The sequence below is a fragment of the Carex rostrata genome, chromosome 20 (assembly GCF_964058835.1).
Source record: "Carex rostrata chromosome 20, lpCarRost1.2, whole genome shotgun sequence".
Lineage (NCBI taxonomy): Eukaryota > Viridiplantae > Streptophyta > Magnoliopsida > Poales > Cyperaceae > Carex > Carex rostrata.
The window spans coordinates 8,230,278-8,302,366 of record NC_135937.1 but is presented as its reverse complement, the minus strand read 5'-3'; the positions used below and the strand labels follow the sequence as shown (position 1 = coordinate 8,302,366).

The following is a 72,089-nucleotide window of genomic DNA, read 5'->3' as shown; positions in this document are numbered from 1 at the left end:
GCCCTATTATCTTGCCATATAAAGACAAAACAAGAGTGCTCGAAACACCTTCAATTGGAGTGTTGTATTAGGGTTGTAAATGCCCTATTATCTTGTTAGCTTGAGGCACCATTAGAGTGCTCCAAACACCTTTAATTGGAGTGTTGTATTTCGGTTGTTAATACCCAATTATCTTGCAATATAGAGACAGGACTGGAGTGCTCCAAGCACCTTCAATTGGAGTGTTGTATTAGAGTTTGTATTACAGTTGTGAATGCCCAATTATCTTTCTATATACAGACACAAGAAGAGTGCTCCTAACACCTTCAATTGGATTGTTGTATTAGGGTTGTAAATGCCCTTTTATATTGCCACATAGAGATAGTACTAGAGTGCTCCAAACATATTCAATTCGAGGGTGGTATTAGGGTTGTAAATCCCTATTATCTCGCCATCAGGAGACACAATTAGAGTGCACCAACAATACAGGAGTCCTCCAAACACCTTCAGTTGGAGTGTTGTATTGGGGTTGTAAATGCCTTATTATCTTGCAATCTGGAGACACTTCAAGAGTGCTGGAAAGAACATTAATTGTAGTGTTGTGTTAGGGTTGCAACTACGCTCTTTTCTTGCCATATAGAGTCACTACTAGAGTGCTCCAGACACCTTCATTTGGAGTGTTGTATTTGGATTGTAAATGCCCTATTATCCAAACATATAGAGACACTACTAGAGTTCTCTGAACACCTTCAATTGTACTGTTGTAATACGGTTGTAAATGCCATATCATCTTGCAATCTGGAGACACTACTAGAGTGCTCCAAACACCTTCAATTAGAGTGTTGAATTAGGGTTGTAAATGCCTTATTATCTTGCCATATAGAGACACTACTAGAGTTCTCCAAACAACTTCAATAGTACTGTTCTATTAGGGTTGTAAATGTCCTATTATCTTGCCATCTGGAGACACTACTAGAGTGCTCGAAACACCTTCAATTAGAGCGTTGTATTAGGGTTGCGAATGCCCAATTATCTTTCTATGTTGAGACACTAGAAGAGTGCTCCTAACTCCTTCAATTGGATTGTTGTATTAGGGTTGTAAATGCCCTATTATCTTGCCATATAGAGACACTACTAAAGTGCTCCAAACATATTAAATTGGAGTGTGGTATTAGGGTTGTAAATCCCTATTATTTCGCTATCAGGAGACACTACTAGAGTGCTCCAAAACCCTTCAATTTGAGTTGTGCATTAGGCTTGTAAATGCCATATTATCTTACCAAATTGAGACACTACAGGAGTCCTCCAAACACCTTCAGTTGGATTGTTGTATTAGGGTTGTAAATGCCATATTATCTTGCAATCTGGAGATACTACTAGATTGCTGCAAAGATCTTGTATTAGGGTTGCAACTATGCTCTTTTCTTGCCATATAGAGACACTACTACAGTGCTCCAGACACCTTCATTTCGAGTGCTGTATTAGGATTGTAAATGCCTAATTATCTGGCCATAAAGTGATATTACTACAGTGCTCCAAACACCTTCAATTGTACTGTTGTATTACGGGTGTAAATGTCCTATTATCTTGTCATCTGGAGACACTACTAGAGTGCTCCAAACACCTTCAACTGGAGTGTTGTATTAGAGTTGTAACTGTCCTATTATATGGCCATATAGAGACACTACAAGAGTCCTGGACACACCTTCAACTGGAGTGTTGTATTAGGGTTGTAAATGCCCTATTATCTTGTAATATGGAGGCACTACTAGTGTACTTCAAACACCATCAATTGGTGTGTTGTATTAGGGTTGTAAATGCCCTATTAGCCCTATTATCTTGTTAGATTGAGGCACCACTAGAGTTCTCCAAACACTTTAATTGGAGTGTTGTATTTCGGTTGTAAATACCCAATTATCTTGCAATATAGAGACACTACTAGAGTGCTCCAAGCACCTTCAATTGTAGTGTAGTATTAGAGTAGTAACTGCCCAATTATCTTGCCATATAGAGACACTACAAGTGTCCTCGACACACCTTGAGTTGGAGTGTTGTATTAGGGTTGTAAATGCCCTATTATCTTGCAATCTGGAGGCACTACTAGAGTGCTCCAAACACCTTCAATTGGAGTGTTGTATTAGGATAGTAAATGCCTTATTAACTTGCAATATAGAGACACTACTAGAGTGCTGGAGAGATATTTAATTGGTGTGTTCTATTGGGGTTGCAACTGCCCTCATCTTTGACCATATAGAGACATTACTAGAGTGCTCCAAGTAAATTGGCATGAGGTATTAGAGTTGTACATGCCCTATTATCTTTCGATATAAAGAGACTACAAGAGTCCTCCACACACCTCCAATTGGAGTGTTGTATTAGGGATGTAAGTCTCAATTACCTTGCAATCTTGGGACACTACTAGAGTGGTCCAAACACCTTTAATTGTAGTGTTTTATTAGGGTTATAAATACCATATTATCTTGCCATATAGAGACACTAGTAGAGTGCTTCAAACACATTCAATTTGAGTGTTGTACTAGGGTTGTAAATGCCCTATTATCTTGCAATATAGAGACATTATTAGAGTGCTCAAAGTACCTTCAATTGGAGTGATGTGTTAGAGTTGTAAATGCCCTATCATCTTTCGATATAGAGACACTACAAGAGTCCTCCACACTCCTTCAATTGGAGTGTTGTAATAGGGATGTAAGTGCCAATTACCCTGCAGTCTGGTGGCACTACTAGAGTGCTACAAACACCTTCAATTGGAGTGTTGTATTAGGGTTATAAATGCCCTATCATCTTGTATTCTGGAGACACTACTAGAGTGCTCCAAACACCTTCAATTGTAGTGTTGTTTTGGGGTTGTGAATCCCTATTATCTTGTCATATGAAGACACTCCAAGAGTCCTCCAAACACCTTCAATTGGAGTGTAGTATTAGGGCTGTAAATACCCAATTGTCTTGCCATATCAAGACACTACTAGAATTCTCCAAACAACTTCAATTGTCTTGTTATATTAGTCTTATAAATGCACTATTATCTTGCCACTGGAGGCACCACTAGAGTGCTCGAAACACCTACAATTGGAGTGTTGTATTTGAGTTATAAATGTCCTATCATCTTGTATTCTGGAGACAATACTAGAGTGCTCCAAACACCTTCAATTGTAGTGTTGTTTTGGGGTTGTAAATCCCTATTATCTTGCCATTTGAAGACACTCCAAGAGTCCTCCAAACACCTTAAATTGGAGTGTAGTATTAGGGTTGTAAATACCCAATTATCTTGCCATATCAAGACACTCCTAGAATTCTCCAAACAACGTCAATTGTCTTGTTATATTAGTGTTATAAATGCACTATTATCTTGCCATCTGGAGGCACAACTAGAGTGCTCGAAACACCTCCAATTGGAGTGTTGTATTTGGGTTGTAAATGCCCAATTATCTTGCTATCTGGAGACACTACAAGAGTGCTCCTAACTCCTTCAATTGGAGTGTTATATTAGGGTTGTAAATACCCTATTAACTTGCCATATAGAGACACTACTAGAGTGCTCCAAACATATTCAATTGGAGTGTTGTATTAGAGTTGTAAATGTCCTATTATCTTGCCATACACTACAAGAGTCCTCGACACACCTTCAATGGGAGTGTGGTATTAGGGTTGTAAATGGGAGTGTGGTATTAGGGTTGTAAATGCCCTATTATCCTGCAATCTGGAGGCACTACTAGAGTGCTCCAAACACCTTCAATTAGAGTGTTGTATTAGGGTTTGTGAATGCCCTATTATCATGCCATATAAAGACAATACAAGTGTCCTCGGAACACCTTCAATTGTATTGTTGTATTAGGGTTGTAAATGCCCTATTATCTTATAATCTTGAGGCACCACTAGAGTGCTCCAAACACCTTTAATTGGAGTGTTGTATTTCGGTTGTAAATACCCAATTATCTTGCCATATAGAGACACTACTAGAGTGCTCCAAGCACCTCTATTGGAGTGTTGTATTAGAGTTGTAGCTGCCCTATTATATGGCCATATAGGGACACTAGAAGTGTCCTCGACACACCTTGAGTTGGAGTGTTGTATTAGGGTTGTAAATGCCCTATTATTTTGCAATCTGGAGGCACTACTGGAGTGATCCAAACACCTTCAATTAGAGTGTTGTATTAGGGTTGTAAATGCCTTATTAACTTGCAATATAGAGACACTACTAGAGTGCTGCAGAGACATTTAATTGGTGTGTTGTATTGGGGTGATGTATTAGAGACATTACTAGAGTGCTCCAAGTACCTTCAATTGGTGTGATGTATTAGAGTTGTAAATGCCCTATTATCTTTTAATATAGAGGCACTACAAGTGTCCTCCACACACCTTCAATCGGAGTGTTGTATTAGGGTTGTAAGTCCCAATTATCTTGCAATTTGGGGGCACTAGTAGAGTGGTCCAAACACTTTCAATTGTAGTGTTGTATTGGGGTTATGAATGCTCTATTATTTTGCCATATAGAGACACTACTAGAGTGCTCCAAACAAATTCAATTGGAGTGTTGTATTGGAGTTGTAAATGTCCTATTATCTTGCCAGATAGAGACACTACAAGTGTCCTTCAAATACCTTCAATTGGATTGTTCTGTTAGGGTTGTAAATGTCTTATTATCTTGCCATATAGAGACACTACTAGAGTCCTCCAAAAACACCTTTAGTTGGAGTGTTGTATTAGGATTGTAAATGTCCTATTATCTTGCAATCTGGAGATACTACAAGAGTGCTGCAAAGACCATTAATTGGAGTGTTGTGTTAGGGTTGCAACTACGCTCATCTCTTTCCATATAGAGACACTACTAGAGTGCTCCAAACTCTTCCATTTGGAGTACTGTATTATGGTTGTAAATATCCTATTATCCTGCCATATAGAGACACTACTAGAGTTCTCCAGTCACCTTCAATTGTACTGTTGCATTATGGTTGTAAATGCCCAATTATCTTGCCATCTTGAGATACTACTAGAGTGCTCTAAACACCTTCAACTGGAGTGTTGTATTAGAGTTGTAAATGCCCAATTATCTTGCAATCTAGAGGCACTACTAGAGTACTCCAAACACTTTCAATTGGAGTGTTGTATTAGGGTTGTAAATGCCCTATTCTCTTGTAATATAGAGACATAACTAGAGTTCTACAGAGACATTCAATTGGTGAGTACAACTATCATCTTCTCTTACCATATAAAGACATTACTAGAGTGCTCCAAGTTTCTTTAAGTAAAAAACTTAACTTTATGACTCTTGTTGTTTTTATTAAGAAAAAATAATCCAATTTCTTAATAAAACTCTCTTTCCCAAAACCCAAGCCTAGATCTTGGTGATTTGTTAAAAGAATACTCATTTTATTGGTTAACAAGCATGAAGAAGTTATTTTCACATAATGAATAAGAAGATGTGCCTCACACAACTCCCACTCATTTATGGCCTAACAACGAATTTATGTAAGTTCCACAATTTCTAGCAATTAAGATCACACTCATGCTTATTCCTAATTACTCACTTAAGGTGGATAAAATGAGAAGGAAAGATATTCTTAATTTTTTCATGGACTTAGCAAATATATGATAATTTTGATAATTTTGGTAGGTCATGTATTCATACAAACAATACCTATTCTATCCATAAAAATTATATCATGTATTCACAAGCTTCGTGGGTTGTATGGCTCCATCTTGTATTTTTGTAGCTCTATCAATCACCTTCATGAAAGATACTATTCTAAGCTACAAGCAGCCACCCATTTATCATTCTATCTTTAGAACTACTCTAAAATAAAATGAAATTTACATTGAGAATTACCCAATCCTAAATTTTATCTGGCATGCAAGCCATGAATGAATTAATACATAAATGACAACCTAACATCTTTGCCATAATTTAATTATTCTAATTAATTTTCAATTGGCACCTTAGGCCGCATTACAAACATGCATACACATCATTCATTACAACACATAAGGCATTGAAAATCTTGAGCCATACAAAATCCACAATCCTCCTGCATAACAAGGTTAGCACATATGTATAATATTATCACACTATTCAATCTTATTTAGTTAAGCCTATACACTATGTTTGGTTGTGACCTAAAAGATGGAATAAGGAGTTTAAGCCTCGTTATTCCACCAAACGTGCTTTAATTGAGCCGGACTAAGATGGCATAAGTTGTTATTCCACCAAACGTGCTTTAATTGAGCCGGACTAAGATGACATAAGTCAATCTTTAAGCCGGCCTAAATTAAACCACCTCACATGGTGGTTTAATTTTTATTCCACCTCGTGGCCTAATTTGAATGATTATAATAATATTTTATTTGTATATAATTAGTATATTATTATTAATAATAATTATTAGTATATAATTATATAATTAATATCTTATATTGTTAATATATTAAATAATTATTATATAATTAATATTAATAAATAATTATATAATTATTATGTTATATTGTTAATATATTAAATAATTATTATATAATATTGTAATATATTATAGTTATTATTAATATGAGGAGGGTTCAAATGCCTCGCCTCCATTTTTAAAAACTTTAATAACTCAAAATTTAAAACTTAAAAGTCAAAATAAAACCGTTGGATATGATCTACATCATTTTATTTATGCACCTGTAAAAAATTATGACATTTCAACTTTATTTTGATTGTCATCAAGAGCTTGTAAAAACGTGCTAATGTGGATAATTTCTAGACGTTGATTTTTCAACTAATTGATTCACATAACAAGAAAACCAAAATGTGATAAAAAATTTTGAGCACATAGATAAAATAGCATAAATCACATCTAACGGTTTTATTTTGAAGTTTATGATTTAAATTTTGAGTTATTAATGTTTTGAAAATGGAGGCATGGTGGAGGCACCAAAAATGGAGGCATTTGAACCCTCCTCTATTAATATATTAATATTGTGTAATTAGTATCTTATTAACGATATATAACTATATAATTAATATGTTACATTGTTAATATATTAAATAATTATTATAATAATATTATAATATTTTATAGTTATTATTAATATATTAATATTATATAATTAGTATATTATTATTAATTTTCCCTTATTATTAATATATAATTATATAATTAATATCATATATTGTTAATACATTAAATAATTATTATAATAATATTATATAATTAATATTTTCTTATTCATAATTATTATTAATATGTAACTATATAATTAATATGTTATATTGTTAATATATTAAATAATTATTATAATAATATTACAATATATTATAGTTGTTATTAATATATTAATATATTAATATTATATAATTAGTATCTTATTATTAATAATTTATATTGTTAATATTATAGTTGTTATTGATATATTAATATTATATAATTGGTATCTTATTATTAATAATTATTATTAATATATAATTATATAATTAATATTTTATATTGTTAATATATTAGATAATTATTTTCATAAGATTATATAATTAGTATCTTTTTATTAATAATTATTATTAATTAATAATTAATATATTAAATAAATTTTATAATAATATATATTATATTACAGTTATTATTAATATATTAATATTATATTAGTAGTATTTTATTATAAATAATTATCCAATTTAGGCTTTCAAAACTTTAGTTCTCCACCAACACTAACCAAATAAGGAATAGTTTAAGCTATGATTTAACTTTAGGCCTCAACCAAACATGAATAATTTAGACTGGTCTAAGTTGGAATAACCAATTTAGACCTCCTTAGCTTTAAGCCACAACCAAACATGGGGTTTTTGTTGAATACTCAAGTAGATTTCCTATTTTCGTTAGATTATTCAACAAAAATAAATTTTGTGACTCTTTTTTAATTAAATAGAAGATTGCGACAAATAATCCGAATTAATATATTTCAGGCATAATTTTTTGCGGCAGTAAAAAAATTAAAATATTTGTTAGTGTGTTACTAGAAAAAAAAAGGTAAAAAATATTTTGAATTTGTATTATTGATCCCAGTTCAAAAATCACTTCTAGGTAAATAAACAAATTATTGTGGTTCTTGAAGTAAATTCAAATTCTAAGGTACTCCACTAATTCCCTAGAAGCTATTTTATATTTTTATAAAATTACTTCTAAAGAAATGATTTTTGCAATCCAAATACAACACTCCAATTGAAGGTGTTTGGAGCACTACAGTAGTATCTACAGATTGCAAGATAATAAGACATTTATAACCTTAATACAACACTCAAATTGAAGGTGTTTGAAGGACTCTTGTAGTGTCTCTATTTATGTATTGTTAATGATTTTGAATATTATTATTATATATTCATGTTCCTTGAGATTAATATGTTATATTTTAGAAGTGTTCAAGAAGATGTACTTGGTCTTGAACCATAGAACTCTTAAAAATGAGAAACATATAATCCTAAAAATATGTTCACAATCGTGGTAATTAAGAAGAAACATTAATTACTAAGGAAGATTGTCATGTAGATTAAAGTACATTGAAGTTCTATAAATGTTGATAAAGGATTATCATTTAATTACATGAATATATAAAAATGTGTATTTTATATATTGAACATGACTTAAATGAATGTAACATTATATGGATTGTGTTTTGTGTCATTAATGTTTTCATTGTGTCTTTAGAATCTTAGATATGAGATGTGTAAGTTTTTTACATGAGAAGTATATAATGTGATTACTATTTAAATATTATCTTATGATAGGAATAAAATAGTAGTTCGTTGTGTACAACATGTGCGAGAGAAATTTATATGTTAATATTATCATTGTCCCTCAATTTGAGTTATGATATTACTAGGCCCCTTGGTAAAGTGGAATTATATCGCATGCAATATAACTGATGTAGTTATAATTATAATTTACTTGAGATACCAAGAAAATGAAAATACTGCAAAAATGACACGATCCTATTTTGCATATTATTCATAATATCATGTGACAATGATAGACACGAAATTAGTGGATTGAGTAAATGATTACTATGTTGTTTGGATAACTATAATGTAATGATAGAACCTCTTATAGTCAATAATATAAAGTTTTATATTATTGCCAAGATATCATAGATCCTCTATACGGTCACACCAACTGAAGAGAAACAACAAGTATTTTACATTTCATAGTGATGTATAAGATAAAATACATGAGATGAAATGCTAAAATAAAATGTCATAATATGACATGCTTAGATCATAAATAAATTTGTGAAATTATGCAAATATTATTTGGTATAATGTTTGAATGCATTATAAGAATAATAGAGACATTGTATAATAGAATAATATGACTAATATTATTTGTTCATAAATTAATTTATTAAACCAATTGCAAGATGAGATTAAAGAGAGCATGAGATGGCTAAATAAGTCTAGTGGCATTTGTGTAATTGATTCAAACCTTACACAAAGAGTTGCCCTAACCCTTGCCTATTGAAGGAGACATAAGGAAAATTTACACTAATTTTTTGCCAAAAACCCTAGCTAAAAATCCCCTCATTGTGCAGCCACATTTTTTTCTCATTCTCCTTGGCTGAAATTTGTGGGGATTGCTTCTAAGCCGAAAATTGTGAACTCTCATATCTCATCTCATCTTGTTAAGTTTAGCCACCAAGAAATCAAATAGTTTATTGATTTGAAGATCAAGAGGTGGTTGGATCTAAGCTTTGAACTTCACATCCATCTATCTAAGTAGTGTGTTAGTTCGTTGTTTAGGTTCAAGGTGAAACAAGAGGTGCTTCCAAGAGAACGGCGGTTCCAAGAGATTTAGAAGGGAAATCGACTTCCCTCTAACAAGAGATTTGACAATCTCTTTAGTTATGAATTCTTATCTCATCTTATGTGAGAAATAAATTTGTTTAATTTTATTTGAAGCACATGAGATGCTAGAAGAATTTATTTAACGTAATATTGCTTGCAATTGTCATACAAATGAGATTCGTTGTGTATTGAGTTAATTTTTTTTAATTTTTACCCTCTTGACATACACATGAAATCCTTTAGTGGTATCAGAGCCAGGTTTATTTTTATGACAATTAGACTATTTAATTAGTGCTAATTTAATTGCACAAATGTTTAGTTAACTATCTCTCAAGTTTCTTGTTCATAGATCTGTCAATTTTTGTTCTTAAGACATTAAATTATTTTGGTACTGTTTGAATCAAGAATTTTTGTGGATCTAAAATTTCTACATTAGTTTATGATATGTAGATTGATATTCTAAAATAAAACATGGAGTTTAGACCATTTTATTAAGATAAACAAAAATAACAAAACAGGTACATCGCAGTTTTCTGTTTCTGTTAAGATTCAAAATATCATATCTAGAATTTGGATGAATGGATTTTTGTGTGCCACCTATAATTAGAAAGATAGTGAAGTCTATTTTCTGAAAAACTATATTTTGCTATACAAAAATATTACGGATTTTGTGTGAAATTAAAAATTACAGAGACAACTACAATCTGTTTTCAGAAATGGAACTCGAGATTGAAATATAATTTTCTCACAAACTAATAAATAATTTTTTTGTGTTCTTTATATTTCCAGAAAGGTGCTTAAGTCTATTTTTAAAAAATGTATGGTTTGAAATTTAGTTCGAAACACACAATCTTGGACATAGAAAACATTGACTAGTGCGCAGCAGACCAAAACTGGAAAATTTATAACTTTTGGTCTTACCATCTTGAAATATTAATTTTTCACAAGAGCTATTTTGCAAAATCTGTAATATTAGATCTCATTCAAATTTAGGACAGATTAAGGACGAATTAATTATGAATTAATGACATTAAATGTTTTAATTAGCTATAATGGCAATTAAGAATGAGTTAATGACATTAATGATAATTAATTGACAATAAATGACAATTAATGACTATCAATGACATTAATGACATTTAATGAATAAATATTTATTCAATTAAAATCATTTTTAGGATTTAAAATGATTTAGATGAATTAAGAAATTGAGAGATATCCCCATGTTTGGTTGTGGCTTAAAGCTAAGGAGGTCTAAATTGGTTATTCCAACTTAGACCAGTCTAAATTATTCATGTTTGGTTGAGGCCTAAAGTTAAATCATAGCTTAAACTATTCCTTATTTGGTTAGTGTTGGTGGAGAACTAAAGTTTTGAAAGCCTAAATTGGATAATTATTTATAATAAAATACTACTAATATAATATTAATATATTAATAATAACTGTAATATAATATATATTATTATAAAATTTATTTAATATATTAATTATTAATTAATAATAATTATTAATAAAAAGATACTAATTATATAATCTTATGAAAATAATTATCTAATATATTAACAATATAAAATATTAATTATATAATTATATATTAATAATAATTATTAATAATAAGATACCAATTATATAATATTAATATATCAATAACAACTATAATATTAACAATATAAATTATTAATAATAAGATACTAATTATATAATATTAATATATTAATATATTAATAACAACTATAATATATTGTAATATTATTATAATAATTATTTAATATATTAACAATATAACATATTAATTATATAGTTACATATTAATAATAATTATAAATAAGAAAATATTAATTATATAATATTATTATAATAATTATTTAATGTATTAACAATATATGATATTAATTATATAATTATATATTAATAATAAGGGAAAATTAATAATAATATACTAATTATATAATATTAATATATTAATAATAACTATAAAATATTATAATATTATTATAATAATTATTTAATATATTAACAATGTAACATATTAATTATATAGTTATATATCGTTAATAAGATACTAATTACACAATATTAATATATTAATAGAGGAGGGTTCAAATGCCTCCATTTTTGGTGCCTCCACCATGCCTCCATTTTCAAAACATTAATAACTCAAAATTTAAATCATAAACTTCAAAATAAAACCGTTAGATGTGATTTATGCTATTTTATCTATGTGCTCAAAATTTTTTATCACATTTTGGTTTTCTTGTTATGTGAATCAATTAGTTGAAAAATCAACGTCTAGAAATTATCCACATTAGCACGTTTTTACAAGCTCTTGATGACAATCAAAATAAAGTTGAAATGTCATAATTTTTTACAGGTGCATAAATAAAATGATGTAGATCATATCCAACGGTTTTATTTTGACTTTTAAGTTTTAAATTTTGAGTTATTAAAGTTTTTAAAAATGGAGGCGAGGCATTTGAACCCTCCTCATATTAATAATAACTATAATATATTACAATATTATATAATAATTATTTAATATATTAACAATATAACATAATAATTATTTAATATATTAACAATATAAGATATTAATTATATAATTATATACTAATAATTATTATTAATAATAATATACTAATTATATACAAATAAAATATTATTATAATCATTCAAATTAGGCCACGAGGTGGAATAAAAATTAAACCACCATGTGAGGTGGTTTAATTTAGGCCGGCTTAAAGATTGACTTATGTCATCTTAGTCCGGCTCAATTAAAGCACGTTTGGTGGAATAACAACTTATGCCATCTTAGTCCGGCTCAATTAAAGCACGTTTGGTGGAATAACGAGGCTTAAACTCCTTATTCCATCCTTTAGGTCACAACCAAACATAGTGAAAGAGCTCTTCTATATTTCTTGGATTATCCAGCAGATTTAGACTGAATAGTCCAGCGGTTTGATTATTCTGAATTGTTTTTTTTTAAAAAAACGGATGTATTTTGTGAAATTTGAATTTATTTATGGTTGTTAATAAAATTTCGGTCCCAAATGTCAAATACAAGAAAAATTGAAAAGAAGAGTAAAAAAGTTTGAAACAAAAATCTAAACTGCTTGCTTCACTATCCAGAAGCCCCGGAAACCCAGAAACAGAAAAGGAGAGAAAAAAAAACGAAGAAAAACATAAAAAGTAATCCTTCCAAAATTCAATTATTATACAGCTTTATTCCCTCTCATGAGACTACCCCTTCTCCGCTGCACTGCTCCGCTTTCTCACTGGAAATCTCCTCTCTCGTTCCCCTCTTCTACTTGTACATCTCCGCACCGTCATATCTCCGTTTCTCTCTCACTTTATAAAAGGTGCTGCCTTTGCTCAAAAACAGCCATGTCTCAAGTCGTGGTGAGAGAAGCCGATTTACTTGATAGGAAGAAGGCTTCCATCCGCAATGCTGGCACCTCTAAATTGCAAGTGAGAAAGTTCCCATTTAGCCTACCTCTATTTGTTATTTGTTGATTTAAAGTGTACCCAAAACCTGACTAGTGTGTTTTTCTTGATAATTTAGTCTTTGAACCAGTCCAAGAGGACAAATTGGCAAAGTAAATTAGTATTATTGCCAGATAGAATTTTCATTTTCTTAAAACTAAGACAAAAAAAAATGTAATTCTCCTTATGTTTATGTGCAAATTATTGTACAAATTGCTTTAGTCAATTTAAGTTATTGACTACTTAATTATTGATTTTAGGTGATTGCAGACTTTGATGGTACACTCACCAAGTACTGGTGCAATGGAGCCCGCGGCCAGAGTAGGGTTTTTTTTCTTAAGTCTCTGGTTACTTTATTTTCCTATGTGAATTATTGCTGGTATCTTTTAATATATCGTGGTGATTTGTGTAATGTTTAGCAAGTCATGGATTGTTGCAACAAGGAAATGCGGAGTATGATGCAAAGAGGCAAATGCTGTATGATTACTACCATCCACTCGAAATCTCTCCTTCGATACCAATTGAGGAGAAAACAAAGCTCATGGAGGAATGGTAAACTTAAATCCCCCCTTTTGTTTTTTATGAATTTTTTTAAGAATTGTAATTTTGGAAGAAATGTTTAGTAAGAAAATCGAGGTTTACACAAGCCAATTATTTTTATGTGATATAAGGTGCCGATATTATGCTCAAGTATTTTGAAAAAATAATTGAGGCCATTTGTCATTTGGGAGATAGAAATACTTCTTTTATTGTCAAAAGTACTGAATGCTTTGTATTATGAAAATCACACTATAGGTGGGAAAAAACGCATGGCCTTTTAATTGAGGGTGGCCTTACATATAATGCAATAAAGAAATCTGTGGCTGATGCTACTATTTCTTTTAGAGATGGTGTGGTTCAGCTTTTTGAATTCTTGGAGGTTAGCTGCTTCTTGCTTAATTATTCATTTCCAATACGTGAAAACTTAAATTATTGAAGCAACAATATAAAATCTAGACTAATGTTCCATTGCTTTCATAATTCAGGAGAGGGATATACCTGTTGTAATATTTTCTGCTGGGCTTGCTGATATCATAGAGGAGGTAAATTCGACACCATCAATGCATTAAATTTGCATTTAAAATTTTTAGTCAGTTTATTTATTTATACATGTCACTTTGAATTAGGTGTTTAGACAAAAGCTGCATCGGTCGTTCAAGAACATAAAAGTTGTGTCGAACAGGATGCAATTTGATGAAAGAGGCTATCTGGTAGCCTTTAAAGGTCAATTTTGATTCTTCTGTTTTATATATATTTGATGATCCTTGCAAATACAATGGTAAGAATTTAAGTGTACCTGATTATACATTTCACATTCCATTGCAAACATAACCTCTACCAAAGTCCTGAATTTAAACTTTTCCATATCTCCCCCACCCCCTCTCTCATATCTTTATTTTTTTTTAAAAGATCAGGTAAGACAATTCATGTTTTCAACAAAAATGAGCATGCAATCGACATGGCTGCACCAATCCATGATGAATTTGGGAATTTAGATGGGTCAGATGTGAATGGAACATTTGTGAAAGACAGGACCAACATTCTGTTATTAGGTGATGGATTAGGCGATCTTGGCATGTCAGATGGTGTCAGCTTTGAAAACCGTATTGCTGTTGGCTTTCTGTAAGTGAAATATCTCCAATTTCTTTTCATACTAAGGTTATTTTTAATGTTTATCTTTTTGAATGAATTAGAACCAGAAAAGATGTAATTTTAATGAACTGGATTAACAAATATACTGATTAAAAAGGTATACTCCATAAATATGGTGTAGTTCAATGAAAGTACATTACATAAGAAGAATAGTTTTTTCCTTGTTGTCAATATTCATGCGATACAGCTTATGATTTTCAAGTGGGACCCACAATGTAACTGGTAAAATCACCGGAGAATTTTTTTGACAAAACTACTATTGAAGTCTGTTCTTTCTAAGTAGTAAAAAGTATTTCCTATTTTCTAGTAAAATTGTTCTTATGCCATGCTAAAGACTATACACTAATGTAAATTCCGTTTGCTCCTTTTCTTTTGCATTTATGTTTTTTCCAATCAGTATTACTTTGTTGGCCATGTATGTGCATGTAATATGAAACTCTACTTAAATTATTGTAATTCTTCTATGTAGGAATAGTAACATAGAGAAATCTCTCAAGGATTACTCAGAAGCATTTGATATTGTCTATCTGGTTAGTGTCTCCTTTTTTATCTGGTATGCAAATCATTTCATATTCATTCTTTCTGCAAAATGTTCATTGTGCTTGTTCAAATTTTGTTTTTGTAGAATGATGCATCAATGTGGGGTGTGGTCAACCTTGTATCTGAGCTATGCTCCACCAACCAGTAATTTTGGCGGCACATTTCAGATTGACCTTATTATTTCCCGACCTTGATAGTACTAAATGCTGATGCTGTTAATGTTAATTTATTGGTTCTCTTGTGAGATCTTGGGGATGAGTTCATGTCCCTCTAGGCCATTGTTCAATTATGCTATTGCAAAATGCTATGGCAATTTGCTCAAGTGTTTGTTCCTTTTAATTGGGTCAATTTCAAATTAATCTTTTTTAAAATCGGTAAAATTTTGAAAATCAAACACCATTGGTTCCCAGCATATAATCCAATTTACAATAAAAAAAATCTCCATTTCTGCAGATAATTCTCCTTAATTAACGGAAGAAAGAGAATAAATGAGCCTTAGAAATTTTAACTTACCAATTTGTTACAAGAATATTTTGTGTGTGTGACACGGTCCTATGGCTGGTTGGTTTTTTTCCTGCACAGATTTGAAAAGGAAAAGGTTAGCTGCTACTGTCATTGGTTCATTGCAACGATTCCAGAGTTGTGTTGGGTAACTGATCTAATAAACCGACATGGGCTTTCTTGTATGATAAAGTTTAAATTTGGTTAAGTTTGTTGAAATACACCGAACAAAATTGATCATAAACAAAAACAAACATATTTCTGCATAGGAACGAGTTTTTTTAAGGTCATAATAGCACCCTTTTTCCTGTCTATATCATAATACCATTGAACAGATCTCCATATAAATCTTTAAACTAATCATGATGTACGAAATTCATTGCCCGTAAGCAGGACTGTTAATGATGCGAGTTTGAGCGAGTTGTGTATGTTCATACTCGGTTCATTAGTTTAATGAGCAAGTCAACTCAAGTTGAGAAGACAACTGTGCTCGTGTTCAACTCGTTAAATGTTCAAGTTGACTCGTGCTCATTAAGAAATTAAGTCTATAGGCAATTTTGAATTTTGTCTTAGAACTAGACAAAATGATAAGTGATAGCTAATTCCTCTAATAAAAAATATTGACATATTGACATGCCGAGTTGTACAATCATAGTCAAGCATCACAAATTATCAATTAATTAATTTCAACGGTGTCTTATAGATACCCACGTAAAACAAATTATTTGCATACTGTTTTGATTTTGTTTTTGTTCATAAATCCAAACTTCGTGTCTTAATGTTGCACAACTTTCTACATAATTAATGAATACATTACACCTGATAAAAAAAAAAACAAATTGTCATAATCAGATCCTCTTGAAAGAATAACATATATATCATTCAATTTAATTTAGGTTCTGGTGGTCCTTTTTAATTTTAATTTAATTTGGGTTTGAATTCGGTTGGGAACTACTTGAAATTAAGTGTGGTATGATTTTATCTAACTCAGTTCTGAATGAACGAGTTATGGGCGAGTTGGGAGTATGCTCATGTTTGATTTATTAAGTTAATGAGTGAGTTTTTAACAAGTTTTTAGCGAACAAGTTATGAGTTAAGAGCGATTTTCTCACCCCTACCTATAAGTCTGTAACAGTTGTGCTTGTAGTGGTAACTGGGTTGGGTGATTAGTACTTTGAATAGATATGCGACGGGTTAGTTTCTGATTGGACTCAATTGTCATTTTTTTATTCCAAAATTTCAATCGTGTAGAAATTTACAAAGAAGAGGGTTCAAATGTCTTCATTTTGTGTGCCTCTACCATGGCTCTATTTTTAAAACATTAATAATGCAAAATTTAGATCAAAAACGTCAAAATAAAACTATTAGATGTGATCTACGTTATTTTTTCTATATGCTCATAAAAAAAAATCATATTTTGGTTTTGTTTTTATGTGAATCAGTAAGTTAAAAATTAACGTTTAGAAATTATTCATATTAGTACGTTTTTACAAGCTCTTAGTGATAACAAAAACAAAGTTGAAATATCATAATTTTTTACACGTGCATAGATAAAATGTAGATCATATCTAATAATTTTATTATAGATAAAATGTAGATCATATCTAATAATTTTATTTTTATTTTTAAGTTTTAAATTTTGAACTATTATTATTTTTTAAAATAAAGACGTAATAGAGACCAAAAAAAAAAAATGAAAACATTTGCTCCTCCTCGTTAACAAAATTTATTTGATATTCAATTTATATTTCGTTATACGGTGAAATATATTGTCCATCATCAATCTATGGGGTTCGTTTGGTTGTCCGGAAATGTGAAACACAGTTGATACCTACACTGCGCATAGGGATAATGCAGTTGTATTTCATTTGTTTATACATCAATGCTACTTGAACAAATGTGTATATACATACATAATATAATGGTGTATATACTTGAAAAAAATTGGGAAGTTTACTTCAAATTTGTGCCAGGACATAGATATGAGCAATTAATTGAGCATAACCCAATTACTATCCATCCTTCTTTGTCTATCTAAACTTAACAAGCCAATTACTATCCTTCATATTTGGCATTTACCATGCAAATCTCCTATTAACACCCCAGAGAAAAAAAAAATGAAACAGTATGTAAATAAACAGAGAACTTGCGGTTTTTATGCTAATGAATTAATATGACCTTTTTTGTTTGCCAGGATCATATGCAGTGCTGCTTCACAACCTCTTTCAAAATTTAAACGAGCAAATTAATCTTCAAATTTCATAGATGCATGTACAATTAACAAAGAAGGCCCCCCTCCCCAAACCCCCATGCAACCGAAATCTACTTTTATTTATACTACAGTAATATTAGTATATTTCACCACTCCATGCTACCAAGTCAGAATATGTTAATTAACCTAAGCAATCAAGTTAATCTTCTATCCCAAAATCAGGTTCAGGGGGCCTCGGCACTGGAATAGTTAAATCTCGGATCCTCATACTCCGGATCCTATGCAACCCTTTCAAAGCATTTGCTGCAAATCGGGAGGCATAGATCGTCGCACCTAGGCTGGATGAAGTGTTGGGTGACACGCTGTCTTCCATCTCCTCTCTCCTTCTTATCTCTGCAGCTTTTCTTTTAGAAAACCTCCTCCATGCTGCCTGTATATAGCACGCAGCCCATGTGCGCCACTGCTGCGAGTAAAACCGAAATGTGTGCTGCACCTGTTTGCTATGCAAGCGTCTGAACTGACTCGCCACAAACTTGAGTTCATCAGCAATTAATGCAAAAGCTTCGACCTCGGTGAGGGCCCGCACGGTGCGAGTGGAAGAAGGGAGGTTGGAGCCCGACTTGGGGTCTAGGGCCCACGTGAGGAGCTCCTCACCACAGAAGTCACCCTCCTTGAGGACACCACGGTTATAGAAACCTGAGCGGCCACCGTCAGTGGTGACACTCTCGAGGCGGCCACGAATTATAAAAATCATCTCATCAACTGGGTCACCCTCCCGGACTATGTATGTGTGTTCTGTGCAGAGACTCGGTTTGAGGCGCTCGCATATCGCATCTAAGAGCCGCTCATCCATGTTTTCGAATAAAGGTACCTGCATAAAAAAAATGGACTAAATAATACTAGTGCATATAGTTGACCTGATAAGATTTTATCTATTGTTTCAGATCACAGTCTTAGCATCTTGACAATCACATGTGGATGTGCAGTACTTCATACATTCAGGTAAAGAGTATTTTTGGGGAAGGTCTAATTACAGACCATAGTGATACCGAAACATATAATCTAACACCAGATGGCTGGCAAAGATGATGAATGTTCCTCTTAAGCTTTATTTATACTTTATATAAACGCACAAAAATAATCTCCTCTCGACCCCAAGTAAAAACAAATATAAAATTACCCTTCGGACAAGGCCAAGACAGAGATGGCGCTTGATGTCCCTCCGGAGATCCTTCGGAAGACTCTGCACAATGTTCTCTTCATCGACCCCACGAGTCTCAAGCCACTTGTATTGGTCATACCTCCTCACTCGCTGCTTCAGGTCATGTGGCAAAAGCCGGTGGCGCATCCATTGCTCGGAGTCTGACCTCTTCACCCTCATCTCCTCCAACCGGATTGTCGACGATTGAAGATAGGTCTATGGAAGATATTGGTTTCCAGTTAGATCAAAACAATTTATGGTCTTGCACTTGGATGAGGCGTAGGATTTCTCTGTTTTCAAAGTCCAAACAGTCGATCTGAACTACTCCATATATTAAAATGTGCTTGAAGACCAAATTTTATGTTTTTTTTTTTTGAAATGTTTTACTAATTTTTTTAGATAGGTACAAAATCACTGTTTTTGGACGATTCTAAAAAATTAGTAATTTTTTTAAAATAATATATAAAATTTAGTCTTCAAGCACATTTTAATATGGTGATCATGTTGAGTGATTCAGATTGACTGTTTGGACTTTAAAATGGAGATAAGGATGTGATGCACTATTGAGGCATGAAAGACATGAGGCATTTGGAACTTGCTCTCTCTCTCTCTCTCTCTTTTTTTTTTTTTTTTTTTTTTTTGAGCTCTTCGTTATTTTTCTTTATTGATTGCTTTAGGTTATCGGGGGTTTCACGGGGTAGGGAACTTTTTTTTACCATATGCATTCAACAATAAAGCAAAAGCAAATGATCCAAAGCAAGCGGAATAATGAAAAGATCAAACAAAAAATATAATTTATAATATGACACCTATTAATTTACCTGCATATTACCGATAAGTAGGGCGAAAAGAATTAAACCTAAGATAGCCAGAGAAATCGAGAAGATAACCTCTACAGTATAGACGCTTGTCTGTAACCCTTGACCCAGTGTGCTATTGTCAGATGTCACAACAAAATCACAAGAAAGTCAGAAATTGTTAGTACCCATATGCGCACGCACGAACAAAAAGATAAGGATTACAATCTAAAAGAACCTTGCATAAATAACAGTTGAAATAATTGTATTGCAAAATCACGAGATGTGAAGCCAGAATTTGTAGCTTTGGAGAAAAAAATGCTAGCAATTTTATGACTTTTACACTACTGCCAGTTCTTTTACCTTGAAGAAATTTTTGTATATATATAACCTCTACAAGCATATACTAAGGTAAAAGAGTATAAATGTTTGAATCCTCAGTTCCTCACCATATTCACTTCTTGGACAATTACATTGTGAATTGAGATATAGCTTTAGTAGTTGATTTTTCTTTTATAAATGAAGGTATTATCTGGAGCATGGTTTATGAAACAATGACCTCTGACTCACACCTGTATTACAGGTCAATAAATATACTCCAACATTTCACCTTTGATATATAATGATATGTATTACACACAGGTTTATTAATTTATTGTTTGGAATTCTTTGTTTTTTAGGAGAACAAAACTCACAATCAATGCTCTAAATAACAAATTAAAAGGAAGAGAGTACATACCTCAGATTTTGAAGTCCCCACCACAAGCAAAAAAAGAACTTGGGAAGAAATTTCACAGATGAAGCAACCCCAGAGTTCAGTGCTGATTCGTAAATACCAAAATTGAACTCAGGGTTATCTTCTATCACTGAGCAATTCTTAATCAGATCATCTCTTCCAGTATTAGCCCACTCGTTGTACCCCGGTAAATAATTATTACCACAGTATAAAAAGCTGTTGTGACATCCTGGTGATTTGCATGCCTTTTTCCAGCAGCTATCTTCGCGCTCAACAGCTAGGAAGTACCAGAGTGCACCAACTATCTAAAAATGAGGTACAAAAAAGAAATAATAAAATGGAATCAATGCTTGTGCTTGTGTGGTGTATCATGCTTTTGGGATATATATATATATATATTTGAGAGCAATATCACGCTTTTGGAGTATTTATGATTTGTGGTTAGCATATAGGAGAACATAAGAATTAAGAAACAAAGTAAAAAATGCAAAATGGTTTGTCGGGTCCAAAAACAATTATGATTATTTAGATCTTTGCCAAAACGACCAAGAATATAAAAAAGAAAAAAGCACTTGCTGCTTAAAGTCTAATTTATGCTGACACCATGAACTAATAAAATAGAAAATGTGAGATGATCCAAAGGATAACTTACATGACTTGCGAGTAGATACCACAGCAGATAGTAAACTGCACCCATCCAAGCAGACTCAGCAACAACACCAGACGATCTTTTGAGTTCGGTCATTAGAGGAAAAATGCGCAAAAATCTGGGTATGTATTGCATAAGTACGATAATAATCACTTCAGTTTTTGTGCCCAACACATCTGCACCTGTTGATTGGTGCAGGTATCTCCATAATACAATCTGTACGTAGATGTTACGAAGCAGTTATATAAAAAATAAGCCATAGATAGATGAAATATTCAACTAAAATGCCGACTTGGTCCAATACCTGAGGGAGAGGAAATACTGAGAGAAAATCTACAATAAAGTATCTCCTTAGATAGCGTTTTGCAATCTGCTCAGGATTAATCACCAGCTCACCTCGGCCAAATACCCTAGATGAAGGTGCGATAAAAGCAGTCCGAAATTGAAGCACCATGCGCCCAAGATACAATGAATCAATAACCGTGCGCAAGGTGGTCGCGGCAACAGCAAGCTTCCTATCTATCCCGAGGCAGTTATTTTCAATATCGACTGTTGGCAGATACATAAACAACGGGTCAATCGAAACCCCGAGAAAACATGAAAGAGCGAATAGTCGATTCATCCATTGCAGAAACTTATCTTGGGGATCAAATATTTTCTTCTCTTTTTTATTGAGATCCTCTGCAAAGACCGCATGAGATACACCGTATCGGATTGACCGGCCGAAGGAACGCAGCTGCTCAGAGCTCTTTATAACCCCTTTCTTGAAAGATTTGGGTTTTGTTTTGGAGTTAGTGCCAAATGGTTCAATTGAGAAGCTCGTTCTGTTCATTCTACCAGGAGGGGTTGTGACAGATAACTTCGGGCTTGACTCCTCTAACCTAGATAACAGATTTGTCCTGAGATTAAAACCATATGCATGAAAAGTGCAAAAAAAAAAAAAATAGTAATTGTACCTCACAAATCTCTCTCTATGGCCATCAATAGACTGCGACTTATAAACACCACAAGTAAACATCTTGAGGTGTCAGCAGCAGCACAAAAGGCCATCAAAAGAGCTCATACGTAGGCTTGATATGCACCAGTTAAATAGAATTGATCTGTTTGAAATAAGAGAAATAAAAAACAAAAAAATGCATCAATACACCAAATTTAACTTTCTGACTTTAAAACTTGAGGTTTTCTAAAATTAACTGACAAGAACATTAAAGTAATTCTCTTTCAAATATTATATCTTTTAAAAGTTAGAACCAAAATATACATCTTATTTTTGAGATGAGATTTTTTTTTTCCCTTAAAATTGAAGAGAAGATGGCAGAAAGAAAATTTTATTAGTTCTGCGTTCAGTGAACCAGGCTGAGATGTAAAATAATTCCACGAAAGCCAATTCTTATATAAATGAAGCTGGTTAATATTTTGAGATTTTTATATTGTAAAAGCAATTGATTGGGTTCTGCTTGACATGTACAGATCTGTAGCTCACAAAATTAATAACTTGCCTCATGCAACAAGACAAATCCAGAATTGACGCTCCATATATCGTGCAAATTTTATAGGACATAAAAATTAAAAAATTTCTTGAGAAAATCTCGTGTCCAAAAGCTCGAAATACTTAGGTAATTTTGGTTCTAAGATTTTTAATTTCTTTTGTGAAAATACCCATTTCTTTGAAGCATTTTCTTTTTTGAGGGTTCTTGGCAGATGCTGCCAGTTCTTTGAAGCATTTTCTTTTAATTCAAACAAGCCTAACAAGGACCAACTTCTTAAGTAGACAAATCTACTCCACACCACAACCCCAACTCCAATAATTCCAAGTCTCACAATACATTGCTTTCTATAATTAAAGAATGACAAATAAATTAATAAAATTTGAATAAAGAAAAAGGTTAAACCAATTTGGCATAAATTTACCAATGCAACTTGATTTCGTCATAGGGTTAGTTGAATTACTGTACTAATAAGTCTTATTAATAACTTATTCCGACCCAACAAAACAAATTGACCAACTGACAGGATAGCTGTGTGCGTGTTACTTTCTATTTTATTTCATTTTTTTTTTTTAAAGAAAGGCATAACTGCCCATCGTATTACGATATACTGGTATTATTCTGATAAACTGAATTTGGATGTTCTATATCTGGTCTCTTGTTGCATATTAATTAGACGAAGAATAGAAATTCATTGATGTAGACATTTATTACCATTATAGAAAGAAAAATAAAGATAAAATCTACATTTAAAATTTCTGTACTGCCGTCGAATTATCATATATGGACAGAATTGAATCCTAAAAATTATATAATTGCAGAAATTATAACTAATTTTGGTCATGGTTCATGCTTGGGAATACTGCATTCTGAAATCTGAATTCAACCTGAGTTCACTATATCATATTAAAGTTTGAACTTTGAACAGAAATTGAACTTATGAAAAGTTAATATTCCCAGAAATGCATTTTCTTTATTATGACGCAATCAAACAAAAATTAGAAAATTTTGCCAAGAAGAAAAAGGGAAACTTTCCTGGGCAATTTGATATTGTCATTTCCGTAGTACTTGAACCAAAGATCAATCGAAATAAATTAATTGACAAACAAATAAACTTTACAACTTGTCATTTATTTGTGTCCCGAAAAATGATCAATTCTTACTAAAATTTCCCTCATCTTTTATCAAAAACTTTCCCTTCTTCTCTTATGGTGCATTTTCTTTAAAATTGTGAAGCCAAAAGACAAATATCAGTACCGATTTTGTAGCTGAGGTTTCGACGAAGAAGCCAAATCGAATAATTTGCATAGAGCTTGACGGAGATTGTGAGGAAGAAAGAGGAAAAATAATTAGAGCGAAATCTAGAACTGAAACGGAAAATTTTTGGCGGTCGTTGGCTCCCCGTGTCCCTCCCTCCAATTCTCCAAATATAGGAGAGAATAGACAATCCCCTCTCAAGATCCTCTATGATTCATCCTTAGTTTGAATCCGTGTAGCGGTTCTATAATTTTGGAGAAGAGTAACTTCGGTTTTGCAGAGCCATCCAACGAGTTGTTTACATATAATATTTTAAAATAAATATAAAGGTAGCCTTATTTATTTAATTTATTTCTTAACTGATTATAATTTCTCATGTTCTAACATGGTGATCTTTAAAGCAACCAATTAATTAAGTTTATTATTGTTCATATGCTGAGTTGCCGACAGACAATCACACACATCATATATATATAGATTGTCAGTTAACATGCATACAGTTAATTTGTTAAGTCATTATTAATAAAAAAAAAAACGTTCACTAATTGTAATATATCACGAAGAATTTAATTAGACATATTGTCCTTAGGAACTTATTTGGCATCCAGACCTATGTTTGTATAGTTACAATCAAACTTATGGGTAGCGCCGTGGCGGCATGTACATATTAAAATATGGAAAAATTATTTTCAATTTAAGATGAAAATTTCTCAAAAATAATAGCAAAAGTAAAAAATAAAAAATCCGGGTCATAATGGGACAATTAAATTTTCACGCCTTAGCATGAAGTGCGCTGTGCGTATCCTCTGAAATATCTCAACTATTATTATTATTTATTTGTTTTACGAAAAGTCCTTAGGCATCTTTGATTGAAGTGGAAAGTTTGTTCAAATATTACAAGTAATTCCTAGTAAATAAGGCCCTAACAAAAAACTAAATTCAGCTTAAGCGAAAAAACAGGAATGTAAAGTTGAAAGAAAAAAGAAAACCTAATCTACATAGGTAGAAAATAAATAAATAAAATATCGAAAAAGGGGATGGCTTTTGCGTTTTATTGATATATAGGTAGATCGGGATGAATTTTCTCGTCCAACAGACGGGACCAATTAGTCCGTCCGGCTTTCTTTAATTTACCCGACCAAATTAGTTATTAATTTCGCTTAGCAGAAAAAAAAAAAATTCTTGAACGGGATTGATTATCCAATCTAGTACTGTAGCATTTTTTTTTTTTAAATCATTATCTAAGATGAAACCAGCAACCAAAAACCAAAAACAAAAAAAAAGAAAACTACAGTACCGGGCGGGATAATCTATCCCGTCCAAGAAATTTTTTTTTTCTGCTAAGCGAAATTAGTAGAGCACTAATCTGGATGGGATGGTTTATCCCGTCCAGAACATTGTAGCTGGACGGGATAAACCATCCCGATCTACCTATATATCGATAAAACCCAAAAGACATCCCTTTTTTGATATTTTATTTATTTATTTTCTATTAATAAAAAATTCGAGTGTATGGATGCAACCTCAATAATAGTAAGAATACCACTAATTTGAAATTAACATTATTTCATCGTTTGAATGGGTTAGCAAGAACAACACTAACTTCAAAAATAGCTCTATTCTTAATAGGCTTGTTCGGCACAAATGAATTGTGGTAGAATAGAGAAAGAGTGAGGAATTATGACAAAATAGTAGCCGAACATGAATGAAATTGAATAGAATAGAGAAAAAGTAAAAAAAAAAAATAGAATTATGATGGAAATATGCAGTCAAACTCTTTCCTTTTATACTTTAGCTCCCTCTTTACTCCATCCCACTATTCCATAGTAGAGGTGGAATTGAGGAAGAATGATGTGAGAATTAGCTCAATTCCATTTTTTCACTATTCCAAGTGTGCCGAACATTATTGGAATTGTATGGAATAGAAACATCTTTCCTTTTCTACTCTTCCACTATTTCATGCATTTGTCGAACAGAAATTGTGTTACTAACTCAAGAACAATACTATCCCCATATTATTCTTGATGATCCGAATGTACTCTCTATATTTCAGTTTGTTGCTGCTCTTAAAAAGAATTCATTATCTATTGTTCGGTCTAGAGTGATCTCACAAAGTGTCGCAATTTCATGTATACCTTAGATCCCTTTGTTGTTGGTTCTAGCCTAATTCGCTATTCTGTGAGGCAGTGTTGTAAAAAAAGTTCGTGCAGGTTGATTAATCGGTTGATTAGTCGTTGGCGGTGACCAAACCATTATGGATTTTTCTGATTAATTGATCGATTATTTTCGATTATAACCGATTATTCATGATTATTCCTGATTAATCGCTTGATAGTACCATATCCGTCGGACAACCGCATACTGTTATTTACAACACTGTTATGAGAAGTATTCAGTGCTACTCTATTGATGTGGTGTACTGAAATCCAATCACGCATCTTTGTCAGTAATATAATACATTGTGCTACCTTCTCAGTTGCTTGCCATGAAGGCACTTCTACTAAGGCTATGCTCCAGTATCAAAGGGGAAACACTAATTAAAGGGAAGGAAGAGGAGGGGACGACGGGGGAGGCTACCCTCAGAACAGTAGTTTCTACACCCCAATTTGGGGGTGACAAAGTTCGGAGAAAATCAAAGCTACGCGGTACCGCTCTCCCCTTCGAATAGTAGTTTTTCACCTCTGCTCCCTCTCTGGTTCTTCTCTTCTGGAGCAAGGGAAATCTTCGGGCAGAGACGGTTTGGGGGTGAGCGTCTCCCTTCCACAGTGATTTTCTCCTCCCTTTCTTCCGCCTCCCTTCGTCTGAGCACGGCCTAAGTGATAATGTCAATTTATATTGCGAAAATACTACCATTTAGTACGGAAAATGGTAGAAAAGCGTACAAACGTGTTTTTAGGCTATTTTGGCAGGTTTTGGAGAAAATAGCGAATTTAAGCCAAAAACAGAGCAAAAATGTCATATTTACATCAATTTTAAAGGAATCGTCAAAATAGGGCATCACATAGAGTATTCAAACACCTCATACAAAGTGCACAACATGTAACATGGTAAAATTCACTAAAATTCGGCTAAGTCAGAGCCCATACAATATAAGTTATACCGTATGCGGGTATATACTGATGCCGCATGGGCACACGGATCTAATCCATGGACTGTCTAGTTTGGATGAAATCTCGGTTGTTGAGCAGCAACCTTCTAGAAGGATGAACCTACAGATATTGAATCTCCAAATATGGCATGAGAGGGTAAAATTGGCCTCCATGCTCTCCTTGACCACACACTTAGGATTACTATATAAACCCTTAATGTAATAGGAATTAGTGTGCATGTTTTAGTTGTGTAAGTCCATAGATTATAGTAGAATAGTGCATGTAAATTCTAGAGTTAGAGAAGTGAAAGCGCTCGAAGTCCAAGGCGGAAGAAGAATGCGTCATCTAAGGAAGAGGTTTCTCTAGGTTTAGGTTATGTCTTTCTTATTTAATTTTTTTTATTTTATCATGGCTTTGAGTAGCTAAGCTTCTCCTCTCTAGGATTTGGATGTAATAAATTCTATATTATATATTTATTATATTTATTTTCTTTTATGTCTATTTGAGATTTTGTTATTCTTTGAATGTTATTGAAATATGCCCTTGCATAGTTATGTCTATGTCAATATCCTCCATATACCTATAGATGTTAAGTCATTGTACCTTATTTATTACTTGTAATAAGTAGGGTTTAGAATTATTACTTAGTGAGTAATAGGGAAATGTAAATAATTAGATTAGTGAGAGTGGTTTAATTATATTATATTTTGTGATAATCTGAATTGTCCTCCACAAGCCGATCTTAGAGTCGGAGAACCTTTCAAATATGCATAGAACCGAACCAAGACATCCAAAGGGAATAATAGTACAGGTATGCAGCTCTATCTGCGGGGTGGTCTATATGGTATGCGACATAGACATGAGTACTATAAATATATTTTGAGATAATTATAAATATTTCATCTAAAATCTTAGAGATTCTTTATTCTTAGCTTACATCAATTAGCATCTCCACCTAAACTATTGCCAGAGTAAAATATAAAATCTATTGCTGCTGCTGCTGCTGCTGACTGCAATGGTTGTGCTGTTGCGTGCTGTTGCGTGCTGTAGCATGATAGCATCCTCTATGAGTCATAGAAGAGTGCTCCCATCATCCACCTTTGTGTTTATCTCATGACGCATCGATCAGCAGTAAGGGCTTAAGGCTATACCATCCGGTATGGTGATTCTGTGTCTGTTTGTCATCCTTTCAAGTATTGGTGTCTGGCTTGGATTATTGTCAGATTGTATTTCTATTAGTGTAGCTCGTCTCAGTATCGGTATTTCAACTTTTGCGTGACCAACCTGTACGGTGCCTATTCAAGCATAGTGCAGGGGGCCAGGCCAGTATTATTTGTGCTTTGAGATTCATGCATAGCGTATTTGAATGGTAGAGATTTTATTGGCCTAGCTACTGCTTAAGAAAAGAAAATATCTCGACTCTAACCAACAAGGCAACAACCATGGTAATTTCCTTTATAATTAATGACATAAACAAAAATGGATAAACACCCATAGTTTTTTATATTTAAAAATAATTTCAGTTTTGTGTTTTATTTTTCGGAAAAGTCACAATTATTTTTTCTTTATTATTTTCATAGCGTAATTTTATTAACCACCATAATAAAAGTAAACAAGAATCAGAAACTTTATTCAAATTAAAAAGTCCAAACAATCAAACACATTTTCGCAACCAAATCAAACAATACATAGTTTCAAGAATTGGTATAACCGTATAATTAGCACCAATTAGACATTCAAACAACAAGCACATTTTGCAATCAAATCAAAACATCAGTATTCACGCCAATTCAAACATTCAAACAATTAACAAGCACCCTTTGCAAGCAAATAACAACATGCATTGCGTCAACCGGATCAAGTAACAAGTAACCATCGGAAATCCAAAACAGCCAAAAGTTCACAACATGATAATAAAATTGATATAATTCACATTCTCCAGGTGCAGAATTCATTATGATCAGCAGCTTGTAGAAGGAAGGTCGCAATGCTTGCTCTCTTCACGCGAAATCGTCAATTCCTCTGATGGCTTACTGAAAATTGCGCTCCTGAAAAGCAAGAACCCGACCGCATGTCCCACGCATGCGGCTATGAAGATGCCCCCGTTGAACGACATGACTGCGAGCATGAGGAGGTACATAAGCCCGACTCTCAATGTGTGCACCGCCGTCTGTGCCAGGCCCTTGTTGTGTGCGAGCCTGTCCAGGCGGTGGGTGCTGATTATCTCTGCTCCTGCAGCCAACAGAAAGACGACGATCAGTGCCAGGGCGTACATGCCTCGACTGTCCCCGGGCCAGTTGGTGAAAAGGACCTCCGACTTCCTGCCCCAGAAGAAGGTCATGGCTGTGTAGTGCTTCTTCACTGGGGCCATCGGAGGCGGCGGGGACATGTCCATCGGGTAGGTGAAGGAAATTGAGATATTATTGGGGTATATAGAGTACGAAAATTGAGATAAGAAAGTCAATGGAACATTTAATTCTTCCCTTTTATATCGTACATAATTTGAATTTTTGAAATTTCGAGAACTCTTCTATATATTCTTGTATACATGTACTATGTAGTACGAATTTTATTCTCGTATACATGTACTATGGAGTACGAATTTTATCGGGAAGTACAAGTAGCTCGGGGGTAACGGTTGACTTTTTGGATTAGAAAACTAACTTGTAACTGCTTGGACAATTTGAAGGATACAGTTAGTTTTGTAATATCCCTTCCGAAGGTAAGAAGTAGATTCAGCAGAAAATAGTTAAAAATCAGCTCCACTAGCATTAATTTTAAGAAAAGAGGAGAAAAATTATTATGAAATCAAAGTTTCAATACCATTTTGATGAATCATAATTTGACGCATTAATTGACACACAATTGATCCCAAATCTTATCTTAATTATCATGTTTTGCTGCATTTTATTTATTATTTCGCTTAATTTTAATTAATGTTAGTCGAGATATAAGATAATGCGCAAGTTGTTAATTACTGCAGAATTGGAGCATGAAACCGCGTGATTTGTATGTGCACGGAAGATCAAAAATGTCAAGCCGAATGGAGAAACAAATCAATAAAAATCTTATAAGGAAAGAATTGGAGAGTAATCGGCAGAGCATGAATCATTTGAACATTTTCTTGGATTCCTACTTATTTTGGTTGCCGCTGGCATTTTTTATTTTAGTTATCTTAGCTAGCACTTATTTTACAAAAAAAGAGATATTAGCTGGCGCATACTGGGCCTTTATTTCTCGGCTATTTTTATTAATACCTCAAAATAAAAAGTTAATTTAAAAAATAACTGCGCATTCTATTTTTTTTCAAAAATAACCTAACCGCCTGGCCCACGGGCGGTCTTCTCGGAGACCAAACCGCCCCACTCACGGGCGGTCTCCTAGGGACCAAACCGCTCCCCCCACGGGCGGTCTCCCTTTTTTTTTTTTTTTTTTTTTTTTTTTAGAGATTTGAGTATTTTGATTTAAATAATTTTGTGAAGAAAAAGTTTTCTTGTTTAGAGTGTATGCCAAAAAATAAGACATGATATCCATACTAAATTGTCGATCCGAACCGTTCAACATGATATCCATACTAAATTGTCGATCCGAACCGTTCAACATGATATCCATACTAAAATATGGTTAGGGATGAAATTTTATAATTTTTGAAATTTTTTTACTATTTTTTAAGATGGGTAGAAAATCATTGTTTTTTGAACGGTTCAAAAATAGTGATTTTGTACCTATCTTAAAAAATAGCAAAGAAATTCCAAAAAATATAAAATTTCATCTCCATGCATATTTTAGTATAAATATTTTGTTGAACAGTTCGGATCGACAATTTGGACTTTGAAAATGAAAATATAAAATATGAGACATGAAAAAAATGAGGCATTGGAACCCTTCTCTATATATATACATATATACATATACACATATACATATACATATACATATACACATATACACATATACACATATACACATATACACATATACACATATACACATATACACATATACACATATACACATATACACATATACACATATACATATACATATATATATATGTGTATATTTAAATCAAAATACTCAGATCTCTAAAAAAAAAAGAGGACCGTCCGTGGGAGGAGCGGTTTGGTCCCCTAGGAGACCGCCCGTGGGCCAGGCACATTAGCCTATCTCTATATAATATATGTATATGTATATATTTATATATACATATATTATAAAAAAAATGAGTTTATAACAAAAAAATTTGTATATATGTATATGTATATATTGTCACACCCCGCGGCCACGGGTCGTAACAGTCCCCCGCCGTAAGCATACAACGTCGTGTATGCTTACAAGGCAATTAACAATTCAATCAAAACAACACACAATTCAATCATTCTCATTTAAAATCAGAGTACACAGTCTGGACAGTAAATAATACAATATAAGTATCTCATCCGGATACCAACCATGAGGCCTACCCTAAAACTATACACCAAAATATCTAGGGTCCTGAGATGGTAAGCTTCTATGGCCTACTACTCGCGTGCCTCTCCGGAATCAGTCGCACCAGTACCTGTAAAATAACCGGGAGGGTGGGGGTGAGAATAAATTCTCAGTGCGAATTTGCCACAGTTCAGACTATTGGACTTGCAATCAAACTCCATATTCAACAATGAAACCCAAACAATAACAATGCAAACAGATGTATATAATCATAAATAACAGTATACCAATGCTCGACAACAATTAATCAACCTGAAACACAGTTCACGAAATTTCCAAGATGAATTTCAAACACAACAGATATTTTGGCTTAACTCAATTCATTAGGGCTTGTAGCAACTACAGATGTTCTTTCGAACTGGACCGTTATCAAACCCACATCTGTAGGGTTACAGACGCCTACAGATGGCCAACCAAGCTGGTCCATTTATCTGACACCCATCTGTAGTTGTTGTTTGGCTTAACCATTTCCTAAGGTCTGGTTACAAGTCACCTATACAGGTCAACTTGACACAACTGCAATCACACGGAATCAAAGTCAGCCATACCGCTCAACTTTGCAATTTCATTCAAATAGAATCACAATCAGCTATCAGCTTTGCACAATTCATTAAACAGGTCAACGGATAGGTCACCGTCACCTTATCCAGCCACCTAAACAGGTCGGTCTGGCAAATTCTAACAGGTCAACGCATAAGTCAGCAGCGTCACCTTAATCCAGCCACCTAAACAGGTCGGTCTGGCAAATTCTAACAGGTCAACGCATAAGTCAGCAGCGTCACCTTAATATAGCCACCTAAACAGGTCGGTCTGGCAAATTCATAAACACAGGTCAACGGATAGGTCACCGTCACCTTATCCAGCCACCTAAACAGGTCGGCCTGACAGATTCATTCACATCAAGAACAATTTATAGAACTAATCAAATAATAACCATACCAACATGCCAAGTAATCTTAACCGAACAATTTAAATCATTCTCAGTTATGCAAGAATCAATCTACAGCATGAATTCCAAAATATGCAACAATTAATCATTCAACATGACAAACGAATAAACAGTTTAATTCCTGAAAATAAAGTATCAAACAAGTCCAAGAATCCCGCACCTTATTATGATGAGCGTACCACTTAAACTATGGATCAGGCGTCTCGAATTGCCTCGCTACGTCTTGCTCGACCGAGCCTACACCTATATCACACGTATTCTAGGTTTAACCTTGGTTCATGATCGAGGAGTTTAATCGAGTGGTACTAGGGCCTTTACATTCCTTAACCAATTCCTATGCTTTGGTACCAATTCTTTCGATTCCTCTTTTCTTATCAAAATCTCACATAACGGTGCACCATTTCATCTAGGCCCTCTAGCCATATATTATTTCACTTTGGTAACCATCAATCACCGTTTCACTACTTTGGTTCTCGGTTCAATTCAATTTACCGATTGGTTAACCCTAATTTGGTCAAAACCTCAAATTAACCGTTAAACGTTCTAAAAATTCACGATCAGGAGGCAACCCTACTGATTACAAGTCTAATTGGTCGGGTTAAACAAATCAAATCACGATTATGCCAACTTTCAATTTTGGCACGAAACCCTAGAAATCAGATTTCACAAATCGGAAGAAATCGGGAAAAAGATTGACAAACAAACTAGTAAGGAGTGTAGAGGAACTAGTCCTCGAGCAATTCGAACCCAAATCTCGGGTTTAAAACGAGAATCTGAGAAATCGAGAAAATTCGAGGTTTCGAAAGAAATAGAGAGAGAAAGAAATACCAAATAGGAGGGTTCGGAGAGATCCTCGGCTGCTTTCTCGGTTCCAAACTCGATTTCTCGCAACAATCGGGAGTCTGAAAGAAACGAAAACTCACGAGCTCTTTTTCTTCTCTCTTGGACGAAAATCACTTAAAAATGGGGAATGGTGGAAGAGAGAGAGAGAGAAGCTTTGATTTGGATTTTAGGGTTAAAATTACCCTGAATGCGGATGCACCCATCCGCACTGCGGGTGGCTTGACCCGCACTCGAGACTTGGAAAGTTGTCAACAGAAATTTCAGAAAATCCGAGCCTAGTGCGGATGAACTCCACCCGCACTGCGGGTCAACCTCATCCGCACCCAGTACTTAGCCGATTTCAGGAAGTTTAACACAGAAATTCATGAGTGCGGTTGCACCCATCCGCACTGCGGATCCCTCACCCGCACTCACTACTTAGTCAATTTTCAGGAAAAATTCAGTGCAATACAGAAATTCATGAGTGCGGCTGGACCCATCCGCACTGCGGGTCACTCACCCGCACTCAGTACTTAGCAAATTTCAGACCAACACAGAATTGCATGAGTGCGGATGCTCCCACCCGCACTACGGGTCAATCCTATCCGCACTCAGCCTATAAAGTTTCAAAATCTCGAAATTTCGACGCGGTTTCGATTCACACTTAACCTACTTATTTAGGGGAACCTTAATTAAGGTTTAAACTTCCATTTTGTGAACATGATTTATCGATTCTTTCGTTTAAATCATTTGAAATTAATTATAAAAATTTCGTAACGTAACATATATGTATATGTGTATATGTATATGTGTATATGTGTATATGTATATGTGTATATGTATATGTATATATGTATATGTATATGTGTATATGTGTATATGTATATGTGTATATGTATATATGTATATATATAGAGGAGGGTTCCAATGCCTCTCTTTTTTTCATGCCTCATATTTTATATTTTCATTTTCAAAGTCCAAATTGTCGATCCGAACAGTTCAAGAAAATATTTATACTAAAATATGCATGGAGATGAAATTTTATATTTTTTGAAATTTTTTTGCTATTTTTTAAGATAGGTACAAAATCACTATTTTTGAACCGTTCAAAAAACAATGATTTTCTACCCATCTTAAAAAATAGTAAAAAAATTTTAAAAATTATAAAATTTCATCCCTAACCATATTTTAGTATGGATATCATGTTGAACAGTTCAGATCGACAATTTAGGCTTTGAACGGTTCGGATCGACAATTTAGTATGGATATCATGTCTTATTTTTTGGCATACACTCTAAACAAGAAAATTTTTTCTTCACAAAATTATTTAAATCAAAATACTCAAATCTCTAAAAAAAAAAAAAAAAAGGAGACCGCCCGTGGGGGGGGCGGTTTGGTCCCTAGGAGACCGCCCGTGGGAGAGGCGGTTTGGTCTCCGAGGAGATCGCCCGTGGGCCAGGCGGTTAGGTTATTTTTGAAAAAAAATAGGATGCGGGGTTATTTTTAAAATTAACTTTTTATTTTGGGGTATTAAGAAAAATGTCCGTTTATTTCTTACCAAAAAAAAAATATTCAATGGGATGAGAGGATATATTAGGCTCTGGCTGGAAAACTGAGACCATCTTGACTTTAGCATTTAATTTTTTGTCACTTTGAATTTTTGAGGGAATTGAAGAAAAGGGAGACTCGGTCACAGGCAAACCAAATATGACTCGGTCACAGGCAAAGGAAGAGTTGTATTTGATTAAGGGAGGTTTTAATTTTTCTTCTTCTTCTTTTATTTTTCTAATTTTAATGAAATCAAATATGACTTGGGATTATGTTGAAAATATACTTGGCTAAACATTTTATCTAAGGATATGGAAGTAACTTGATACTTTTGTTATGTTAATTTAGTTGTTTGAATTTATTTGTGATTGTGATATTGAATTGTTTATAAATGCTTAAATGGTTTGTTTGGTTATTTCTTATTTTATTAAGAGATCCGCTAATAATAAATTGAGACCGAAATAAGAAATTTATATTAGAAGTACTTTTTAAAATAGTGATAGTTATGCAAACAATACTAGATGAATTTGGTGATGGACCGAAATGAGAAATTGAATTGCTTGAACAACATAAACAAACTTAAGTACTCGGAACTACGAAAGTAGTCCAAAAGGCTTTTGGGAAAAAACACGGATTATCAAATAGCTTAATGGGTTCAGATTAAAACTGGTAAGCCACGAACGTAGAAGACCTATTTAATCTAGATACGGTGCGAAGCCGCGAAAGTGGATAAACATTTACCTTATGATAACACCCCCTCAACAATTGCAACCCAAATATTAAAAAAACAATTAGAAATACATAATTAAAAGTATTATAGTGAAACCATAATCCTAGATATTCATTTTCTCTGATTTTTCTCATTATTTTCTGTTTATGGAATTCAATCTACATTTTGTTAATTTAAGTTGCATTCAGATAATTCATCCTACATTCTGTCTGAAACTCAGGCTGAGATTCTGAAATTTAGTCTGCATTAGTTTATAATTCATCCTGCATTTAGTTAATTCATCCAACATTTTTATAATTCAGTTTATAAAAAATCACTCAATATTTACTTGTCTAGATTATTAAAAACCGATAAACCAGTACTTACAATACCTCTCTGTAGTTCGATACCCAAATTACTAAGCTATAAGGTCATGCACTTGTGACCAAATTGTATTGAGATTAAGGATTAAATTGTTAAGCTATTAAAATTACATTACATTTTAACAAAGAAAATAGTACAAAAGAACAAATGTACAATAAGAAAACCCAGAAATAATCGAGCTATATTAAGATAAACCTCAAGGGCTAGAGAAGATACTACAAAATTTTCCAATATACATCATGTATAAAATAATCAAGATTTCTCGGATAAATCACTTCACTTGACAAAATGAACAAAGGAAAAATGTGATATCGGCACACTAGTAGCAGAATCCAACAGATACCCGTACTGATTATTCATAAAACAAAACCACCATCAATTCATCTATCAACTTTTGTTCTCCTTTGCCTCGCATTTATCTCTCTTCCCACACTTCTAGACCGAGCAATCCCTTTTACCACAGAATTACTTATGTTAACGTCATCGTCATCGTCATCATCATCATCACTCTCTTCTTCGTCCTCGTCTTCCTCTTCGTCATACTCATCCACATCATCAAATTCACTATCTCTATCATCGCCAATTGCAGCTGCTTTCTTCTTTTCCCCTCCTTTGGCCTTGATAGGCTTGCGCTTGTGCATCAAATGCACGTACCGATACCTCACATCCATCATTGGGTGTTTCTCAACCAACACATGCCGCCTATAACCTTCCCTCAAAACAACCGTCTCAGTTTTCAATTTATTTGAAACATAAAATATGCCAGGATGGTTTATGATTGCTTTTCTGAAGGCAGGTGGCAACCCCATCTTTTGACCAAGCAAAATCAAGTTAGACTTTTCAGTTTTCTTGTCTACGAAGAGACTCAGTGCTTCATGAAACACAGCTACCACCCATTTCTCAGCAATATCGCTCTTCGGGGTCAGGTGGGACCCGCTCTCATAAGGGGAATGGTAGGGAAGCTTCTGCCAGTTGTCTAACCATTTTCGGACTTTGTTATCGAGCTTGAAACCTCTGGAGAAATGCAATGGGAATGCCAGAGGAGAACCATTCTTGTATTCACCAGTGCGTTTTGCGTAACTGTTAAAATGGCAATTTGTTTAGTCTGAAGTTATACTTTGAAAGGGATATTTTAGCAAGTATGGTCAATTCCAAATGCCAACCCAAACCGATGATCGGAATTTATATCTGGGACCATATAGACAGGTTATCACGTTGAAAGTATAATAGAGATAAACAACTTTCATGATCAAATGCATCCCAAGTCAGATCCATTTTGGTAAACCTGTTCATTTAAAAAGTCAGCTAGGTTATTACCGGAATCAGTTTTATAACATACAACACTTGCTGCCAGTCTTGAATTTCATAACAAAATAGAAAAGGTACAGACCAGTACCAGTATTACTTTTCTTTGCACTATTTGTACGACAATGGTACGTTCAATCTCAACTTACTGTTGAATGCATTGCTGAGCATAAATTCATAACAACAACCAATTTTTTTTTAAAGGTCAGTCAAGTTTCAGTAAACAAAGTAACAACGCTAAAATTTTAATTGCTTAAATATAATATCAAGTATCAACTGTGAGTCTGTAACTTAAACTACGTAATTCATATCATCAGAAATCAACTCAATCAACTAATCATATTATATTACCTCTCCATGGAAGACACAGCAAGATCTCTCCTATAATAAACCACCTCCAAATCAAGTTCACCATGGTTTGACATAGAAGGCGAGGTGCAAAAGTAATCAGGGTATTTCGGCAAAACCGACCTGATAAAATCTCTTGGCAACCCTAGATTCCACCTCAACCTCTCGACCAGCCAAAGTGGCAACTTTCGACTTGGCGACAGCATAAGCAATTTCAGCAGGCGATCAGCCACATCAGACTGAGAGATTGCTTCTGCTTGAAGCTCCTCCTCGTGCAAGGAGAGAAGCTCGTTGGTGGGTCGGATTTGGGGAACCGGGGGGAGGGGAGGGGAAGGTAGGGTTTCAGTGAAAGCGTAGGGGAAGAGGCGGATGAACTGGATAGCGCGACATGGGAGGTAGAGGCGGGATTTGAGAGGGGTAATGGAGGAGAGGGGGAGGGAATGGGGAGGGGAAGGGGAGGTGGAGAGGAGGTGGTCTTTGAGGGAGAGGAAGGGGAGGAGATATTTTTCTTTCTCCACGATGTGGTCCAGAGCACGATCGCGGACACATTGAATGCGATCGTCGACGGAGCCGCGGCGGAGGTGAGGGGACGGGAGGGTAATGGAGGGGAGACGACGGCGGAGTGATTGCATCGGAGACCGAAGGGAAAGGAAGAGAGGAGTGGCCGTGTGGGAAGAAAGGGAAGGTTTTGCAAGGGTTTTAGTTTGGGCTATAATATCTGATATTCTGGGCCTGGAATAACTAAATGTGGGAAAGGAAAATTTGGGCCCAAAGTGGTTTTATAAGGATGATGTTTATATTTGGGCCCAAAGTGGTTCTGTGAGTCCAAATTCACTTGATCAATATAGTGTTGCAACAGATGCGTGCAGCTTTTTTTAGCTCAAGGGATCAATTGATTACAATGCTAAATAATACATAACTAGGATCATACCTGTGCGTTGCAACGGAGATATATTATAAAATATATATATATTAATAAAAATAATAATTATTCAAAAATTAAGATACATATTAATAGAAAATTTATACGGTTATCTCTGATAACAATTTGATGATGTGATGATTCTTTATTTTTAAGTACCAATGATGTCAAATAATAGCTCAATTTGAATCTAATATCAAATATCATACAACAATTCAATATTGACATATAATATGATATTAAAAAGAGGAGGGTTCAAATGCCTCCATGTTTTTGTGCCTCCATCATGCCTCCATCTTTCTCCATCATTTTCAAAGTTCAAACAGTCGATCCGAACCGCTCAACGTAACATCCATACTAAAATATGTTTGGAGACCAAATTTTATATTTTTAGGAATTTTTTTACTATTTTTTTAGATAGGTACAAAAATACTGTTTTTAGATGGTTCAGATTTACTGATTTTGTACCTATCTAAAAAAAATAGTAAAAAAATTCCTAAAAATATAAAATTTGGTCTCCAAACATATTTTAGTATGGAGGTTAGGTTGAGCGGTTCGGATCGACTGTTTGAACTTTGAAAATGATAGAGAGAGATGGAGGCATGATGGAGGCACAAAAACATGGAGGCATTTGAACCCTCCTCTATTAAAAAACATAAATAAAAAGTGTTATTGTGTGTATGTATAGGATACACACATATTATAAGAGAAATATATATCCACACACACGTTTCAATTTATATTCTTCTTTGTTTCCAATTTATATTCTTCTTCTTCTTTGTTACCAATTTAGAATATACACGCACCGACACACACACACATTGATATACTATATATTGGAAATATATTCTAAATTACCCACAAAATATGTATAGAAGCAAAGAAAGAAAAATAAGGAAATTAAAAAAATAATTTCCATTGTGATCCCTATAAAAATGAAGAAGAAGTAAGGAAAGAACGAAATAAGAAAATGAAAGGTGGAGTCTTCTCAATTGAAGAGAAAAAAAATATGGAAACAAAGAAATAAGGAAAATGAGAAATATATCTCTAAATTTCAGTCTGTTCAATTTTAATTGTAACGTATTGTGTGGTAGCACATGTGGTGAGTATATTTTTAACAAAATTTAGACTTTTATACATAAAACATATGCATTTAATAAAAAAAAGACAAATTATGTAATTGGAGGGCTCAGATCAAATCCGAAGTTTCATCTTTCAATCGTAGCCGTTAACGGATCAGACACCCAACGTGTAGGGGTGTCAATGGGTACGATACGGGTCGGGTGGAGATATTTTCATACCCGTACCCATTATGATAACGAAAAAAAAATCTTTATCCTTACTCGTCTTTTCGAATACGGTACGGGTCGGGTAAACGGATAAAAAAATACCATTAATATTTTGATCTGTGCTTTCGATAAAATATTTTTCAAAATAAGAAAAAAATTAATGAATACAATTAATTTGTATTATGAAAATTTAATAAAATACAAAAATTTATTGTGTCATCTATCATCTTCATATATATATATAATTATATTTTTAAAAATTATCTTATACGAAAATGGGTAAGATAACGGAAAAAAAATCATTACCCTTACTCGTACCCGATTAGCTAACGAAATTTTTTTTTTATCCTTATCCGTGTTTTCAGATATGATACAAGTCGGATAAACGGGTAAAAGGGTGTCATTGACACCCCTACCAACGTGCTTAATAATAAAATGGAGATTAACAATTAAGCTGCATGATTGGGGTAAGTGGGTATCCATCACGTGCTTGTGTTAACAAAAATGATTGGTCAAAACTTGCACTGTCCAAATTTTGAGAACACTAAAATATATATACAACATGTGGATGACATTGTATGTAATTAATTAATTAATTTTGTGTGGCAGTAACATGATGTTTACGTCATGTTGAATTGGTCAGCACTTTTGGAAATATGCCCAAATTATTAAATTTTAAAGGAACAAAAAAGTGTTAAGCAATCGAATATTTAAGTTTAGCAAATATAACTGTTACATTAATATAATTAATATATATAGCGGCCATTTTTTTAATATCCCTTAAAAAATATTAATTTTAAAAATAACCCTGTGCACCATTTTTTTTTTCTGCCCTGACCGCCTGGGCTTCGGGCGGCCCATACAATATATGAAGCGCCCTGGGTTGTGGCGGCCCAAATGGTGAGTGAAGCGCCCTAGGGACGGGCGCCCCACTACCCATCTTCATAAACCCGTGAGCCCTCCTTCTTCCCCCTCCGCTGCCTTCATCCAAACCGTAAAAAAAGTGAAAAAAAGAAGAAGGAAGCCCTGCCGGCCGACCCCTCTCTGCCTCGCACCACGCTCGTCACTGCCTCGCGCCTCGATTCGCTTCTCTCTCAATCGACCAAGTGAGTTCTTTTTTTTATTCGATTAGGGTTTAGGGTTTGGGTTAAATGTGATTAAATGGTGTAATGTGATTCGGTTTGGTTCGATTCGACGTTTAGGGTTAAATGTGAGTAATTAGTTGAATTGGTCGAATTTCACGAATTGTGAGAATTGCGGGTTATTTATAAATGCTATTACATTGTGGGAATTGTGGGATTATAAATTATGGGAATGACATACTTGAATTGGATGCTTGAATTGTGGCAGTGACATGCTTGAATTGGATGCTTGAATTAGATGGTTGAATTGCTTGATTGCTTGAATTGGATGCTTGAATTGCTTGAATTGGTTCAATTGCTCGAATTTAGGATTATGATTTATGGTAAAATTGCTTGAATGTCATATGGTTCAATTTAGGGTTTATAGTTGTGAATTGTGAATTTTTTAAAAATTTAGGGTTTATAGTTAAATTTAGGGTTTATGTTTGTGAATTGTGAATTACTTAAAAATTTAGGGTTTACGGTTCAATTTAGGGTTAGAATGCACCGCGTCTCATTGGCATCTGTTGAGGTACGTGATTTTTATACTTAAAAAATGACATCTGTTGAGGTACTAAAAAAATGGCACGATTTGAGTCTGACAAATTGATAATAAATACAGGATGATGTCATGCTTACGGTGAGGCACCGTAGGTCTGAGATTTCATTCGTTCCCCATAAAGAAATGCAGCGATGCATCTTGAACCTCGAGTTGTATCAGCTTGCCACCATGCCGCAGAGTAAGATCGATGTGTCTCTGATGCATGGTCTAGCGGAGAGATGACGACCTGAGACTCATACATTTCATCTCCCGGTCGGGGAGATGACAGTCACCCTTGGTGATGTGAGCGCCTTATGGGGTTTACATATCGATGGCGACCCCATAGGTGGCATCTCAGACCATCCAGAGCTGCAGAGGATGATACCGGAGTTGTTAGGGTGTGATCCGAAGACTCTGCAAAAGAAATATAAGAAGAAGAAGGGAGAGGAGGAGGAGTTCCGCTATTCCGGGTACTGTATTTCTCTAAAGGCACTCCGGTCTCACTTCTTCCAGAATCAGATATTTCCTGAGACTGCTGACATTGAGGCGGTCAGGAGGTACTATTACACTTTTTAAATTAACTTAGTAGTTCATCAACAATCTCAATTATTTATATTGATTATTTTATATTGCAGGTATACTAGGGCGTATGTGCTGGATTTGTGTGGTGCTGTCATGTTCGAGGATTCCAGCGGTGACACGGTTCCGATGATGTATCTCTCCCTGCTGAGGGACCTGGAGAAAGAATCGAGATGGAACTGGGGTAGAGCTGTCATCGCCCACTTATACAGAGGCCTGTGTCATGCTTGTCTGGTAAGTCTGTATTAATATACGTTGTTATTGAAGGTTGGATAAGAAGCACCCAGTTTTTATTTTAAGTTAAATTTTCAGGTCAAGAATAAACATATTTTTGGACCACTTCTTCTGCTCCAGCATTGGTCGTGGTCACATCTGCCCATAAATCGGCCAGTTATACCATTGCCACATCCCCGGTGGGGAGGTCCTAACCCAGACAGATGCCCCGCGTACGCCGCCATATGGGGCAGTCATCACGATCATGAAGAGAAGGGCAAGGGGATTTCTTATGTCCGGGGTCAGCTCCAGATGCTCCGAGATGGGAATATCGATTAGTTTCCGTACCGTGCATGGTATCAGCGTAGATGGCTGAGCTCGCTGACATTAGAGTAGACACGGCTATGGTATTATCAGGGACCGGTCGTCTGTTTCTGGATAGTGGAGTATCAGTACCCTGATCGGGTATCTCGACAGTTTGGCTTGGATGCTTTCCTCCCGGAGCTTCCGCTGATGGACAAGGATGAAACCGACAAGTTCCACAAGTACCATCTACTTAATTTCATTATCACTTTAATATTGCCACTGTTTCTATCCTTTCTAATTAATTGTACTTGCAGTATGGTGCACACTAAGTCTAAAGTCGATTGGAGCCAGCATTTCGTCATGCAGTACAACTGGGCTCGACATCCGGAGCAGCACTTATGGAGTCCGCCATCTACTGCATCATTGTGTGCTGGTCTCGAGAATCTGAGATATCCCGTATGGTACCAGAGATGGGGCATGCCGTCAGTCTACCTGACATGCCATTATGGCGAGACCCTTCGACGTAGACTGATGGATTCATCCAGCAATTATATGCCTTGGGGTCTGATCAATACTTGCGCGGTAAGTACAACCGAAACATACTTTAATTTAAAATTGCAAATTTTAATTACTTACTGTTGGCATAATCATGTTGTGTGCAGCTGTTGATCGCTATGAGAGGACTTGGACACAGCTTGGTGTGCATAGCGAAGGATGTTTGGCGATATATAGGATGCCAGATGCTCGACCACACTGCACCAATCGTGGAGACAGGCGGTTTTGAAGGCCGCCTCGTTGACATGCTGCGCGATGCTGGGGAGAACATCAATTGGCGGGAGATAAAGTCTGCACCACAAAATCCGGACTACCAACCAGAGGCCATTGTTGTACCCTAGAAAGTTGCCAATTTAAATTGGCACCAATTTAGATGCTTGAACAATGCTAAATGTGCATAAAATCTTCCCAAGATGAAGGGAAATGACATATTAAAGTTCATGGTAATATTCTACATTGAAAACCATGAATTTTGATATTTTATACAGATTCTAACTCCAAATGGTTAAAGAGTTATGAATTTTCAAAGAAAATGCTGACATGGCAGCTCCTGATTGGTGCCACATGGCACAGGGTACCCCTAGCATTAAACCTGGCTTCTCTGGGTGCAATATGAGGTATACCAAGCCTAAACCTGACCCCTGGGACCCATTGTCAGCCTCACATAGCTATTTTCGCTGAAATTCGGATATGGGTGAACTCAGTGCATGAAGAATGAACTCCATACACCAAGCTGACAGCGGAATGGTGCACCATGCGCCCAGACCAGCCAAAACGAGCAAGGGAGCGCTGAGTTTAAACTCAGCGCCTTTGAACCCTTCATTTTGAGTGCGCTAAGAGCACCATACACCATAACACTGTCCCCTTGTGCGGCCTACAATGCGCCAACCTTATACAGAGGGAAAAGGAAATGAAAGAGAGAGAAGGCACAGGTCAGTGAGGCAGACATGCGGGCCCCTTTCTCTGACATCTTCTCCTTCCCTCCTCTCGCGGCCTAAGCCGATTTTTGAGTTCTAAATTCGCCTAAATTAAGAAGGGATTGAAGCAAAGCTTATATAAGATTGAAAGAGCTACCTTCCCTCTTCTCTCTGCCCAAACCTCAAGGATTGTCTCTCTCTCACAAGCTTCAATTTGAACCGAGAAGAGAAGAAGGGTGAAGTTGTGAACTTGAGCCAGAGATGCAATCAAGCTTTGAAACTCAACAGGGATGCCAACTAAGCATAGACGACACTACCTGTGTGCTCAATTTGAGGTTCAATGGACTTAGAAAGGTGAATTGAACAAAGAATGCCAGCTCAGCTTCTGCCATGGCTGAGAGCATCAAATTGGTTATGCAGATGATAAATTGGACCCTAGTACATGATAAGGGAGGCAACATGATGCTCTCTGTCACTCCTACAATTATAAAGCTCAATAATCGAGAAAGGACCATGTTAAGCATTGAAATGGCTCGGGTCCAACACAACATAGCTGATGCAGCTGTTAACACCTTTCCTGGTTCCCTGGACACATGGCAAATAGGCCTAAGGTCATGAAAAAATAGGAGAATATACTCCTGGAGGCTAAGAGCACGCATTCCCTCATTCCTCATCCATATGGCAGTAAATCAAGGGCTATTGATGCCCAGAGTTGTTGTTAATGCAATCTAAGGGCTCAAATGCATCCAACACACTCAAATGACATGTCAAAGTATAATTGGGTGATCCCATTCCTTGATGGCATTCAAATAAACATAAATCAACCAGAGGCATTTGATCAAGCACCTCTGGCCAAGATGAGACCACCTCAGCCCTACCAAATCCTGAGCTGAGCTCTTTGCCTATAAAAGGGCACCTCAAATGAAGTTCAAAGGCCCCGACAGCTAGAGAGAAAACACACACATTTAGCTCTGAGCATACAACTACACATTACACACACATTTACACACATACAAGTGGTGCACACACACACCATAAGCTTCCTCTGTGTTACAAGTCTAATTCCTAGGTAATTAGAGCTTGGATGCAATGTAAAGTCCCTAGGGACCTTGTTTGTACATTATTTTCATTAATAAAGCTTTTATTCTAGCCATTTGATCTTCTTTTCTTATAGCACTTGCTTCTTTTCTGTTCTGATGCAATAATCTTCTTTAAAAACACTTAAATAATGTATTTAAACATTAAAAAGATAAAATGTATTGTTTTGATACAAACTTTTCATAAAAAGTTATATTTTTGTACATTTTTCTCTATTTTCTTTCATTTTCTTCTTCTCTGCCTCCCTTGATTCTTTTTTTGTAAATTAATTAGAGGTAAAGATGAGTGTAGTGAGCCACAGGCATCCTTACTCATCTGACCCTTTGATTTCTTTACAAAAATAATCAAAATAAGGGAATAAAGTGACTTTAAATAAAAGATAAATGCACAAGGGTTGTTTAAAGTGAGCCACATGCATCCTTTGCAACTCTCAACCTAATGATCACTTGAGAAGGCCTAATTGCAAATAAAACTAGAGAAATAGTAAGGTTATGCTACCAAAATGGCTAATTTCACTATTTTAAAGGGTTTATTTGCAAATAGTGAGAAACTGAGGTTCAAAGTGTAAAAAGACAGCAATTGTATTGCTATATGTCACTTACATCTATGAATCCATGAAGTTTTGATGATAATTCCTCTTGAAATCAAGTGAGAGGGTATAAAAACATGATTTTAAAACAATCAGGGACTTCCCTGCAAAATTACAAGTTCTGACATGTTCAAAATACATTAAAGTGATGATTTCATGATCTTTGAAACCTTTGATCCTTTCTTCTTTGATACTGGTACCAAACAGTGGCTATAATGCCCTTGAAACTTGTTATTGAATTCAACCAGACCTATGCCAGGCCATGTGACTCCCTCTGGTAACCTATGGTACAAAGCCAAGTCAGAACTCAGCATTGCAATGCATTAGAAATAGCACTGGTACAAAGGAATGCATTGAAATAGGCCTTTTTGACCTCTGCTGATAAATCTAATAATTCAGGCAAATGAAAGGACTAAAGTGAAAAATGGACTTCACAGTCAGATGGAACACATCAAAACACACAAAATTTATATAAACTTCATCTCATTTGGACATTCCTATGAAAAGTTATGAGGTTTCAAAGTTCATCTTTTTAAAATGGAAATTCTGTATTTAAAATGGTAAAATTACCATGAATACCCCTGAGCTTGATCAAGCCATTTGACTGAGTAAATGAGCTCAGAAAAATCCCAAATTTGGAACAAAAATCCCTGACATGTATATCTTTGAATTCATGAACTGAAAACCACATATCCTGCACAAGATTCAAGAGGAAATGATTTAGAAATATTGAAATATATGTGTTCTTTATGCCAACTTGATCCAGATTCTGATCTAATGCAAACCAAAGCTCCCAAATCCTTCCAATATAATCTAAATGACATAAAAGGCCTCTTTGAATGCCCAATTCGACTTGAAATCCATTGTACCTTCTATTGGTACCAATTCGGTACTGAAACCGAAGTGACAAAACCTAAATCATACCCAAAATCTATTTAAATGGGAAATTGATGCCTCCAGAGCCTTCTATAGCCTCATACGAGCCTAAACAACCAATCAATTGAAAGAAATCACAAAGAAATCGAACAAAATCGATCTGGGACTCAATCGGTACCGATTGGTACTGTAGATGCCTATTCCGCCGCCTCTGATGGTCGCTGACGGCCGACAATGGTACCAATAGACTCCTAACAGCCTCACGATCACAATTATGTCCTTGACCGGCGCCGCCGTGGCCTAGATCGGCCGGAAGGAGTTCATCGGGGAAGAACCCTAGCCGAGAAACCCTTCTGCACAAATCTTGAAGCAATCTCTGTGATTAACGGCCCATGTTCAAATCTATAAATCAAACGGCTCCTGACAGTATGGGACCCCTCTGTCAGTGGCTCAAATGAATTAAAATGACATGGCACTAATCTCAAAGCCCAAATGGATTAATCTAAAGCCCTGCACATTAATTGATAGCCTAGTACACATCTCAAAGGCCCAAAGCCTGAATCTTGAAGGCCCAGCACCAATCTCAAAGCCTAGAAATGATTAAACAAACTTCTTTTACATATAAACCCCTCTGTTTATTTAAAATATGCAGAGAAGCCCCTATAAATTTACATAGAGGCCCCTGTCAGAATAAAAAAAACTTCTCAAACAAACCCTTGAAGGCCCAAATTTCATTCCAAACCCTGTTAAAAGCCCAAATTATAGCCTCAGGTCCCTGGAAATTTACAAACAAGTCCCTGGAAGTATAAAATCTTCACAAATAAGTCCTTTTTGGCCATAACTTTTTCATACTAACTCCAAATCAACTCAAATCAGTCCCAAATGAACCCAAATTCAATTTTCTATAATTCTAAATAATATTTGAACATATCCATGTCTCATAAATAATCTGAAATGACCAAAATACCCCTCTCTCAACATATTTTTATAAATAAAAGTATAAAAAATGACATCCAAATGCTCCTTTCATATCAAAAACATATAAATGATATTTCTTATGAATATTCTCATGTTTCAAAAGTATGGAATCATATATTTCATACACACATCACAATAACTGACTTAAAACAAATTCAAATTTAAATGAGAACCAACCGCATGACCAAAGTAAATCATACATGAGCCCCTTTTAGCCCTATTATTCAGTTCAATCCAAATAGGCACACATCCCGGAATGCATGAGGTCTTCAGATAGACTCGAAAGGTCTTTCTGATGTAATTAACGGCGGGGGCTTGCGCCCGTCGGGAGTAAAACGTCCTCACAATCAAAAATAATAAAACCTCCGACAACTGATCATGAACGTAGGTCGTCATAAGGGGTGAACCAGGAGGAATGCAGAAAGAAATCCCGAGTGAATGCCTTCCCCTGAGTTCGGTGACCTGTTCACATTCAAAGAAATAGAGCACTGAACCCAGCCGGGAGCATCTCCACTCACCCACATATAAAAATCCTGCACCGTTAGCTAACCTGACGCCGTGCAACTTTTTACGCCCTACAGCCATCTACGGTCACGATATGCCTCTTGCAGGTAATTACAAGTTAATATTAAAAGTACGACACACACAATATTCTTATTTTTGTTGAATTGTTCATTCTAACTCAGTTAACTTCCAATTATGCAGTTGATGACTCAGGTTGGGCGTTCCACGACTGGGTGTTGAATACCCAAGGATGGGATGCTTATAGAAATAAATACGGAGTTCCAGTAGAGCTTGGCACGGTCAGTCACCGCTTTTTATTATTTATTGTAGAGTTCTTTGTATGTAGCAAAACTAACATTATTTTAATCTAAGATGGAGCACCTCGTTGGAATGCCAATCCCAGTTTTACCGTGGATGAGCTGACCCCGTTCGACACAGATGTAGAGGCGTATGGCTCCCACGGACCACGATATGGAGTGGAGATGGAGCACAACTTTGAGGCTAGTGGGAGTTCATCTTAGACTGCAGATGGCTTTGTCTCTGCATTATTTGGCGCACCGCCTCCTACCACGTATGCTACAAGCTAGGAGCAAGATCCATGGGAGCTGCGTACACAGCCCGCCAATGCAGAGTCAGCTGCTATATTTCATCCATGGGCAGCTAGTATAGGTACGCAGCACATGTATACGGGAGAGGAGGATGAGGATATGGGAGACGATGAGGAGGATTTGGGAGAGGAGGCGTTAGGAGATGTGAGTCCGCAGAGGCGCGTGCAGCCGCACAGGCATGGCAAGGGCATAGCGGCTCCTAGGTTGTCTCCATCCGGAAGAAAACGGCGAGGATGAGTGTAGAGTTTTTGTTTATTGTGATATAGTTCTGACTGTAGTATTTTGACTATGAGACTGTTGTATTATACGTTTCTGATTATGTTGGCGTGCATTATGTTGGCATTATGTTTTTTTATTTTATATTCATGTTGGTATTATGTTGTTTGCACTTTACATTTCATCGTTATAACACAGTTTAATAATACAATTAAAGTTCAACAATACACTTAAAGTTCAACAATAGAATTAAAAGCGCAACAGTACACTATATTAAGAAATTATATTGAAACCATAATTTTTATTTGCGACCCACACTTCTATTTAAAAACTAACATCTTTTTCTTTAACAAACTACATTTAAAAAAAAATTATATGTTACATGACATAATAATGGGTACATTAATACATGGCTATTTGGAAAAAAATTAAAAAAAAAACACAATACGGGGGCGCCCGTCCCTAGGGCGCTTCACATAGCATATGGGGCACCCGTCCCTGGGGCGCCTCACTTGGCATGTGGGCCACCCGAAACCCAAGCGGTTAGAGTAGAAATAAATAAAAAATGGTACACAAAGTTATTTTTAAAATTAATTTTTTTTTAAGAGATATTAATAAAAATGGCCGTATATATAGCGGTGTCCCGATTATGTATGTGGCAGCCACCGAGATGCACCTAACTAATTTCTGACAGAGAATTCTAACAAAATTTGTTAGTTTGGTTGATTGAATTACATCTAAAAGCAATGAATTTCAGTAGGCACGGAGTCATGCATAATATGTGATAGGATCATGGGTATAATTTTATAATTATTTTAAATTAATGACACGTAACTTTAATACAATGACAGAAGTTTAATTAAAAATTATTTACATTTTTCAATAAATAAAAAAAGCTACTCTACTATAAATATGGACTATATTTGCAATTGGACAGTAGTTAATACTTTAGAAGTATATTAGAAAAGTTAACAATAGCATATTTGATGTATAGATATTCCATTGAGTATCAAAAGATAACTTTGGCCTTTGGATCAGCACTTGGTTGCAAATCAAGAACAGTTGAGCAGCACTTGGTCTTTGGATCTTCGGATCAGCACTTGGACAGTCTTTGGATCATGCATAGTTATCATCCGTACGTGCTACAGTTTCAAAAACAGTCTTTGGATCATGTTAACAAAGCATATATTTTTGTAGCTCAAGAACAGTTTTTGGATCATGCATAGTTCATCTGTGCTACAGCCTCAAAAACTTATCGTATAAACTTCGAACTTTGACTTAAGTAGCTCAATAAATTGGTTATATAATAAACTTGTAGAATACTAATTTTTTCTATTTTTTCTATTTTTTTTACTATTTTTATGATTTATGAAATATGATAAAAATGACCTAAATTTGACATTTTTTTATTATTTTAAAGTTATTTTTTGTCATCTTTCATAAATCATAAAAAATAGTAAAAATTGGTATTATATAAGTTCATTATATAACCAATTAATTGAACTACTTAAATCGAAGTTTAAAATTTATTTGATAGGTTTTTAAGACCCTAGCATGAATGGCCTTATGCTATCCATATATAGCACTCAAGCCTTACTCTTTATATATCTCCATTCTTATATTATGCAAGTAGATGTCCTAATCTGCCAATGGCTATGATTGAAAGATGAAATTTTGGATTTAATATCAACCCTTCAATCAAATAATTTGTCTTTTTTTTATTAAATGCATCATTTTTATTGTAGAAGTCTAAATTTAGTTAGAAATATACTCGCCACACATACTGTCACACGATATGTTACAATTAAAGTTGAATAGAGAACAACATTGGAGAGAAAATCAATTTATTCATTTTCTTATTTCTCCTCTCCAGCTATCTCTCATTCCTTATTTTCTTATTTAAGAATCATGATGGATGATCAATTTATTTTTAAGAATATTAAATACTAATATCTTTTAAAAATATTTTATCAGTATTTGATATCTTCATACTTAATACATTACTCAATTTAAGCTATAGTGAATCTTTTTACAATTTTACTTCTTCAATTTTGATAAGATAAAATATTATTTTTTATTAGTATGTTCAGGTTCGTTCATGGTTTCAGTTGTTAATTGTTTGGAGAACATACGTTGAGGAGAGATTTTAGTAACATCAACTATAATTAGTGCCACAAAATGAAACAACTAATTTATTAATACAAATTCACTTTCACTAAATTTTTTTTGTCCTTTTTACTTTTGCCTGTATATATTTCTACAAGTCATTTGTCTTTTTTTTTTTTTTATCAAATCTCTTTACTCGTATCAAAGTTTGAAATTTAAATTGTAAATCAAACTCTTGATCTTCTTCATTTTATAATATGTTTTCGTTGCAACACAAGACCACAATACTAGTATATATATATATATATATAAATATGGGCTATGGTGCATTGCAATGCAAGGAGGGGTTTGTGCATTGGATCATAAATCTAAAATTCAAAATCCAAATGACCGATCCAAACCGTTCATCTTGTTCTCCATATTAATATGTGCTTGGAGACCAAATTTTACATTTTTCTGAATTTTTTTACTATTTATTAAGTATTTTACAAAATTGTTGATCCAACGGTGGCTTAACAAAATAGTAAAATCAGCAGCCACCGTTGGATCAACAATTTTGTAAAATACTTAATAAATAGTAAAAAAATTCAGAAAAATGTAAAATTTGATCTCCAAGCACATATTAATATGGAGAACAAGATGAACGGTTTGGATCGGCCATTTGAATTTTGAATTTTAGATTTATGGTTCAATGCACAAATCCCTCCATGCATTGCAATGCACCATAGCCCATCTCTCTCTCTCTCTCTCTCTCTCTCTATATATATATGAGTTGGGCTACGGTGAGTTGCAAAGTAAAGCGACTATTTTACTTCACGCTTATATTTTGCGATTTTAAAGTTTAAAATGTCGATCCGAACCGCTCAACATGATCTCCATATTGAAATGTGCTTGGAGACCAAATTTTACATTTTTTGGAATTTCTTTACTATTTATTAAGCCACTTTGAAAATCGCCGATCCAGCGGTCCAGAAATTTTTACTGTTTTTTATTGTTCACCCAGATTTTCAGATATTCAAAGTGGCTTAATAAATAGTAAAAAAATTCCAAAAAATGTAAAATTTAGTTTCCAAGCATATTTTAATATAGATTAAACATCTAACGGTTTGGATCGGCTATTTGAACTTTGAAAACGAAGATATTGCGTGAAGTAAAAATGTATTTTACTTCACAACTCACCGTAGCCTTACTCTATATATATATAGAGTAAGGCTTGGGTGCTATAGATAGCATAGAGGCCTACGGTGCTACGGCTCAATATTCAAGTTTTTAAAATCCTAAAGGTCGATCCGAACCATTCATCTTGTTGTCCATATTAATATGTGTTTGGAGACCAAATTTTACATTTTTTGAAAATTTTTTACTATTTTTTTAGCTAGGTAGAAAATCACTTGATCTAAAAAATTCTGCACCATTTAGATATTTGATTTTCTACCTATTTAAAAAAATAGTAAAAAAATTTCAAAAAATGTGTCTCCAAACACTTATTAATATGGAGAACAAGATGAACAGTTCGGATCAACTGTTAGGATTTTAAAAACTCGAATATTAAGCCGTAGCACCGTAGGCCTCTATGCTATCCATAGCACCCAAGCCTTACTCTATATATATATATACTAGTATCATACTCGTGCGTTGCAACGGGGAAATATTATAAGAAACAAATATATCAATGAAAATAATAATTATCTAAAAATTAAAACACATGTTAATAGAAAATTTATATGATTATGTATTTTTAATTAACTTTAATCGTGATCTCTGATAACAATTTGATGATGTGATGATTTTTTATTTTTAAATACCAATGATATCAAATAATAGCTCGATTCGAATCTAATATCAAATATCATACAACAATTCAATATCAACATTTAATATGATATCAAAAAACATAAATAAAAAGTGTTATCGTGTGTATGTATAGGATATATATACACACACACATATTATAAGAAAAATATATATTTACACACACGTTCCAATTTATATTCTTCTTTGTTTCCAATTTAGAACACACACATACACACATTGATATATTCTATATCGGAAATATATTCTAAATTGCCCACACCAATATGTATAGAAACAAAGAAAGAGAAATAAGGAAATAAAAAAAATGATTTCCATTGTGATCCATATAGAAATGAAGAAGTAAGGAAACAATAAATAAGAAAATGGAAGGTGGAGTCCTCTCAATTGAAGAGGAGAAATATGGAAACAAAAAAAAAATAAGGAAACGGATAAATATATCACTAAATTTCAGAATTTATTCAATTTTAATTGTAACATATCGTGTGGCAGCATATGTAGTGGGTATGTTTTTAACTAAATTTAGACTTCTATACATAAAACAGATGCATTTAATTAAAAGAAGACAAAATATGTAATTGGAGAGCTGAGATCAAATCCGAAGTTTCATCTCTCAATTGTAGCCATTGGCAGATCGGACACCCAACCTGCTTAATAATATAATAGAGATATATATATATATACAGTTCATGTCAAAGATATAATAACTGTGCATGCATGTGCTCTCTTTGTTTTTGTGAAAGAAAAGTTGGCAGCAACTAATAGAATTGACACTCAATATATATAATATTCTTCATCTCCATCTTCCTGCAGTGCAGCTCGTGCTGGTTTGTATTTCTCATCGACCACTTATAACAGTTGAGCAGTATACAGATAGATGTTCCAACTTCCAACTCACTTGAGAGTTGAGACACCTGGTTAGTATAAAATTAAATGGAATGAGCATTACTCCCAACAGGCCACAGCATATTCATAAGTTCTTCCATTTATTCCCCCCCTGTACCACCCGAAAAAAAAGCTACCAATAGTGTAGTGTATATAATACTGTTTATGACCTGATGGCAATCTCTTTTTGTGAAAGTTAGTGGTTTAATGCCTACAAACAATTTGATTGATAAAAAAAAATATTTATAACGAGTCAAGTTATTCTAATTAATTTTCATATCTACTTTTTTATTCTCTCAAAACTACCTAAATTACTCAAAACTACTCTATCTCTTATCACCTTTTAATTCCTAGACCAACTTTTTTACTATATTTACTTTTGTAATCCTACTTATATACTCTCATAATCACTGTAATATCTTAATCCCCATTAAATCTCTAAATTTCGCCATGTCTTTGATGTATTTTTAGATTAACTTTTTTTATTTTCACAAAACTATCTACTTTTTGTACTGAATTTACTTTTGTAATCTTACTTAATTATATATACCCTCATAATCACGGTAATACTTTAATCCCCATTAAGTCTCTAAATTTCAAACAAGACACCAATTAAGTCTCTAAATTTCACCATGTCTTTGATGTATTTTTGTGATTATCGTTTAGAAATTAATTTAAGGAATATCTGCAAATTAATCACGAAATTATATATTGGAATTAATGTAGTCATATTGTAAATATGACTTAATTTGTACAAAGAACTATTAAAGAAGAGTTTTATTCTTAATTATACAATATATAAAGCAATTAATAATGTTATTTAATGACATAACGAGTTATTGTATGAAATGTAGAAAATAATTCAATAGACAAATTGCCTCCTAGATGACCATGTTAAAGAAAACGTAACTTTGTTCTTTAGATTTAAAAAAAAAACTTTTGCACTTTAGCCCTTACATTAATTAGACCTTATAATATTCTCATTTTAAACTTCCTCCGCAATTATGTCTTATTAGGAAGCTTAATTTTTTTTTATAATTAAATAAAATTCAGTCACCTTCATTCAAATCCAGAAAAGGAGCTATTTTTTTTCTATAAGGCTTATCATTTAAAAATGTCTCCTTGCACTATTTGTAAGAAAAAAAAAATTCCATTTAGTATTATATAGTACCAAAAATATACCAATGCTGAATCAGTTTGCCAAACAAGCTAGTAAAGCTAGTATCAATTTAGTCCCAGTATTAAAATTAATCCTCAATTTTCCTTTTTCTTAATTATTCAATTCAAGTTTAACTGAAGCATTCCATGGGAATTCCGGTACGTACCGGTACTAGCTAGCTCCTTTTCATCTATATATGGCCATACATATACCTACTAGAGGTGTTCTTTGTAAAAACTTCAAACCTACAGTAGTTACATGTGAATAACGTTTTACGTCGAATTTGTATTAAGACCCTGACACATTTAGAAAACGTTAATTTCACCTAAACCGCTCATATTTTAAAATTCCCACGGATATAGATTAAGTAAGCGATGGATAACAAGTGGGAGGTCATGAGTTTAATTGAAATCTAGATAGGGAAAAATCCTCTGCTGTAATAACATGAGTATTAAATATATAGTTTGATAGTTTGATTTTCAACTTTACTTAAATAAAAGTAAGCCATTGATAACAAGAAGTTAACTAGCTAAGTATGATCGATTTAAATAAAACTTTTCAAAACTGAACCTGAATTTAAAGCATCAGGTTGATAAATGACAACTGGTATGAGATTATCGATATTGATAGAACAAATCAAGAAATTGCTATTAACACTAACCAATATGATTTAGAGATAACTTATATGATTTCATTAAAATGATATCAAGTGATTGGCTCAAGTAACATATATACATATTCTTAATTAACAGCTCAGGTTGGCCCATATAACACAAACCAGACAAATAAGTATAATTTTTCATTCCTTTTTCTGACATTTGAAAATTTTGTTCGGAAGATAACTGCAAACTAATTAAGTGCATGATCTTGGCCAAAATGTTCCCTATGTACGCCGTTCATTACAAAATAATTCTTTCCTGATATATATTCAGAAAATGGTCGTTCACTATATTCTATATAGCATATCACTCCAGCATTTTTATTCATTAACTTAAAATATATATATATATATATATATATAGAGAGAGAGAGAGAGATAGGATAATATGCTTTCGGTAGCATATGAGCCGAAATACACACGGTCAAAATTTGAAATTTTAAAATCCAAAATATCGATCTAAACTGTTCATCTTGTTCTCCATATTAATATGTTCTTGGAGACCAAATTTTACATTTTTCTGAATTTTTTTACTATTTATTAAGCCACTTTGAAAATCGTTGATCTAACGGTTTTACTGTTTTGTTAAGCCACCGTTGGATCAGCAATTTTCAAAGTGACTTAATAAATAGTAAAAAAATTCAAAAAAATGTAAAATTTGGACTCCAAGCACATATTAATATGGAGAACAAGATGAACGATTCAGATCGACTTTTTTAATTTTAAAATTTCAAATTTTGACCGTGTGCATTTCGGCTCATATGCTACCGAAAGCACATTAGTAAAAAAATTCAGAAAATTATAAAATTTGGTCTCCAAGCAGATATTAATATGGAGAATAAGATGAACGGTTCGGATCGACCGTTTGAATTTTGGAAACTCGAATATTGAGCCGTAGCATAGAGGCCACTATGATATCCATAGCACCCCAGCCTAACTCATATATCTCTCTCTCTCTCTCTCTCTCTCTCTCTTTTAAGCCCATCAAAATCTTAACGCGTTATATAACCCGGCCGTTGCAAAAAAATTGAACCAATTAGTTATTAACTTATTATGTGTGACTATAACATTAAATACAAAAATTGTCCTTGTCTTGCTGTCCCGATAAAAGAAACACACCATGTTAGGAAATTAAATTTGCTGAGCTTCTGTGGCCAACAGGAACTGGAACTGGCACCGAGAGATTCTTTGTTTAATAAATGATTTAATTTCTACAACCTACCTATAGCTACAGTCTACAAGCTCGCCCTTTGCTGCTAGATACTATTTTCTTTTACAGGTGTCTAAAAAGTGGTTTCCATAATTTAACAACTGACAAGAAAGTGAAAGTATTAGTGGCACGCGTCCATGTCTTATTACTCCAAAGTGCTGGACCCACATTATATGATCAATCTTTTTGGAAATTTTTTATTCATAGAAATTGAAAAAAAGGTAGAGAGAGAAACAGAAAGAGTACAGTATTTGTTATATTGATAGAAAGATCGGTACAGATTTTACCGATCTAAAAAATCAGAACACTTAGGATAGGCAGAATTCCTACCCATCCTAACTCTTCTTGGATTTTCTGTGACGCCGTCTTCAAAACAGGAATAGCAATAGATCAATTCTTGATCTTCTCAGGCACCGTCTTCACAGAAGATCCGAGAAGAGTTAGGATGGGTAGAAATTCTGCCTATCCTAAGTGTTCTGATTTTTTAGATCGGTAGAATTTGTACCGATCTTTCTATCAATATAACAAATACTGTACTCTTTCTGTTTCTCTCACTATCTTTTTCTTAATTTCTATGAATAAAAAATTTCCAATCTTTTTTGCGACCAAACCATTTTATTTTCGCACTATATATGTGCACCGTCATCCCATATTATTTGCCACGTGTTTGCTCATATATACGGATTAGGGTTTAGGGAGCATGGATCACGCGTCCTTCTTCTTTATTTATTTTTTTGGTAACGCGTCCTTTATTTTATTTTTTTTTTAGCTGAACGCGTCCTTTATTTAATGGGAGAGGACAGAGAGGAACAGAGAACAATCTGGATAGTGCCATGTAAGAAGAGAGAGAGAGAGAGAGAGAGAATCTTGACAGCCGTTGTCAGTTTTTTATTTTTTTTTTAAAAAGAAAGAGAGAGAGAGAGAAGTACGCGTGAATATGTTTTATACTAAAAAAACAGATGTTTATCCGAGACAAACATATATATTTTACACTAACATAATATGTGTGTTTAACTTTAATAGATATTGATGCTAACATAGCATTGCATGCTAAATGAACAAGTGTTTATACTTGAAACTTGAAAATCAATGCTTATAAAAGTTATGAATATCTTTGTACATAAATTCATATCAAAACATATCTCTTGCACGGGGTCTATATAAAAATCTTCCAAAAAAATTAAGAAATAAAGGTTGAATTTCATAATTTTGTAAGACAGAGAGAGATTGATGTTCTCCGGCCTCCGCTAAAAGCTGAAAATTAAACGGAAGAACGAATTATAAACACTTTGTTAAAAGTGGAATGGCGGAAGGTTAGTAATAGCTAAAAAATAAAGATGCCGACTTGAAAACGTGTAGACGACAAATCAATAGGGATGTAATTAAGTACGTGTTAAGTTGTGATTAGTAATATCGTCTTTTGGGTCATGGTTCATAATGTGTCATGATTAAATTAAGTTTTCAAGTGTCGTGTCGTGTTGTGTTGCAATCAAAATAAAAAAGTATATGGATATGTTATGTGAATGATCACAGCTTACACGTTAGTTACATTGTGATGACTAAGTTACACGGTGACCCCCAATGCACACTCATGCGGAGTGATTCACCTGCTTTTTTCTCAAAGTTTTCAAGTTTATTCAAAAATTCACCATCTAATTAAGATCTAACACTCTAAATTACTCGGTGACCACGTGCTATGATCATATATTTCACATGTCGTGCATGCTATTTTTCAGAGAATGGTCACGGCACAGTACACGCAAGTCACGACACGTAACTTTATATATTTTTTAATAAAGGATTCCGGTACATCCTAGCATCTTTTAAATGCTATTCTCGAGAATTGAACCTGCGACCTCTTCATAAAGAGCTGAAATTCGTGCCACTACTCTAAATCCACAGTTTGACACGTAACTTTATATAATATGTGCCGTGACGGAGTCGTACCATACCATGGTATGTTTGGTCCCAGCAATATGTCTTTTTACATAGATCCCTGTGGATCACAAGCACAGTATTAAGGAAAATATATATATATATATATTTTCTCTTTAAATTGATAGCAAAGTTTAACATAGCATTCTCTTTAAATTCAGGAGCACAGCATGTTTGGTTCCCTCTTAATTCTGTTAAAGTCAGCATTAATTCTCTGATGACATCTCTGTTAATGGTTCTTCTGGTACATGATATATCCACCACTAAAGCTTGTATATGTACTTTTCATGCTGGCATCAATTTGACATAACAATCCTAAGCAGTTTTTTTTTTGCCAACTCCAGTATGTGAGCGTTAAAAAAATAATTTTAGTGGGGCAGTGAAAAATAATTAACAAAATGAGATTAATTTATTCTATTTACTTGTTAAGGAAATGCCGTAGGGATTTTAATTGTTCTCTTAATTTCTAACAGCAGTAATAGTGTGTGTGAATGCAGGGATGCATGATCCAGTCGCCGGAATTCGGGAACTACGTACGTACGTACTGCAAAACAATTATATATTTTTTTTCTGAGAATCTTTTGAGTTTACGCGTCCAAAGCTGCGCCTATGCAAAGAATATGCATGCAGCTAGGATTACAGCATGCAAAAGAAATCATAAAATTTAAGAAGTGTATATATGTCCATGTGATATGATGACAAAATGTAGTGAATCACAAGAGATCGGCTATAATATTATTTAGGACTCTGATAACAATCCCCACAGGTCTATCCCCGCAAAAAACCCCGCACAAACTGTCAAAAATATCATGGGGGGGACCGCTCAATAATTAATACTCCGCAGAAACTGTTAGTATTTAACTTGAAGCATCAAAGTATTTATCCTCGATTTTCAAAGTATTAATTTCTATGCAATGATCTCTATTTATGAAAGAATAAATCAATTCATTAATTGTCCCCGCACAAAATTTCCTTTTTTTTTGAATCATCCCCGCACAACTGGGGACCACTCAATCATTAATGAACGTTTAAAAAACTGTTAGTATTTAACTTGAAGCATCGAAATATTTAACTTGAATTTGTCAGGTATTAAACCCTATGCAATGATCTCTATTTATGAAAGAATAAATCAATCCATTAATTGTCCCCGCACAAAATTTTTTTTTTTTTTGAATCATCCCCGCACAACTGGAGACCATTAAATAAACAATCCCCTCACCCAATGATAAATACTCTAAGACATAATGATAAATATTTTATGTTACATGGGTAAATACTTTACATTATATGGATAAATATTTTATGTTACATGGATAAATATTTCTCATGCATACTTACAACTTTCAGTAAAACATCAATGATAAATACTCTCATGCATAATGATAAATACTTTATGTTACATAGATAAATACTTTGTATTGCATAGATGAATACTTCTCAGACATAATTGCAACTTACAGTAAAACATCAATGATAAATACTCTCAGACATAATGATAAATACTCTATGTTACATGGATAAATACTCTATGTTACAAGAATAAATACTTCTCAGAAATAATGATGAATATTTTTTTGAACATCAATTAACAGATAAGCATTATTAACGGAAATTGTTTTTAGATAACAGTATAATTAATGCAGAGATTGTTTTTAAAGGAATAATTAATGCAGGAATTGATATTAGAGGAAGGCATAATTAATGCGGGGATGGGAGTGGGGGGTTTCTTATAATTAGTGGAGGGGATAAAAGGAAACTTTTAGGAAAATTAGTGAGGGGATATATGGCAGTTAAGAAAGAGAGAGAGTGTGGGGAAAATAGGGAGATGAGAGTGGGGGGTTTGTTATAATTATTCTATTATTTATGGTCAGTCCTTTAAATTCATTTTCTTAATTTTTGTTTATTATATATATACTTTTCAGATTCATGCACTCAGTTGTCCACAGGAACAATAAACATCGTTAATGATTGATTAATTAATTTTACATAACTTATATTTATATTATACTATGAATTATTTATCTTATATTGTTCAACGTTTACAATCATACATTCTAGTGTAGTGTTTTAGTGTAGTGGCAAATGCCAACATTATTTTTTATTGGGAAAATTATGGGTGTGAAATTCGATCGGATAGAAATTTTTTATAAACATTAAATAAAAGTTGATAGATTAGATCTGTAACTTAATTTCTTATAATAATAAATATTAACACTTAATAGTGCAAGATGTTTATACTTAAACGTCAGGTGTTAAAATTCATAAGATCTAGAGAACACTTATTTATAAATATTTTTATAAATGTTAACACTTATTTATAAATATACAGAATTGTGCCAAGAAAAGTAAAAAAAAAAATGATTAGTGTTGTTTCATGATTTTGTAAAAAGTAAAGAAAAGAAAAGACATAAATAAAAAAGAAAGGTGCTTATTGAAAAGGAATTAAAAGACTTACAGAAAAATAGAGATTCAAAATATATAGAGCGGTAGATAAAACCACGTGACACTAATTTAAAAGAGTGCATGAAAAGAAAGAAGTTTTTTATGAATAATCTTATAGGTTTAGCATAAATAACAATGGATTTCGTCTTTTTTATGAAGAGACATATATATGCTTAATTCCCGTAAGGGGACACTCGAAAAGAATACAATATCATAATTATCGAGAAACTTTATTAAAAAAAATAGATAAAATGACCACAATTTATTTGGATACAAAGGAAATGATAAAACCGTGACAATAATTAAAATTTAGAGCAGATTGCTTCTGATCCCGTTCATTAATTGAAAAGGAAGGAACATAAGGGGTAAGGAAGTCAGCAATTTAACTTCTTCTACATTCCGATTTTGGGGTTACAAAATTGATGAATTTTCCTTTAGTTTTTCAATACAACTCAGCTCTATTTTCATTTCTCTCCCCTCCACTCAGCTCTAATTTTATCAGTTCTGAAGCAAGTTACCCGCTATGGCCAGGTCCAGTCATGCCTCAACTCACCTCCGCTCTATTCCCCCTCTCTCCATGTGCCCTCTTCTAAACGAAACTCCTAAAGATTCTATACCATTAAAAAATGAGTGATGCTTTTATGGACATAATGACCTATTTGTAAAATTAATATATTTTTATTTTCAAAGTTCAAACAGTCGATCCGAACCGTTCATCTTGTTCTCCATATTAATATGTGTTTGGAGACCAAATTTTACATTTTTCTGAATTTTTTTACTATTTATTAAGATGGGTACAAAAAATATCAAATTCAGACCATTGAATTTTGTACCCATCTTAATAAATAGTAAAAAAATTCAGAAAAATGTAAAATTTGGTCTCCAAGCACATATTAATATGGAGAACAAGATGAACGGTTCGAATCGACTGTTTGAACTTTGAAAATAAAAATATGTTCATTTTACAAATATGTTCTTATGTTCATAGAAGCCTTTGTCTTAAAAAATAGAATTTTTGAACCTAACCAAAAAAATATATAAAAAATTCTAAAACATATAAAATTTAGTATGCAAGTATATTTCCACATTAAGATCATGTCGAACTATTCAGATCAACTGTTTGAACTTTAAAAATAAAAATATTAATGTAAAATACATATTAATACCATAATTTCACTAGCAAAAAAAACAACTTTGAACTCACTATGAACTTATAATTAGTTATATATAAACTGAAATGTTTTTTTTTATAAATTTATTTACATAATTTACTTCCAAAGTGTGATTTAGCATTGTATTTGTTGACTTGTGCTATAATCTAATTGTCTGTTTGACTAAATTTGTAAAACATATATTTATTGAATTTAACATTTTACTTGAATTGAGATATGTATATGTTCATAAGATTTAGAATTGCAACAAGACTATTGAGTCTCTTTCCCTTGTCCTTAAGATATCTGACTGCACTATGATTCCAATGAAGGCTAAGACCTCAAAATCAACATCTACTCTGCACAAGCTTTCCGAAAAGTGGTCATATGCCAAAATCAGACACTTGAGTACCAAGAAACGTCTGTTTGAAAAGTGTTGAAGTTTCAAAACAATTGATGACCGTTATAACAGTCCAGTGACCGTCACAAAGGTAAAAATACCAACCACAATGGTTTAATTCATCTGGACCGTTACCTGATAGTCTGGGTTCTAGAGACTGACCGTTGCAACGGAATAAATTATGTCACCCTACGCACCTTTTGTGTTTTGACCGTCATTTGGTCATACGAACTCTGATTTGAGTGAATCAAAGCTTGCAATTTTCAGGAGACCGAGATCTACAACTTCTATGTATTAACTTTGTTCAAAATATAAACAAATGAATCGCTATAGGTCATGGAAGATAGACGTCAGATATGGTAACGTCTATAAACCTAGATTTGCTTCTCTTCCTTTATATAGAAGCCAATGCTAGATTTCTTGGGTGCGCTCCAGCCATCAATCACCTTCTTCTCAACTCAAATAGAGAGCTACCTTGGTTTCTTGATCTTGAAACTTCAACACTCATTCAACAATAAAAAATCTACTTCACCATACTCAATCTATTGTAAGAATTAGAGTGAATTGTGAGAGATCTTTTTATTCATTCAAGCCCTAGAGCCTTGAGTGCTCGCTTATCTTGTATTAGAGCCTTTAGTACTGCTCTTGATCCATTTTCGTGCTCGGGCCATGTGACTTCCCAAGCTTTGTAAGGGCTCACCGGTTCCACATTGTACTCCTTTCTCATTGGATAAAGAAAGGCGTGCCATCAAGATGGTCGCAAAGCCCCAGAGACGTAGGTGTTAGTGCCGAACTCCGTAAACATCTCTCGTGTCAAGTGTCTCTAAACTCTACTATTTACTTTATTTACTTTATATTTTTGTTTAGATTCAAGTTATTCGAGTTTCCACCAAGAATAACTTATAGACACGTTAGATAATTTTAATTTAGATTATTAAAAGTTTAAAAAGACCTATTCACCCCCTCTAGGTGCCTTTAGGACCAACAAGTAGTATCAAAGCCAAGTTATTCAAATTAAGGCACACTTAATTTGAAAATTTTATTTGCATCTATAAATGGCACCAATGGTACCAAGTTATTGTAGGGAACCTCCAATGTTAACCCCTTCTACCAATTAGGTTAGAAAGATACATGAGAGATCATAGAAGGTGTTGCCCAATTCAGGACCGTAGCATGGGCTTATGGACCATGCATCCAAGCATTTCAGTACTTGAGACCGGTGATTAGTATAGATGCAGCCTTCCTGTCTGGGCGGTATGAGAGAAGGCTTTTGATAGTTTGCAGCTATGATGTCGAGAACTAATTATTGGCTCTAGCATTTGCAATTGTGTATAAGGAGGATGAAGAGAATTTTTTTCTTACACTCGCTTAGGGTTAATGTGCTTGGTGTTAACACATTCGTATGTGTTATATCATACCAACATAAGGGGATCAAAGCTGCACTAAAACCATAATACGGCTAGGAGGAGGGAAAGTTTGTGCACAGGTATTGTATATAGCATGTTGTTGATAACTTGGTCCAAGCTTGTGAAAAGGACAAATGGTTAAACACCACAAAGGGATTACAGAGAAACCGAAAGGGATTACAGAGGTGGCAAACTGATAGAAAAACAAATCTCATCCTTGAAACAAACAAAATAATTTACTAGATAATAAGGCTAAACACCACTAAAAAAAAGTCAATTTTCTCCTTGGAAAGTCCACGCTTGTATTTCCGTTTTCCTTCAAAAGAATATAACTCTTTTCACCACCCATGACTCTATAAAGCTAGGTCCTACAGCACTCTCTTCAGCATTTTCGAAAAGGAAAGGATAAAAAATTAGAAATGTCAGTTGCTAACTCTCAAATTGGGTGAAGTGAATGATCAACTATCATCCAACAAATTCAAGGCATACCTATGGGTTTCTCTCTAAAAACAAAAAAAAAAAATTCAAAGCAACTGTTGCATAGAATCCAATAAAAAGACATTGTTAGAGAAACTTTATAATTGTTGATTAATAATTCAACTTGACACAAATATAATAATTTTTACAGAGAGACATGGAGAGATAAAAAAGACATTGGTGTGTATCTTATATTTCTATTATCAATCCAACAATTTTTGAAAATGAGGTCAGACTTGTGAAAAGAAATGTGAAAAGGAAAAAAAGTATTTGTCTCATACATGTGCAGTGTAACTTTTTAATTTAGTACTAATGGACCCATCCAACGCTCTTTTAGCAAGCTCATACATAACAGTATTGCCCTCCAGGCATGCAACTTTCTCCTTTTGCAAGTATCTAACAATGACTGATATCTTGATAAACATATCCAACAGTAGATCATATATACTTTTATTTTAAATTTTTTTTTATAATATATACTATTAATTAAAGAGCAAAATACAAGGAAAAATAAAATTTTATCTTTGTTGGACAAGCAAATCCAAAGTTTGCTTACTATTACCAAAGATGGAATTTGTTTCCCTCATTTTCACTTACGTCCAGTTTTCTCAATTGATGCCACGTATTTTATGAAATCACATAAAAAAAATACATCATTCTCCATAGCCATTGAATCTCAAATCCAAATCGATATATGATCAGTTTAAAAGAAACATGATGTTTATAGAGAAAAAAACATTAAAAAAAAGGAAGCAGCTAACAGTCCTTCAAAAATCTCCGGATATTTTAAACTAATTTTGTAAACATCAATATTAAATCATGTAAACTAATTTAACAAATCTTGTCAACATAAAAACGCGTGAAAGCTATTAAAAACACGTGAAAGCTATTAAAAACGCGTGACAGCTATTGGGGACCACCTTCTGTGAACATACACATAGTATCCTATGAACATACACATATTATTCTATAAACATACACATATTATTCTGTAAACATACATATTGTACTTGAAATTATGGCATTTGAAATTATGACAGTTGTGGCAGTTGAAAGCGCATTAGAACTAAGCTAAAAAGAAAAGTCTTTTATACACGGAGATTTTCGAGGAACTGTAGCCCGGGAACGTTACCTTTTCTCTTAAAAAAAATCTCCAAACCGTCAATGTTGGATATTTTTAATAAAAATTTGAAAAGCTGAATAAACATGATAAAATATATTTTAAGTTGGATATTAATAAAAAAATGTCGGCAGGAGCAACGTCAGATGCATATAAGATATGGCTGTGGTTTTTACACGTAGCACTTTTTAATATTTTTCTCCATCTCCAGATATATCTGCTTCTGCTAAATTAAATTATATACCTAGGTTTTAGGAACCATCATGTATTCATGCCTCATCCTGGGATTTTTTTGATAAACCATAATTAAGAAAATGTGTTTTACTGATCCAGCATAATTGCTTTTTTTTTTTTCAAAAACTAGATGGACCGGAGGAGCCCTCTGGTCTTAAAATTTTTCTTTACTGAAGACCGGAGGAGCCCTCCGGTCTCCCAAAATTTTAATCGGTTTTATCCATTACAATTGCATGTGTCACAGAAGATCGGAAAAGTTTTAAACAAATCAAGACCGGATGTCCGGTCTCTCCAAAAATTAATAACCAAGACCGGATGGCCGGTCCGGTCTTAACTATTTTTTTAGATGTCACAGTAACTGGAATGCATGTTTTTTTGTTTTTCTCGAGATAAATGTTGAAATCACAGCTGTCAGAGTAGTCTGATAATATTATTATTATTTTGTATTGAGCAACTTATTGAGGATTTATGCACTGCTCTTCATGCCTAAAAATCAAGGTCAATTATTAGAAGGTTATCTATAATTAATCTGAACCATTCAGAAAGCAATCAAAATTATTTTATCAAAATCAGATGATCAGGGTAATGTAGTAGATAATATATTGAGCAACTGTTTTCATAGTTAAGCAATGGGTTAATTAATGTAATTTTTAGAATTTTTATTTTTTTTACAGTCACGACCAATAAAATAATTATCATAATTTTAAAAAATCATAAATATGTTCTACAATATATATACATTATATATTAAATATAAAAGCTCAGCTACTGTGACATTTACGGTATTTTGTCACCAACTCCAAAACTTATCGGACAAACGACTAATTCAAACTGTTCAAACCAGTACACTTTACAAGGGATGTGTTTACATGCAAAATTTATAATTTTTTGAATCATTTTAGTACCAAATTAAGCAGTAAAAAAATGAAGAAAAATTAATGCATTAAAATTAATTTAAAAACTCCCACATTTGACCACTTGACTTGTTTTAAATAAATTTGAAAATTTATAAATTTTGTATTTAAACACAACATGTTTTTTGAGACCGGAGGGCTCCTCCGGTCCTTCTGTTTTTTGGTGAGAAAAAAAAAGTGAAAAAAAGAAAAAAAATGAGTCGCTGCACGATCCGCCGCACCACCATCAATCAAAAAGGTGAGAAAATATGAAAAAATGTTAAGACCGGAGGGCTCATCCGGTCTTGAGAAAAGACAAAATTTGGGACTGAAGGGCTCCTCCGGTCCTTCTGGTTTTTGAAAAAAAAAAAGCAATCATACAGTAAAAAACATTTTTTTAATTATGATTTATCAAAAAAATCCCTCATCCTGATGCTCTTGTTGCAGGAATTTTTTGATAAACCATAATTAAGAAAATTATTTTTACTAATCCAGCATGATTGTTTTTTTTTTCAAAAACCAGAAGGACCGGAGGAGCCCTCCGGTCTCAGTTTTTTCCTTTCCTCAAGACCGGAGGAGCCATCCGGTCTCAATATTTTTTTTTCAAAATTTAACGGAAGCCACAGAAAAGCCACAGAAGATCCCACTGCATATATCCCAACAAAATTTTTCAAGACCGGACCAAGGATCCGGTCCCATTTTTTTTTTTTTTTTTTTTTACTTTTTTCACTTTTTTCACTTTTTTTTTTGTGCGGCTATCTGTGTAGCATCTCTTATTTTATGTATATATAATATATGTATATGTGTATGTATAATATATGTATATATAATATATGTATAATGAGTAGGGTTTTAATGCCTCATCTTTTTCATACCTCATATTTTATATCTTCGCTTTCAAAGTTCAAATTGTCGATCCGAACCGCTCAACATAATATTTATGCTAAAATATGCATATAGATAAAATTTTATATTTTTTGAAATTTTGTTTACTATTTTTTAAGATGAATACAAAATTCAACAGTCTGGATATAGCGATTTTGATATATACACACATATATTATATATACATATATACATATATACTTATATACTTATATACATATATTGGGTCCAGCTAATTTGCTGCCGACAACATTTTAGCCGAAGGTGCTGCCGCCATTTTTTATTTTTGTGATGTCCAAACAACAAATTCAAACCGTTAGATGTTTAATCTATATTATAATCTACTTGGAGACCAAATTTTACATTTTTTGGAACTTTTTTACTATTTATTAAGCTGGTTTGAAAACCGCTGATTTCAGTAAATTTCTGCAGCATTGAAATCAGCGGTTTTCAAACCAGCTTAATAAATAGTAAAAAAATTTCCAAAAAATGTAAAATTTGGTCTCCAAGTAGATTATAATATGGATTAAACATCTAACGGTTTGGATTTGTTGTTTGGACATCACAAAAATAAAAAATGGCGGTAGCACCGCCGGCAGAAAATTAGCCACAGCCTACATATATTATATTATATTATATATACATATATATACACATACACATACACATACACATACACATACACATACACATATATTATATATACATATATTATACATACACATATGTTATATATACATAAAAAATAGAGATGCTACACAGATCGCCGCACGGAAAAAAGTGGAAAAAGTAAAAAAAAAAAAAAAATTGAGACCGGATGGCTCCTCCGGTCTTGAGGAAAGAAAAAAACTGAGACCGGAGGGCTCCTCCGGTCCTTCTGGTTTTTGAAAAAAAAAAAGCAATCATGCTGAATCGGTAAAAATGATTTTCTTAATTATGGTTTATCAAAAAAATTCCTTGTTGCCTTGTTGGTACAAAATCGCGAATTCCTTCCAATTGTCGGGTTCGGATCAGAAACAAATCCCCTAAATTGGGGCATTGGGAACACAAAAAGTGCAATTATTTTCTACAATTTGAATTTTTCAAATGGATGAGAAGTACGGTATATTTACATGCACCATGACACGTTGCAATCCTGAAGAGCAGGTGTCACCTTATTAGCATAGTGACAAATGAATAGTTCGGGTTCGGTTCGGCGAGGTCAAAAATTCGTGATTCGGGTATAATTTGGGTATAATTCGGGAATGATTCGGTACAAGTATATAATCAGGAAATAAAAAAAACTCATCCAAATTTAAATTGTTATACAAAATTTATGTAATTCTTAACCACAAAAGATCTTGATATTCACTCAAATATTTATGACAAAGCCACGTGAGGAGAGAAGCTTGATATCCACAAGTTTTATCCTGCCAGGCCACGTGAGGAGAAATTTTTCGAGTAGAAAACAACTTGGGTTCAGACGAATTTTTACGGAAAAAACGCGAATAATTTGTAAAATTTGTAAAATTTGTAAAATTTGTAAAATTCGCGTTTTATTCAGTCAAAGGTTCGGTCAACGTTTAATACGGTGTTCGGTTCAGTAATATTAAAAAAATGAATTATTCGCGAATTAAACGCGAATAAAACGCGTACCATGTCACTATGCTTATTAGAGGATTCCAGAACACCGGTCCATTCATTTAATCTGGACAATAACATCACCTATAAATAAATTTTGATATTAATTTTTTAAACGTTATCTTTAATAATTGAATTTTGAAAAATATAAAAAAATAAAGTCTACAAATTGAAATGGATTATGTTGGATGGTTAAGGATATCTAATTGGAAAATAAAACAACAACATACGGAAAATTCGTTTTTTTTAGGAATTGAAATTTTGTTTAAAACATATAAGTACAATGATAAGAGCATCTACATCTGATATTATTGGAGTTTTTAATATAAAGTGACAGTTTTTATTTCAATTTCAGAAATGTAAGAGAGTTTTTTATTTAGCAACTATACAAGAAATTGCAGCGGGGGATACCAGTCAGGTGTGTACTAGTACAGAGAGACTGAGAGTTGCATAAAAGGCATTTCTGAGTATAAATTTTGAGTTTGCGGTATTTATTAGTGTGTTGTGCTAATTTGTTGTTTTTAAGGGGGCAATAGTGAAATATGATGTTTCTTGTAACCCGATGTAACTAGATCCGTTGAACTTTAATACAATCCTGGCAGCCTCTGCCAGTTGAGTTTCAAAAAAAAAAAAAAAAACTATACAAGAAATTGTTTATAAATTCCAGCTGATCAATTGATTGGCTCAAATTATTTTTTTTTAAAATTTTTTTATTGACGTGACTTAATATAAATTTTAAAATTAATTTTAGGAATGTGGGAGTTTATCAACCTTAGAGACCTTAAGTTTTAAAAAGCTATTAACAGCTATTCAAAAACTCATTTGGATTGCTGCGATATAGATATTGTTATCTTTAAATTATCTAATTAGTTAGAAATAAACCGTATGGATAAATTATGCCGCATCATATAAACATAAATAAGTACTACTAAATTCACAAAGATGAAATATGCGCAAGAATTTTGTTTCGAAACACAAAACACATATTTTTTATTTATAATTATAATATTTAAAACAGTGAACAACCTACATTATTTATTTCGTGTTATGGGCAATATCAACGTGCAATGGACACCAAGTTTTTTTTTTCACATGATACGATCAAAACATAAATTGCAAGCAAAATAAATTTATTTTTGAGGTACAATTTCGAAAAAAATACATAACTATAAAATACCTACGAAATATATTTTATGTTGGACTCATTCAGTTCACAAAATGGGACAACATTTCGTAACAAAACAATTATTATAAATCATATACACATGGAGAATTATACACGTTTAAAATATAAAAATACTAATCCGAATATTGGAATTTATATTGTTCTAATGGTTTACATACAAAATTATAACAACTATTGCCCATTGCCCCATTCCAGAATAGAGAACGATTATTTGCAGCATAAACTTTATAACTTTTGTGTTGCAGGAGTCTAATTAATTAATAATAAGTTATAGTAGCATGAACCATACAATTGTAATCACAGCACATCCGAAGTAGATGAAAGCAAATTACCGGTCTTCTCCAAGGAGTGCGTATCCTCTGGGATATCTCAACTTTTGCGTGACCGACGTGTCCGGTGCCTATTCGAGGGTGATATAGGGAATCCGTATTATGTGTGCTTTGAGATTTGTGTAAAACGTATTTAAACGGTTGATATTGTCCATAAAGTCACGCAAAGTTTGAGATATCTCAGAGGATACGAATTCTTCTCGAAGTGAGGTCACCTTTGATTAGCCAATCAAACTAGGGTGGGCAGTTCTGACCTATTAGGCCGCCACGCGCCAGCACGCGCTTTCCAGCACGTTGTTTATAAACTATAACCCATTACACATTTAGAGACTGTTCGGCCGACAAATGGGAATGGGCTTGGGCACGGGAATTTAACTGAAAAATACTGTTTTTGTAGAAAAAAAAAATTCAGTTTAACTGAATTTTTTTTTCTCACGTGAACAGTAAAATTTAGTTCAAAAATTTTTAAATCTCATTTCTATTCCTATTCCCGTTCGTTTGCCGAACACGCCCTTAACTACGGAGTTCTCTACACCGAAAATTCTGAAAATGCTTCAAAGAAATTTGCATAAATTTTATTTTGCAAATATTACGTAATATTTATTAGAATCACTTTGAGATAGATTGTTGTTCTCTTTACAACATAATAAATAAATAAACTGTAATGCAGATTGCTTCAATATTTGACATAATAATAATAATAATATGATTATAAAGAAAAATTCACTATTATTTATGAATAATTAATGGGAGAATAAATTTGTTATATATGTTTTATGTTGATTGAAACGTACCAAGTCGAGATTGTTTAGCAAAGTTATTTACTTATTTATCTAACCCAAGCTTCTAAATAGCGTTTATAGCGGTATAGCGGGG

General features: G+C 33.6%; 4 protein-coding genes across 5 annotated transcripts; 1 reads left to right on the top strand and 3 right to left on the bottom strand.

Moving 5' to 3' along the window:
* Window positions 1-12,919: 12,919 nt before the first annotated feature.
* Window positions 12,920-15,748, top strand: LOC144572599 (5'-nucleotidase / magnesium ion binding protein). Of its 2 annotated transcripts, none has more exons than XM_078322241.1 (9): window positions 12,920-13,264; window positions 13,540-13,600; window positions 13,699-13,831; window positions 14,075-14,198; window positions 14,305-14,361; window positions 14,446-14,542; window positions 14,872-14,941; window positions 15,441-15,501; window positions 15,597-15,748. In XM_078322241.1, exons 1-9 carry the CDS (start codon window positions 13,031-13,033, stop codon window positions 15,657-15,659), a joined length of 900 nt encoding a protein of 299 aa, XP_078178367.1. In that variant the 5' UTR covers window positions 12,920-13,030; the 3' UTR covers window positions 15,660-15,748. The 2 variants fall into 2 exon arrangements, with proteins under 2 accessions (XP_078178367.1, XP_078178366.1); XM_078322240.1 differs by having other exon boundaries at window positions 12,935-13,264; window positions 14,734-14,941.
* Window positions 15,749-18,329: 2,581 nt separating this feature from the next.
* LOC144572637 (putative cyclic nucleotide-gated ion channel 5) lies at window positions 18,330-24,507 on the bottom strand. Its single transcript, XM_078322284.1, has 8 exons — window positions 24,352-24,507; window positions 22,564-22,707; window positions 21,912-22,488; window positions 21,611-21,823; window positions 20,962-21,263; window positions 20,247-20,358; window positions 19,405-19,641; window positions 18,330-19,095 (listed from the first exon to the last, which is right to left on the bottom strand). Exons 2-8 carry the CDS (start codon window positions 22,623-22,625, stop codon window positions 18,424-18,426), a joined length of 2,175 nt encoding a protein of 724 aa, XP_078178410.1. The 5' UTR covers window positions 22,626-22,707; window positions 24,352-24,507; the 3' UTR covers window positions 18,330-18,423.
* Window positions 24,508-29,237: 4,730 nt separating this feature from the next.
* Window positions 29,238-29,869, bottom strand: LOC144572869 (copper transporter 1-like). The gene has a single exon (XM_078322550.1). It carries the CDS (start codon window positions 29,833-29,835, stop codon window positions 29,401-29,403), a length of 435 nt encoding a protein of 144 aa, XP_078178676.1. The 5' UTR covers window positions 29,836-29,869; the 3' UTR covers window positions 29,238-29,400.
* Window positions 29,870-36,507: 6,638 nt separating this feature from the next.
* On the bottom strand, window positions 36,508-38,658 carry LOC144572578 (protein WHAT'S THIS FACTOR 9, mitochondrial-like). Its single transcript, XM_078322205.1, has 2 exons — window positions 37,997-38,658; window positions 36,508-37,420 (listed from the first exon to the last, which is right to left on the bottom strand). The coding sequence occupies exons 1-2, from the start codon at window positions 38,623-38,625 to the stop codon at window positions 36,721-36,723; spliced, it is 1,329 nt and encodes a 442-aa protein (XP_078178331.1). The 5' UTR covers window positions 38,626-38,658; the 3' UTR covers window positions 36,508-36,720.
* Window positions 38,659-72,089: the final 33,431 nt, after the last annotated feature.

What these genes read in the sequence shown, in the direction of transcription:
- LOC144572599 (XM_078322240.1), top strand. Translation starts at nt 13,031, where the DNA reads ATGAGACTACCCCTTCTCCGCTGCACTGCTCCGCTTTCTCACTGGAAA. An exon ending in TTGCTGATATCATAGAGGAG is followed by an intron (nt 14,362 to 14,445) that starts GTAAATTCGACA and finishes ACTTTGAATTAG; the next exon opens with GTGTTTAGACAAAAGCTGCA. An exon ending in CGTATTGCTGTTGGCTTTCT is followed by an intron (nt 14,942 to 15,440) that starts GTAAGTGAAATA and finishes TCTTCTATGTAG; the next exon opens with GAATAGTAACATAGAGAAAT.
- LOC144572637 (XM_078322284.1), bottom strand. Translation starts at nt 22,625, where the DNA reads ATGTTTACTTGTGGTGTTTATAAGTCGCAGTCTATTGATGGCCATAGA. An exon ending in CAGTATTTCCTCTCCCTCAG is followed by an intron (nt 21,824 to 21,911) that starts GTATTGGACCAA and finishes ATCTACGTACAG; the next exon opens with ATTGTATTATGGAGATACCT. An exon ending in GTCTTGGCCTTGTCCGAAGG is followed by an intron (nt 19,096 to 19,404) that starts GTAATTTTATAT and finishes TTTTTTATGCAG; the next exon opens with GTACCTTTATTCGAAAACAT.
- LOC144572869 (XM_078322550.1), bottom strand. Translation starts at nt 29,835, where the DNA reads ATGGACATGTCCCCGCCGCCTCCGATGGCCCCAGTGAAGAAGCACTAC.
- LOC144572578 (XM_078322205.1), bottom strand. Translation starts at nt 38,625, where the DNA reads ATGCAATCACTCCGCCGTCGTCTCCCCTCCATTACCCTCCCGTCCCCT. An exon ending in GCTGTGTCTTCCATGGAGAG is followed by an intron (nt 37,421 to 37,996) that starts GTAATATAATAT and finishes CCATTTTAACAG; the next exon opens with TTACGCAAAACGCACTGGTG.